Source organism: Pecten maximus, chromosome 5, assembly GCF_902652985.1.
Source record: "Pecten maximus chromosome 5, xPecMax1.1, whole genome shotgun sequence".
NCBI classification, from domain to species: Eukaryota; Metazoa; Mollusca; class Bivalvia; order Pectinida; family Pectinidae; genus Pecten; species Pecten maximus.
In genome coordinates this window covers 36,976,528-37,037,239 of record NC_047019.1, presented here as the reverse complement: position 1 = coordinate 37,037,239, position 60,712 = coordinate 36,976,528, and the positions used below count along the sequence as shown (strand labels likewise).

The 60,712-nt window shown below is 34.7% G+C and overlaps 1 protein-coding gene across 2 annotated transcripts; it reads right to left on the bottom strand.

The window, feature by feature from the left end:
• Positions 1-663: 663 nt before the first annotated feature.
• Positions 664-57,315, bottom strand: LOC117327943 (epithelial cell-transforming sequence 2 oncogene-like). Of its 2 annotated transcripts, XM_033885195.1 has the most exons (26): positions 57,167-57,315; positions 54,553-54,768; positions 54,209-54,244; positions 53,843-54,082; positions 53,407-53,544; positions 52,961-53,060; positions 52,430-52,677; positions 51,932-51,976; positions 50,408-50,550; positions 49,211-49,334; positions 46,680-46,795; positions 46,119-46,303; positions 45,383-45,472; positions 43,830-44,012; positions 43,348-43,451; positions 42,584-42,667; positions 42,086-42,260; positions 41,298-41,479; positions 40,771-40,916; positions 40,453-40,521; positions 39,760-39,984; positions 39,304-39,460; positions 35,267-35,332; positions 34,264-34,352; positions 14,918-15,091; positions 664-5,126 (listed from the first exon to the last, which is right to left on the bottom strand). In XM_033885195.1, exons 2-25 carry the CDS (start codon positions 54,760-54,762, stop codon positions 14,935-14,937), a joined length of 3,312 nt encoding a protein of 1,103 aa, XP_033741086.1. In that variant the 5' UTR covers positions 54,763-54,768; positions 57,167-57,315; the 3' UTR covers positions 664-5,126; positions 14,918-14,934. The 2 variants fall into 2 exon arrangements, with proteins under 2 accessions (XP_033741086.1, XP_033741087.1); XM_033885196.1 differs by lacking the exon at positions 51,932-51,976 and having other exon boundaries at positions 57,167-57,313.
• Between the last annotated feature and the right edge of the window lie 3,397 nt (positions 57,316-60,712).

Sequence of the window (60,712 nt, the reverse complement as noted above, 5' to 3'; positions counted from 1 at the left end):
GGCTTTTATTTGACATATCATGATCTTGTAGCAAAACAAAGCCTGTGGAATTAATTCTATATAAAACACGATATAAATTATGACGCATATCTAAAACAGTAGAAAGAGAGAGCACCAATCAACATGACATTATATAAGGGTCAGAGTTTCCTCTGTCAACAAGAACAGTGGGACAATGGTTGATACTGCATGAACTCTGTACTGGCATAGAAGTATTGTGTAAGGTGTACTGGCATAGAAGTATTGTGTATGGTGTTTAATACTGCAGACCTGTGTCAGTATACCTGTGGGTGTTTTACATTCAAAATATAACATTATGCATAAACATTTTCATATTTTTTGAAGGATGATATTCCTCTATATATAGTACAACAAACCAACAAAATCTAAATATTGATATGATTATTTTTTTCTTTTTCAAAAGTTACAATTTTATTATCTATAGTTTATATGTAACATGCATGGCCATCTTTAAAGATACTTGCTCCTGTATGATTCAGAAACTGCTCTCAAACCATTAAACTCTAGCTCTTATCAGCAGAGAAAGATGAATATCATCTGGAAGTGCCATAGCTATCTTATTGAAGGAAAGAAAAATAAGTTATCTCATAAGGCCCTGACAAGTTGGATTTTACTGTCAGAAAAGATAACACAAACCATTCCTCTTATAAACAGTCAAGCTTTATTTCATCTTCTCTCACCTGATCAGTCGAAAATACTTCTGTAATTATCACATGTGGTACAATATACAATATCAATTAATTACTAGATTGTAGCCTTATTTTACATGTAATGAGGCATACCAATAAAACGTTTATAATGTTCATAACACTCGGCCCCACATTTTTTTTCTTTATCAAACCTTGATTAAAAAAAATAAATAAATTAAAACCTGATTCATTCAAGACATACTTGGTAAGACTCCAAAAACCTGTCGTAACAGATGCTTTTGATTAAATTGTCAAAAACCAACAAAAAACCTGTATTATCAGACACCTGCTTCTCAGGTCAGACTACAAAAACTTCACAAGTTTGTCACATTGTTCTATGTATAGTGCTGACATTATTATTGATATCTGAATATAGCTTCATCTATCCACATGGTCACAGAATCTACCTAAACAACTTCAAACATTTTTTTTTTCATTTTCAATTCATAGTTGAAAATTCTGTTCACAATCAGTTGAGTGAAGAACAACAGGAATAAATTATGTAGATTAATAAGGGATTGTCTATGATAATACTGGTCTATCTACTGAAGTTTATTAGGGATATTTCATGTCTAAAAATTTACACTGCTGGCAAGTACATGATAAGCTTCTTTTTGATGATGCCTTCATTTGAATTTAATCATGATTTTATCATTATATCTACCAGCAGTTTTTTTGTCTATTGACCTGAAGTTATACAGAAAGATAACTAACACATTGTACTGGTCGTGTACTATCTGTAGTTATACATCTAAACTATGTGTGTATACAATAAATCCAATATCTAAACAACAGGTTTTTCTATGTATGTACCAATATAAATACTGTAGATTTATCATACAGAATGCCTTTTTCTCTGTTGCTATCATGTGGTGACCCTATGAAAAATCTTAAACAGGTTAGTAAGAAAATCTAGATGGTCACCATAATAAATGAAGTAAAAATTTGTAGATATTTATTCTAGCTATTCTCAATTATATAGATATATATAAAGAAATATATGACATTTTGTTTTATCTGATAGAACACAAGCTTGGCTTATTTCCTGACCAAGCCAGTCTAGCTTATTTCTAACTTATTGTAATATACACTGTTACATATACCAGGTATGTTATTACAACGACACAGACAGATGGACTTATTCCCACCTGTTAATGCATACAGCAACACAATCAGAAAGACAACCCTGTGTAACTGCATTCCCTCAAATTTTCTGAGGGATAAAAATCTATTACAAATGCTGAGACACGTACCTCCACAAAGACTGTCATCATGTGATGACGATTCATCACAACTGTAAAATCGTGATAATGGATTTCAGTAAAAAGTAAATTTACACACCGACATTTGACATTTTAAGAGCCACATGATTTAAAAATTGGCAAAAATGCAGACATGTCAGTTTCACTTTTCTCACAAGTGTACATGCATATACTGCATAAAAAGGTCACAATCTATTAAAAATTACAGGTAGGGTAACATTTCACAGCCAATAATTTTCAAATACAAAAAAAAACAAAAAACAATTGATTACATATGGGATCTTTGCTACCTCATACAGTGTACAAAGACTGCGGACCAATGTTAAACAGTAAACAGGCCAAGTAAAGAAGTATTCATCACAAACTGACAGCAGAAATGGACTGAAAGACTAGGCAGTAAAACTACTCTATAGAAAGGAAAAAATAATCATTGAAAGATTAGAATTATGCAGTTTCTGAGTCTTCATCTAATTATGCTCATCTTAAGTAATTTTCTATATTGTGTTATATAACATAGTTATTTGATTTCTCAGCTGGAGACATTTAATTTTAACAAGACTTCATTTAGAATATCAAGTTTATACAATGTTTGGTAATCTAAACAAAATAATTAAATATCAATACATGTATTTGTTTTAAATCAACTTTAATAAACAAATTATTGGGTGAAATTATTCTTTCACAATGGTAGAAAGTCTGCAGCAGCATAATAACAAATGTAAAGATATAACCACAATTTCTTAAATTACAAAACCAAACAAAACAATATAAAATTATTAACAGTCTCGTTTTAAATTTAATCATTTCAAACTAACAATGAGTTAAGACTTTATAACAAGCACCAATTACAAGGTTAAACACACCTGATATCAATATACTGGTAACCAGATATCAATATATACCGGTAACTAGATATCAATATATACCGGTAACTCGATATCAATATGTACCGGTACCTAGATATCAATATGTACCGGTACCTAGATATCAATATGTACCGGAAACTAGATATCAATATATACCGGTAACTTGATATCAATATGTACCGGTACCTAGATATCAATATGTACCGGTAACTAGATATAAATATGTACAGGTACCTGGATATCAATATGTACTGGTAACTAGATATCAATATGTACCGGTAACCAGATATTAATATGTACCGGAAACTAGATATCAATATGTACCGGTACCTAGATATCAATATGTACCGGTACCTAGATATCAATATGTACCGGAAACTAGATATCAATATATACCGGTAACTCGATATCAATATGTACCGGTACCTAGATATCAATATGTACCGGAAACTAGATATCAATATTTACCGGAAACTAGATATCAACATGTACTGGTACCTAGATATCAATATGTACCGGAAACTAGATATCAATATATACCGGTAACCAGATATTAATATGTACCGGAAACTAGATATCAATATGTACCGGTACCTAGATATCAATATGTACCGGTACCTAGATATCAATATGTACCGGTACCTAGATATCAATATGTACTGGTACCTAGATATCAATATGTACTGGTAACTAGATATCAATATGTACCGGTACCTAGATATCAATATGTACCGGTACCTAGATATCAATATGTACCGGTAACTAGATATCAACATGTACTGGTACCTAGATATCAATATGTACCGGTACCTAGATATCAATATGTACCGGTACCTAGATATCAATATGTACCGGTAACTAGATATCAACATGTACTGGTACCTAGATATCAATATGTACCGGTACCTAGATATCAATATGTACCGGTAACTAGATATCAACATGTACTGGTACCTAGATATCAATATGTACCGGAAACTAGATATCAGTATGTGCTGGTAACCAGATATCAATATATATCGATAACTAGATATCAATAAAACTGGTAACCAGATATCTATATATAATTGTAACCAGATATCAACATGTGCCGATAACTAGATATCAACATATACTGGTTACTATAGATATCAACATGTACCAATAACTAGATATTAATATATACTGGTAACCAGATAACTTTATATATAGGTAACCAGATATCAATAATATTGGTAACCAGATATTGATATATATTGGTAACCACACATCAATATATATCAGTATAATCAGATATTAATTCATATCAGTAACCAGATATCAATATATGTTGGTAGCCAAATACCAATAAATAACCTGGGGATTTTTGGGACAGATAAAAGGACAGAAATAAGAAAAGATATATACTGCACTCAGTTGTAAAACGGGGAAAAAACAATAACATTTTTGCTTCTCCCAAAGCTTAGAGTAAGGATATACAATTGTTATAATGAAAAGATTTAAGGTGTAATATATAATCAACAGATCTTTAAACATTCTTTACTGCCAGCATATCTGGTGGTCCACTAACAGATTACTGGTAATAAAACAAGAACAGCAACATACACCGATTACATATATGCATATTAAACTTAACAGAAAAAATCTTTAAGAATAAATAACATGTATGTCACAAAATATAGCCAAACACCGAGTTCCACACATCATCACAACATTTCTGATGAGTCCAAATAAACTGGTAACAAATTTAACAAATTGAAACTGATGAAATATTTATCACAGATTTTCTAGATTCTTTAAATTCCTCAAATGCTGGCTCCTAAAACTCATTTAGCAAACCAGAACCTTTTAATACCTCATATTTTCTTTTAATATCACATTTACATTCAGGAAATAACAAATCAAAGTTCAAATAATCGTCTTTACCTCCATGACAACAAACGCGTATGTAAATTGATCTTCACTCATTTAGAGCAGTTGCACAATTTTACATGTTGATTTAGATTTTTAAAAAACCCAACAAAAAACCCACATTTCCGACATTTCATGTACAATACAAAAAGTCCTGAAATAAATAACAATAAAAAGTGATTGTATATTGGGCAGGTCTAATTACAGAAAGAGGTGGCAGTATCACAGACTTGTGCTTGTGTAGTGTTGGGTCCATGCAGGGAGGTCTGTTCACCCCTCAAGGGCAGTTCGAATGGATTGTTCCAACAATGTGATCCAATTAAACTTATCCTCTTCACATGAAGTACAACAGTACAGCTCCTTATTTGGTGTTTCCATCTTGAACCCATTTTGGATGTCTGAAATTGGAAAAAAAAAACTTTCAAATTTCTAAAACATGCTCCTAGAAAATAAGAAATTGAAGCCTTGACAAGAATGAGTTATGGATGTCACTAAGTCGTCAGATTGGTAGTAAATATATGGAAAAGACAAATTAGGGCATCATCATACAGAGAAATTTCTACCTGGGTCCTACAATTAGACCAACTTGAAGGGTAATGCCTATAACATAAACACATATTATATAGGTGTGTCATTAATCATATCAGTTGTCAGGGAAACCCTCAAATTTTGATGTATAATTAACATAGTTTTAACTCACCAATAAAGTTATATTCCATGTTGTCTTATCAGAGAAATATAATATGTAGTCTTAGTTGGAAAATATAATATGTAGTCTTAGTGGGGAAATATGATAACTAGTTTTAATGCTGGTCAATCTTTGGTTGAAACACACCTTTATATAATGCATTAGTCTCAATCAGACATTAAACACAACCAAATGTTACAGGGGCAACACCAAATATGGACCTTGGAAGAGTTGCACTATAATCAGTATATTTGTGGTGATGAATCATGACTCCTATAGGTGAAAAGTAAAGACTATGACCTAATTTCCCCTGTAAGAAACCTTGACAAATACAAGTGTTTAGGGGTATTTTTTTTTTTACAGAAGCAGATGGTTTGTGTCTCCTAATGACACTGAACAACAGACCAGGGCAGTTATATATTTGGATTGTGTGTCACTACCAGACAGGATGGTCACATACATCCTAATGTATACTAATATATTCCAAATTAAGGTACATAATAATAAGGATGAAACCTGAATAATTCATTCCAGAAAAGTCTATATCAGCCCCATGTAGGTGAAATCATCTTCATTGTAAAGATGGGTAGGCAGACTGATGGCTGCCAATGATTCAAACATTTCTTACAATGGACATCATAACAGGTGAAGAAATTTGTTTCTACATCTGATTTGTATATATAGCTACTTAATATTTTCTCCAAGCATTATTAAGTGTACATGCATTTTTCATCAAAACATGTATATTTTGTCACTCATGATATTATGGCAGCTAATGTTTAAGTAGTATAATTCTTGGTAGATAAGAAAAATTCAAAAGATTCCCTTGTTTGGTATTTTTACTCGATTGCCCAGTATTGAATACTAACGGAAGGTAAAAATCGTAATCATCAAAGGCATTATTCCTTTACATTAATTGAGCTGACAATTTGAATGCTGATCACCTGATACCTGCCCTATAATATGGCCGAGTCGAGGATATGATTTTGACAGGTCATTTTGACCTTGAACTTGTAACCTTACCCAGTCTCTCTTTTGTTATATTGATTCAACTTTCTTAAAATTTCAGCTGAATTGACAAAAAACAATACCACTAGATGTGTGTATAGAGGTTTACATTCTTCTGCCCGTATGTAGTTAGTCATTATGAGATATTCCACCATATTTCCATACAGTGGATACTCTGATAAAGTTATGATAAAGGAAATGGCAGCAAGAATCAACTGTCAAAACTTTTATAATGCTATGTACAGATAAAACAGGCAGCTGAAAGAAAGGCAGTCTTTGATAATCATAATTCCATTAAAAATTCATACATTTGCTTTGCAACCTCATTTGAAGATTTTAAATGTTATAATAGATATGACATTATCATACATTATACAGCTGAGTGATGTACAGAAGACCATGTTAAGCAGGCATACTGAAGCTTTGTTACTGTATGTACCTGTATTTACCTTGATCTGAAATCAAAGGCTTTGTTTACCTGTACATATCTACCATAGCTACATATAACTGATAAGCACGGCTCATGAAGTGACTCAGAAAAAGTTGAATTTACATAAATTTACATGTAATGAATTCATTACAAAATGGGAGTATATTTAGATTAACAGATTGGTGCATGGCATGGCAATTAAACGAATTTGTTTAAAAAATATTTTTTTAGATAAGAAATTACCATGTAGCAGTTAATGTAAATGCTTTTAGTTAAGTTGAAACAAGTTAAAACAATTTTCCAATTAATTCAATATTTAGGTGGGTTTTAACTACAGATTCCCAGAGAACTATCTATAAGTAGGTTACAAAAGTATGCTTCTTTTCATTTGAAATTATGAAGTATTTTTATCCACAATATTTGAATTAGAAAATAAACACCAATATAAGTACTATCTATGTTACCGACCATGTAAACAAAGTATCACTACATGTAGACTGGCCCCCTGTCTCTAGAATATTAAAATTATAAATAAAATTGAGCTTTATGATTTGGTCCCTAGGATATGTCTGATTCCTAAGTTTCAATCTAGGGGAAGATAATCTAGTATTAGAATTTAGCTTAACAATTCTTAACAAAACAACTTAGGGTCTGGTGGCCAGTCTACACTACATGCAGTGATACAGTATTTCAAACAAAACAAACTTATAAATGGACATATCTGAAAGGGATGCTATTTCAAACAAATCTGCCAAGTTAACACCAGGTCAATGGGCCTTATCAGTCACCCGAGTTCTGATATGTATATTGAAGATGTTTTGTTTTTAAACAATTAGATTTAACACATTTATCCCTTGTGACCCTTACAAATAGATCAAGGTTTGCTCATATGCCAGCATGCTACCCTTGCCCAAAATTATGACCCTCATGGGGCATCTTGGTCATTAAGTGACAGTTGTGTTACAGATCACATTTAAGTCGGCCTAAAAACATTTTATATGAACATGTATATGAACTAAATTATTGATGACCGACTTAACCCTAATATCCTGATAAAATGTTTGCTGACCGCAGGGATCAAGGACATTTCCTCACAGGATTGTTGACATACACAAAGATTTCTGTGTGAATATATACCTTTGTAGAGTGGGTCTATAACATTTATCAGGCAGACTAATTCTCCTAGTACAGTACTCCTTAAACCCTTCTGTGACAAATGAGGCTTTTATCATGTTTTCACCAGTAGACAAATTCTTTTGCTCAGTTAATAGTTTTAGAACACAGCTATTACACTGCCAGTTACAACCACTGTAGGAATGGGTCAGCAGCCATTATCAGACTTTATCAACCATACATATTTGAGGTTAGGCAGCACAAGACAAATGACCTCCATGGCTCTACAGATTCTACAGGGATATTTAGACACTGAAACAGCTTTCTTTAATATGTTTATATCTTGATTAGGGAAAGTTCAAGTTATGGTCAAGAGCTAATTTTTTTTTTTTCTTCGGAAACACATATGGAAAAATCTCCTTAGCTCAAGGCCTCAGAAAACAGACCTACATGTATCAGAAATCCAATCTATATATATCTTTATGTATATATATTTGTATAATGACCAGTAACGGATTTGTAACAGCAATGGGTTTGTACTGATCAAATGTTTGGAATGAAAAAGACTGGTAGGAGGTAATATGTGATGAGGTATATTGAGATTGGGTAATATGAGATGTGAGAGTAAAATGAGATGGTGAGAAGGTATGACCAGAAGGTAATACTGAAACTGGTATGAGGTAAAATGACATTAAAAGGAGGTAATATGAAATTTTGTGGAGGTAATATGAGATTGTGAGGAGGTAATATGAGATTGTATGGAGGTAATATGAGATTGTGAGGAGGTAATATGAGATTGTATGGAGGTAATATGAGATTGTGAGGAGGTAATATGAGATTGTATGGAGATAATATGAGATTGTGAGGAGGTAATATGAGATTGTATGGAGGTAATATGAGATTGTGAGGAGGTAATATGAGATTGTATGGAGGTAATATGAGATTGTGAGGAGGTAATATGAGATTGTATGGAGGTAATATGAGATTGTATGGAGGTAATATGAGATTGTGAGGAGGTAATATGAGATTGTATGGAGGTAATATGAGATTGTAAGGAGGTAATATGAGATTGTAAGGAGTTAATAAGAGATTGTATGGAGGTAATATGAGATTGTGAGGGGTTAATATGAGATTGTGAGGAGGTAATATGAAGTTGTGAGGAGGTAATATGAAGTTGTGAGGAGGTAAATGAGATTGTATGGAGGTAATATGAGATTGTGAGGAGGTAATATGAGATTGTAAGGAGGTAATATGATATTGTGAGGAGGAAATATGAGATTGTATGGAGATAATATGAGCTTTTGAGGGGTTAATATGAGACTGTGAGGAGGTAATATGAAGTTGTGAGGAGGTAAATATAAAGTTGTGAGGAGGTATAATAAAGTTGTGAGGAGGTAATATGAAGTTGTGAGGAGGTAAATATAAAGTTGTATGAACACAAAGATATTTTGGCTTTTTGGTGTATTCCCCATCTTTCCATTTTCAAACTTCAATGCATTTTCACATGCATGATGTGTCATCAATGATGACTGGAACTACTAAATTGAATTACATCATGGAAAACCACTCAAAAGTGCTGCCCATCAATGCTGGGGAAAATTTGACATTTCCAGCCCAGTGAGTCAGTGTTCAGGAGATACCTCACTTCTCTAGGGACACTTCTGAGGAAATTATGTAAAATTATCTCAGTAATCATTTTAATTATGATTTACACAGATTTTCTTCATACAGCAGCTGTAATACTGGGACCAGGAGGTAAGAACAGAGATGACCATAACCTGGAATAGCTACAGTCTACATTAAACATCAGTGATCTCGTATTTACCAACAGTTACCATACAGAAAATGTTACAGAAAACTGCAAAGAGGTGTGTAAATTAGCATTCTAGCATGAGAAAACTCATTATATTGGACATATGGATACATTAGAGCATAAACTGATTAGTAGAGTCATCAAAAGGCAGTGACCACTAACCACTGACTGGGCATTGTGGTTACCCACAGCTGGACATTTACAGGAATCCCACACTTGGCCTGAATAGCCTGGTGGTAATCTGTCATTAAATAACAGATGAACAGCACAGCCACAATAGTGGCCAATGTGGTGGTCAGTTTTAAACACAGGAAACTTGGTTACTTTTGTTCTAATGTCTATTCAAACACCTTATAATAAAGAATTGCTATTAATTGTCTTTTGATTTTATGTCAGGTTACAAAAATAGACACTTATTATATGTATACCCTTTATTAAAAAAATAAGTACTATTGTTTTTTTCTTTTATTTATTGTTATGATTATTCAAGGGGAAAAACAAGAGTAGAAGAAACCTAAAATACTAGCAGGTCAATTAAGCTATAGGGCCTGCTGTGTGTCTGACAGTTTATTTCCTAACACAAAAACCATTGTTTTAAGGGATTTAGGAATATGGACAATGATTATAATTATAAATGTAAAACTTCAGAATATTTGGCTTAGGATTTTTCTTGAAGTCCTATTGTAAATTTTGGTCTCCTGGATTCTCAGATAATCTCCAAAAAACCAAAGTTGATTAACTGTAGGGAAACTGTACTTCATTACAGGGCCATGATTATAACTAGGAACATTGACATGTCAGCAAGGTCCCCCTTATTGTGCCAATATATCCCCCCTAACCATAAAAAAGACATCTACCCATATAGCTTAAGTTGATGTCTGACTTTTGGACTTGTAAATTAATCAAAAGGAAGCAAATATACATTTCACATTTACTATGATGTGACTTAAATTCCACCAGATGTGTTTCCTTCCACCTCCATAATTGCTGGGCAGAAATGTAAATACTGGTGCAATCTTCATTCGTTTGTTTTGATTTGTTTTAATTGTCCCTATCAACAGTAAGGGTCATAGACATGCAGATCCACTTTGTCTTTGAACTTGGGACCCAAATGACCTTGACCTTTGATCCAGTGAGGGGCTGTGGTTATAGAGTGTTGGCCACATAACTCCAGGTGAGTGGTTTGATACTCCCTATATATGTGGCTGTTTGTGTTTCTTGAGAAGCTAAGAAACAGACACTTCAGAAAGACACTTAATCCTGCTCTGGATGGCATGCGGCAGACCTCCCCAATGTTGTATAGTGAGGTAGCCACTACCTACTACAATTTAAGGAGTCCCTGCTTCAACATAACACAAGCTACGAACAAACAAAGCATAATCCAGTGACCTTGATAATTCACACCAAGTTTGCTTCATAATGTCATCACTAAAAAGATTTTTTTTAAAAGATATAAAGTTGGACCAGTGACCTTGACATTAATCAGTAGACTACTTGTTAATAACATACCAATACAGCTTTATAATGTCATAACAAAATGTTCATCAGTGAAAAGCTATAAAATTTGACCTTTACCTTTGGTCAATAGACTCCTTGTTTAATTCTGAACAATTTTGCTTCATCATGTCATAACAAAATGTTTATCTGAAAAAGATGCAAAATTTGACCTTGACCTTTGAGTCTGATGACCTTGACCTTTGACTTTAACGTTTTGACTCTTAACTTTCAAACTGAATATGCATTTTTATGAATAGCCATCTAATGAGCCAGTTTCATGTGAATTGGTCAATAAATACCCAAGTTATACAGCCAGTAGTAAAATTTGTGGACGGACAGACAGACAAAGTGAATACTACAGGGCACACATATAATATATTCCGGGTTTATTCCTGACTTGACTGATGATTCAGGGTTGGTAAAGTATATATGTAATTTGTAGATGTCACCTGAAAGGGAATTTAATTTTTACTGAAGGTATTTCACTTTAGATACCTGTCTGTCTGACATGAATCCCATCAGACAGACATAGCTATATCGGTGAAATCAGCACATTCACAGAAAGAGAAAAGTGTGTATATATATATATATATATATATATAATGTAAGTGTAGTCTATCAATTTGAAGTTGTGTTTTCCTTGTTGTGAATTTATTTGCAAATTTTTTGGTACTTAAAAATATGTGAAAATAGAACTATTTTTGACGAATAGCTTTTCTGAAACAGGTGAATTTCTCTCTTGTAGTATACTACACAAGGCCCCACCACCAGGGACATTGTTACATGCACGCCCCTGTGGTACTACTTATAGTATACTTTACAAGGCCCCCTCCCCCAGGGACAATGATTTTACATGCCCCAGTTAAATCTTTTAAAAACTAGTTCCTGTAGTAAACAACCCCACACTGGACAAACACTGGGCCAAATGATATTGGTCATGCTGACCTGATGACTCAAGAAAACTCACACATGTTGTCCAGTTAACCCTGTTGACTTCTACCTTGTTTTTCTCACCTACTTTCAGAAGCAGCTAGTTTTTGATGGTCACTATCTACATGTGGACTGTCCAGTGGTATGGGATAGGGCAATCCCAGATTGATACATACAATCCTCCCATCAAGATATGAATAATTTCTAACCCTTAATTCCTAGGGGTATTTTACAGATGAAAAGTTCTTGGTGCCGTTTTACAGATGACAGTGATTTGCAGCAGTGATACTAGCTATCAGCCATATGCTGTATTGTCAGCTGATCTCCCTACACCATGGCGTGTTGATTATTACTTTATGGACAGCAAAACATTTCACACACAATTACATCTACATTACTATTCATATTATCTAAATAACAATATCTTTGTAAAGATACCATAGCTTCCTTCCATCCAATACTATAATAAAGCCTATTGTTATTATTTAAATGATTTGATGAGCCATTACTGATTGTTGACCTGTACACAAATTATCATCAGTTGAGATTAAATCTCAGCAAACTAGAAAATGTTTGTAAGACATAAATACCACCACTGCCACCTGACACCCCTAAACACAGTTTGGTGAGGATCACATCAGCAGGTTCCAGGGGACAGGACAGACATGGGTCAATCTAATATTTCTTGCAACAAGTCTTGGGCAAGATGTGATTTCTCTTACAGCTAATTCCTCATATATAATTTCACTCCTTTGATACCTATATACATTGTAGTTAGCTGTTATTGTGACAGTGTAGTATAATATTCACCCTCCACTTGGATCTTGGACACAGACTATACACTAAGTTTTGCATAACACCAAATCTGACGGTACCTTCAAGCAGTATTATAGTACAGTTTGAGTATAATCTTATTCAACAACTACCACACAATTTTGAATTAACTCTACCCTAATTTAACTAGAACTGTCACCAGGATGGCTGACTAAAACCTCCGCAATCAGCTGCATGAGTCAATGGACAACTGGAACTGTTATTTAGGGGCTAAGTAAGATAACCTGTGCATGTCCCTATTTCTGAAATTCAGAATGGCTGGAATATGTCTTGTTCATAATAAAGTTTTGTTTAAATAGTGACCAGTTACCATGGCAACAAAAAATTGGAATTTAAACAGCTGTATGCACATCTGCACATGTTCCCAAACATTTCCGTAACTGCACATGTTCCCTAACATTCCGGTAAAGTTTTGTGAAAATCGGTGCATTAAGTTTAGAAGGAGTTGTCCAGACAAAAAAAACCCAATGAATAATATGACCAGTAACCATGGCAACCAAAATTTTGGAATTTCAACAGCTGCATGCACATCTACACATGGTCCTTTATATTTTTGTGAATTAAGTTTCATTGAAATTGGCCCAGCGGTTAAGGAGGAGTTATCCGGACAAAATGTTTCTACAGAAAACCTGTTTATAGTGACCGGTTACCATAGAAACCATAATTGTTTTGGGGGAAAAGTGCATGCACATCTACACATGGTCCTTTATATTTGTGTGAGTTTCATTGAAATTGGCCAAGCCATTAAGGAGGAGTTAATTGTCCGGACAAAATGTTTCTACAGAAAACCTGTTTATAGTGACCGGTTACCATAGCAACCATAATTTTTTTGGGGGGGGGAAAGTGCATGCACATCTACACATGGTCCTTTATATTTGTGTGAGTTTCATTGAAATTGGCCCAGCCATTAAGGAGGAGTTAATTGTCCAGACAAAATGTTTCTACAGAAAACCATAATTTTTTTGGGAGGAGTTTCCCGGAGGGGGGGTATAATGAGACTTCAATTAGACATACCAAGCAAATTTTGACATTTATGTTTTTTGAACACTAATGCCTTCCCTTGGTGCAAGCATACTTTCTGATTTTATTAACTCTATGATCATGGCTTTAAAATTGCAATAAATGCTTTCAGTCCAAACCCCTTTGATTGAATTGTCAATAAATCAGTAATCCAGCTGATACACAAATCCTAGCATGAAGTGTGATTAGCTGATTGAAAGGTATTTTCAGATTTTCAATCAATTCATTTCATCTCTTTCATCAACAGTTATTTTCAGTTTTTATATATCTATAATGAAAGTACCGTTTCAGCAACAAAATTGACATAAAAGACATTGATTTTTCCGTCAAAGGCAATGTGATTCAGTCAGTGAGCATTCTATTTCAGCATGAAATTTCCCATTAATTTGAGAATTTTTTATTGAATTCTAGACTATAAAATGAAATATCAATCTGCTATAAGCTGTAATTCACGTGATTTTGTCTGACAACATGTACTTCAAGTAAAATAACATTGGTGTTCTTGTTTGTTTCCATGTAATAGATTAGGGGTTCAGAATATTTGTTTGTGATGCGATATCCCGGCTGCTTCAACTGACAGACTTATCAGCTATAAATACCAAAAATAACCAAAGCTGATGGTGTAAAAATATAGTGGTGTAAAAAAATCTAGGTCATAATGATCTACATGTCTTATGATAAAGTATGTCTTATGATAAAGTATTGTTTGATGGCTACAGGACTCTGACAGTATCAAGAGTAAATGTCTAACCAGGGGATAGACTCATGGACACACCATCTCTCTTGGACTCTTCACGAACAGGCCATCTCTTAGAAATGTAGAATCGAAAGTGAAATCGGACTGCTTGTTACTTACATTTAGTGTTGTCAAGGTCAATGACTTTTGAGCCGTGCGAGGGACAGGCTTGTCTCAAACCTGTAGGTGTGCTCGACAGCGCGTGTGAATGGGAAATGTCTGGATGTACGTCGGGTTATCACCAAGGCATCATTGAACAGGAAAAGTCCAAGGTCCTCAAAGTGCTGGTAAACCCTGGAACACAGATTGGACATGTTACAAATCATTACAATAACTACCACACAAAATACAAAATTTTAAAATTACTTAAGACTTTTAGTAGATAGCGACAGAACACACACAAAAAGAGAGTTAAATTATTCAATATTTTCAGGGAGTATTGGTAGCTAAGATCACATACCGGTATGTCATCAACTAATTAGATAATTGACAAACTGAATTTGTGGAGATAGTGGCAATGCCATACATATTGGCACTATATATCTAAGTTTTGATAAAGTGACACACACATCCTTGTAGAGAGTAAAGAATGACATGTGGCAGGTGACAAATCAGGTGTTCTATCATTATGGTACACCAAATTGACCACCTCTCTACTGATGTTTATAACAGTAACTTATCATCTACCCATTCATCATGGTGAGGAGTGTATGGTTAACGTGTTATAAACTTATAGCTTACTGTCATGTACTGTGTTCTCTCACATAGACTTAAAGATGTATACTACCAGTACCTTACTGTGACAGACGGATGTATGCTACGTACCTTACTGTGACAGACTTAAGGATGTATACTACCTTACTGTGACAGACTTAAGGATGTATGCTACCTTACTGTGACAGACTTAAGGATGTATACTACCTTACTGTGACAAACTTAAGGATGTATACTACCTTACTGTGACAGACTTAAGGATGTATGCTACCTTACTGTGACAGACTTAAGGATGTATGCTACCTTACTGTGACAGACTTAAGGATGTATGCTACCTTACTGTGACAGACTTAAGGATGTATACTACCTTACTGTGACAGACTTAAGGATGTATGCTATCTTACAGTGACAGACATCTCCTTAAGAAAGATCCACATTTGATGTAAATATTTTATTTGCAAATATACAAATGAGCTAAACAAGTTGTGTCTGACCCAAGTACGACTCCACATTATGTTCCATGTTAGAAACTGGTACATTTTGTTATATATTTTAAACAAAGCACAAAGGTCTTAGTTAATAAATTGTAGAATTGAATTGTGTATGTACATATATACTCAGGTAATTTTATTTGGGTTGATAGCCCCATTACCTATCAAGTTATGCAAGACATTTTACATACAATTATGCTTAATATCATATTCACAGGTTTATTTTCTTATAATTTTTTTTTTCATCTTTCATTAGCATTCATTCCATGTTTAAAAGTTGAGAATGTTTTGTGAAATGTAAATGTCTCCTTCGTTGCCTTCGGTGGAATTGGAGCTATCAGTCTATATATATATATACCAAAGTGTAACAGAGTGCAATAAAAACACACCCTGCAGACTTTGAAATTGTTTTCTTCTAATTCGTATCTGCATTAGTTTTTAACAAAAGACACTGAATGTCTTTATGACAATTTGTGTAGAACATATTATAAGCTGACAAGTGTAGGAACGCCCTGTGATATAGCAGTCAGGTCATTTCTCAGTGTCCAACAAACACAAAAGCTCATCAACGTTCCTTTCTAATACGACTCCAACACACGGCCACATTTCAACAATTCTGATCATATATAGCAGGCTTAGTCTTTATCATAAAGTGAATATGAAATGTGGATTTTCATTAATTCCACAGGAAATCAAGCTAAATGTTATTAGATTAATTGTGCTAAATTTATGAAAGGCAAAATTTTCTTTGACATTCATATTTATCCATATCTAATTTTTCCATAATCCTTGGGGTTCAAAAATTGTTTACATTTACACAAATTAAATCAGTGTTTTACAAATAGATTTCAATAAAAACATCGATATCTGTGAACATTAAAGTTTGAGACAAAATATTTCAGTTAAGTAATTCAAGATAAGTGGAAGTTAATGAATGTTGAATTGGGCTATTCAAGTTAATATATTTTTATTAGTTGCATTGAATTATAGAATTAAATAAAATCTGTGTTATACCGCTATAATATGATGATACATACTGACACAACATATTAAGGTATCTCTAATGTAGCTGGTACACTACTCGTTACATCACACTGTGACACATGATTAGTCTTGGTCAACTATTTATCACTAATGACCATTCCAACAAAGTAGGTACTTTAATAACCACCTCTGACCGAATCCAATTATCATGGTGCATGGTCAAGAATGGTTACTCCATACTGTGGTAATGAGACAGGACTCACACTTCTAACACCAGACTGGTGCTGGGACCCCCTGAAGGGCGGCCCTTTCTGATGTATATCATTGAGCTGTTACAGTTGTGTAACATGGAGGGCAGGGTGTTATGTCCAACCCAGATAACCTGTTAGTTACACAGCATTAACTGCCCAAAGGCCATCCCGACCAACACATTACAGTTTCAACAGATCACAAAACAAAAGTAGAATCTGTATCATCGGCCAGGTTTTAACTTTTGTATGAGTTGGGGTGGGAAAACTAACACATTAAGATCTCAATCTCTCCTGGGCTTTAATGTCACTGAGGGTGACATGCTGTCTGTCATAACAGCCTCATGTCAGAAAAAATCTATCAAACTTAACAGTTTAAATGCCTGGTGTTAGAAACTTTAAAATAAGTACTGGTATTGGAAATATACTTATAATACACTTAAACCCATGACAGGTCAGGTAACTGAGATTAAACCCAATAAACTGTTGGTTGTTATAGCTGGTATTAAAGATTTATCCTGGCTTGACCAGGATCAAGTTCCTAAAAATGTCAGATACCTTTTAAAGATGAGCTCCAGCATATTTTTGCTTAACTTTTGTTCCCCATTAAAATCTTAAACATCTATTTTTCCTGAATTGCCTAAGTTATAATGTTTGTGTTAATACCATAAAGTATGTAACTGGCAATATAGGCAATCAAATGGAAACACGTTTTCTCAGATTTAATTCCTTCTCACAGCCTTCTCAGCTATTGGAAGGGGACAAACACTATATTTGGAAGTAAATAACTGTAGGTAAATAACAGACATAAATTTGAGGAAAATTTGGACAATTTCTGGAAAGATCTAGGTTTGAAGTATGATCATAGGCACAACAGCAATTTCAGCACTATATAGAGTCTTGTCAAATATTCTGTCTGGCCAGTCATGTCAAATATTCTGTCTGACCGGTCATGTCAAATATTCTATCTGGCCAGTCTTGTCAAATATTCTGTCTGGCCAGTCATTTCAAATATTCTGTCTGACCAGTCTTGTCAAATATTCTGTCTGACCAGTCTTGTCAAATATTCTGTCTGGCCAGTCATTTCAAATATTCTATCTGGCCAGTCTTGTCAAATATTCTATCTGGCCAGTCTTGTCAAATATTCTATCTGGCCAGTCTTGTCAAATATTCTGTCTGGCCAGTCATTTCAAATATTCTATCTGGCCAGTCTTGTCAAATATTCTATCTGGCCAGTCTTGTCAAATATTCTGTCTGGCCAGTCATTTCAAATATTCTGTCTGACCAGTCTTGTCAAATATTCTGTCTGACCAGTCTTGTCAAATATTCTGTCTGGCCAGTCATTTCAAATATTCTATCTGGCCAGTCTTGTCAAATATTCTATCTGGCCAGTCTTGTCAAATATTCTGTCTGACCAGTCATGTCAAATATTCTGTCTGACCAGTCTTGTCAAATATTCTGTCTGGCCAGTCTTATCAAATATTCTGTCTGGTCAGTCTTGTCAAATATTCTGTCTGGCCAGTCTTGTCAAATATTCTGTCTGGCCAGTCATTTCAAATATTCTGTCTGGCCAGTCTTATCAAATATTCTGTCTGACCAGTCTTGTCAAATATTCTGTCTGGCCAGTCTTATCAAATATTCTGTCTGGCCAGTCTTGTCAAATATTCTGTCTGGCCAGTCTTATCAAATATTCTGTCTGGCCAGTCTTGTCAAATATTCTGTCTGGCCAGTCATTTCAAATATTCTGTCTGGCCAGTCTTATCAAATATTCTGTCTGACCAGTCTTGTCAATATTCTGTCTGACCAGTCTTGTCAAATATTCTATCTGGCCAGTCTTGTCAAATATTCTGTCTGACCAGTCATGTCAAATATTCTGTCTGGCCAGTCTTGTCAATATTCTGTCTGACCAGTCTTATCAAATATTCTGTCTGACCAGTCTTGTCAAATATTCTGTCTGGCCAGTCATTTCAAATATTCTGTCTGGCCAGTCTTATCAAATATTCTGTCTGACCAGTCTTGTCAATATTCTGTCTGACCAGTCTTGTCAAATATTCTATCTGGCCAGTCTTGTCAAATATTCTGTCTGACCAGTCATGTCAAATATTCTGTCTGGCCAGTCTTGTCAATATTCTGTCTGACCAGTCTTATCAAATATTCTGTCTGACCAGTCTTGTCAAATATTCTGTCTGGCCAGTCTTGTCAAATATTCTGTCCGGCCAGTCTTGTCAAATATTCTGTCCGGCCAGTCTTGTCAAATATTCTGTCCGGCCAGTCTTGTCAAATATTCTGTCTGGCCAGTCATGTCAAATATTCTGTCTGACCAGTCTTGTCAAATATTCTGTCTGACCAGTCTTGTCAAATATTCTGTCTGACCAGTCTTGTCAAATATTCTGTCTGACCAGTCTTGTCAAATATTCTGTCTGGCCAGTCTTGTCAATATTCTGTCTGACCAGTCATGTCAAATATTCTGTCTGGCCAGTCTTGTCAATATTCTGTCTGACCAGTCATGTCAAATATTCTGTCTGGCCAGTCTTGTCAAATATTCTGTCTGACCAGTCATGTCAAATATTCTGTCTGGCTACTCAGTTTATATTCAGTTTCAAAGAGTCACCTAGCTTATATGGGAAAAGAGAAATTGAGGTCTACTTAGGTAATGGTAAAGTTAGAGTAAAATGATTTATTACATTTTTACCAGTGAAATATCAAAATTTATTCATTCTATAAAAGTGATACAGTATTTTTCACTAGTGAAAAATATCACTTTTGCTGATTTGACCAATCAAATTAATGATTAGAAAATACCAAAATAATTGACCAATCAGAAAGCCCAACATATATGTCAGCACCTGGACAGGGGAAACTACTTTTTTTGTTTACAAATTATCGCTGTAGTCCTAGTTAGCAGGTTTTAGTTGATAAAAAATGTAATAAACAGAATATATCTAACAGTGTCTTCAGTAAAACCAAATATATTTCACTCATGCGGCTAATATTTTGATATTTTTCACTCGTGCTGCGCACTCGGGAAAAATATCAAAATATTAGCCCCACTCGTGAAATATATTTGGTATTACTGAAGACACTGTTAGATATCCTCTATATCTTACTTTGGAACAGCAACAGGTCAGAGATTTAGGAACAATTTAACAGATAAAGAGATCTTTCTTTATATTCATAAAATAGGCCTCGGTTCTTTTTTTTACTTATAAATTACTGGGTAACCATGGCTAGACACAGGCTCAATATGTGTTTCACTAAAACTTTAAAGGATGAAAGTATTCATTAAAGGACATTGTAATTAAAAGACTTGCACTTTGTTTACAACTAATTAGTATTTCATGTCTATTAACTTTTGGTATTTAACCTCCAAGCTTTAATTCACAAATCACTTGAAACATCTTTTTTTTGTAAATGTCAGCATGTTCCACAAACATTGCCTAAATACACTGGTTGGGTTTAAATTTCTGGATCAAAGGGAAAATGTTGATAGTGGTGTTGTCATCACTTGTTAACTGTAAATGTTGTTTTAGCCTGTTAAATAACATCCCCAGGATGGCTGATTAAACTCCATCAAAGCCACCTAAACAATGCGTGTTAGCAAGCTGTCATCAACACCCTCATTTAACATGACACCCCCCTCTCTGTCCTGGGCACCATTAATCAGTCTCGACTCTTGTCAAAATTTGACAATGTATTATCTTTTCTTATGTGAAATAATTGTCGGTGTTAAAAGCCAACATATGGTACACAGGGATATCATAATGAAGCTACAGTACAATACAGGTCAGATTAGTATATTTTAGGTATCATTTAAACTGACAAACAGACTTAAATTGGAAGGCAATCTGTAGACACTGCATGTGCTGCATTAAATTTTCTTAGACCAGTCAGTGAGTATCAAAATGGTATGAAATAAACAATTTTCATATCAGATACAGCTGAAATAAATGAACAGTTAAATTCATTCATGTAATACAGAAAGCAAGTGTGATGAACAGTAGGATCTGTTATATACTTGAAGTGTGACACGTACCAGTCTTTCTAATACCAGTAATATATTATTCATGTACAAGAAGTATATACTTTTGTTAAATTTAAGGAGCAAATCTTGGGGTTGGAAGGGAGGTAACAATGTCATTGAAAAATGAATGATTAGCCTTTTTTAAATCGTAGTATAACTCCAAACTTATCTCTATAATTACACCTTTTTTATCTGTATTATAACTACAATTAATTTCTTTAGAAAATGAAAGGATTAGTTGAGAAGTAATCAAACAATCATAAAAAGGCAAGCTATCAAAATAATTGACCATCATATTTTGGGTGCAGAAGTCAAACCTTTACTGGTAGCTATACTGTATATAGTAAACCTTTACTGGTAGCTATATATAGTAAACCTTTACTGGTAGCTATATATAGTAAACCTTTACTGGTAGCTATATATAGTATAGCACATTTGTGGAGGATGGTAACAACATGGTGAGGATGATAGACTGCTATGGCGGATTTCTGATGTTTTCTTTTACCATCAAATTCAAATTTTATGTATATTTTTCAAATTTCATTAATACACTGTTAATTAGGACAAACAGTCAAACCTCAATGATTCGAACTTCGCTGATTTAAATTTCTCGCTGTATCAAACTTTTTGCTTGGTTCCGAATTTCCTTACTATATAACGCTACCAACGAACCTATGTATGATTCAAACTTCTACAAATCGAAGTTTTCGATGTATCAAACTTTTGTCATGGACCGTTAGCTATGATATTATAGGGTAATTGACATCTCATGATTCGAACAAAAAATTAACCTGTACTTTACTGGACAGGTGTTTATCGTGACCCCACGGCAAGACTTAAATTCACACCTCTTCCACAAACGCTCTTACTGACAATAGGGATAACGATAGCATGTGTTGTCTACTCCCGATCATGGGGTTAATTAATTACCAAGCCCAATTCATAGATTAAATGTGTATTTAGAAGCCATAGCATTTAATCACTCCGGTATAACATACCGTTAGATTTCCACCCCATTGAAATCAGCGGTCGGTGCGTAAATTTTACGGAACAGTAAAACAAGCCGATCAATTGTATACACACACAATAAGCGATGTCTTCACTCATACTCAAAGTGGCACGTTTCAAACTTATACATATAAATATCCATGTAACTCGATTATTTGTCATTCAATCATGCATTCTCCAACTGATCGGCATTCCGCATGCATATATATGCACATAATGTAAACACATGTCTTCAGCAGAAAAACGTTAACGTAAGTGTGCATTGTACTTCTTTTGCTTTATCTGTTAAACATGATATAATTGTTTTGTAAACGATACATAGCTTGTTTAATACAATTCTGAATTGCTGAAAAGTATATTTTTATCTTATTGTGTTTGAGGTAAATAATGTGAGCCTGACAGGCAACGTTCAACACGAAGACACCGAGGACATGTAACGTAACAGAGCCAGTAGCAAAAAAACATTGATCTATTGTCAACCATGAATAATTCGAAGTACCGCTTGAACTTCGAAACATCGAAGTTTGACAGTATGTGCCTCTAAGGTAAATTTTAACTCTCATGTAGAAGCCTCTCATACTGTCAGATATATATTAGCTTCCATCTTTGAAAATCCTTTTTTTTTTCAAATAATTTAAGGGTAACATATATATTCCATCAATAGACCTATGAAATGTGAAGCATAAGAAAAGAGATCCCACTATCAACATACTATTTGATCATACATGGCTATGACTTGATTCCATACTGGAAATTAAACAGTACAGTAGATGGGCATGAAGGCAGTATACATATACATGTACAAGCAGGGAGTCATATTCTACAACTGTATAATACAAAGATTTATCATACTTATTACTAGCACAGCTGCAATTAATATTTGAAATTTTTGCCTTCAAAATGAAGCAGTAAGGTTAGCTGACAATGACAGTGAAACCTCACTTAATGACCACCTCAGAATTATGACCACCCCACTATTACTACCGTAATTTTTCTCTATATGTCTTTGTATTTTTTCCACCCCACTATTACTACCGTAATTTTTCTCTATATGTCTTTGTATTTTTTTCACCCCACTATTACTGCCGTAATTTTTCTCTATATGTCTTTGTATTTTTTTCACCCTACTATTACTACCGTAATTTTTCTCTATATGTCTTTGTATTTTTTTCACCCCACTATTACTGCCGTAATTTTTCTCTATATGTCTTTGTATTTTTTTCACCCCACTATTACTACCGTAATTTTTCTCTATATGTCTTTGTATTTTTTTCACCCCACTATTACTGCCGTAATTTTTCTCTATATGTCTTTGTATTGGTTGCTAAGTAATGAGACGACCCAGATATTGTGTATTGCACCATGCACATTTGACAGTCCCAAAGACAATCATAATTAACATTAAATGACCCCATGATTGCGACCAGTCACCTATGGTCAAACTTACCTGGTATGCAGCAAGCCATGAACAGCTTTGCTGCATGTTCAGTGTTCGATCCTAAATTGTTATCTAAACATGCAGACTGCACCCTTTCCACTAGGTGACAAATAACCAAATTATCAGAATATCTGTCTGGGCTGGGAGGATGTTATTATCAATCTTTTATTTACTTAAGAAATAATTAACGATGATTCGTGTATTGTTGCAGGATATACAACAAGGACGAGGATATTTTGCAATTAGATTAATAACGAAGGCCACATGCCTGAGTTATTAATTAAAATTGCAAAATATTCGAGTCCGAGTTGTATATCCTGCAACAATACACGAGTCAAAGTTGATTATTTCTATTCTACCATGTACTGTTTAGTTCTGAGATCTACCTCTTCCTAATAGAAAGACGGCAAAGAATCCCCGGGAAATGTGTCGCTACATGGCTGTTACAATTCACAAGAAACGATAAGGCACGCATGCTAATGAATATTCAAAAGCTGACGTCAATCCCAAGCCAGTTGACGGCAACATTAAGAGAACATTCGGGGATGTCGGCCAGCAATTCATGTAGAAATGCTCTCCAAAGGTTGCCTGTGGAAATTGACCTTACAACATATTGTTTAACAAAGTCTGTTCTGCGTTGAAAGAAATTAACAATCTGGCAAATTTCTCCGATGTGAAATACACGGTCTCCGACGTTCAAACGTTTTGGCACCGCCATGTTTGTTTACAAATTAATGCACGATTTTGGAGGGGGAAAATTGTAACAGCCGTGACTCACGAGCGTGTATTATTGACACGAGAGTGGATTACTGGCAAATAATACACAGTTTTAAACCAATCAAAACTGGCGTTGCATAGCAAACGTGGTAGTTAATTAGAGATTTATCACTTTGAAATCCTGTTTTTCTTGTCCTTGCCAGCCCAGACTCAGAAACCGACTCGTTGTTTTACTGCTATATAACGTCATTGGAAATTGTCTTATATATTTTACAAATGCATCATGTTTTGCTTGGTCTTTTTTTGGTTAATTTAAAAGAGCTTGAAACTTTCTCTGTGATGTTGCGTTAAATGAATTTGTCAATTGGTCCGTGCTTATAATCATTGGGAATAACACACTTTGATACCAGTGAAGCAGTGGTGCAGTCTTTCAAACACATTAATAAGATCGCAAAGATTTTTATGTGACCATTCATTGCTTACATGATTTACAAAAAGAATACAGAATTAAAGATATTTATAGTAGATTAAAATACTGCATTTACTTATTTTTCAGGTAATAATAACAAGTATTTCAACACAAGATTTTTGTCTCAAGCGTGTGATTTGAATTATTAGTTGTGACAGTGTTTTTCTAATTTCTTGTATTTCATGTGACACAATCAATGTTTACCTAAGTATCTAAACACTATATTGCCAGAGTTCATATAAATACATTATGTATTGCATTTGACATTTTATGGCTATTTAATGACTATGTCAAGAATATGAAAATTTAATATGCATTTTGAAAATTACTATAAATATAAAGGCATTGCATTATTTGAATTATTTACCAAAATAATTATCTAACTTGTATTGTGTTTTTGTTTTTATTGAAGTCAAAGGAGGTATATATAAACTAGTACTACATTCATTCATTGAACTGTTTTACATACCGTATTTGACCTAATAAGGGCGCCCCTACCTTTTTTGCAAGGAAATAAATCTTTGACTGAGTGTCAAAATGGTGTTCAAAAGTAATAATTCATGTGAAATCTTTTTCTGCTTGATGTGTTCAATTTTCTTCAGTAAATTAAGTAACTGGAACACAAGTTTCGCCACATTTTGTCTATTCCTACAAATGACATGTCAATGCAAAGAGCACCCGAAACTAAACACACATACAAATAATAACTTACCATCTTTATTTGAAGATGAAGTAAAAGACTTCATTCTTGTTGATAAATAAATTTTGTTCAGAACAGAAAGCTAGTAAGAGACATTGTAAATCAATTATTAGGCCAAAGAAAGCGATGTCTGATATGATCTGGGAAATCACCTGTGCCTATAAAAAGAACACAAAAGAGTTCCATTTGAACATAAATGGTGGAACACACGTTCTCTAGTCTAAAGATCAGCTGGCATGGTTTACAAGTTTACAGGAATATTCAAGTGATGTTTAAGCTTAATATATGATAATGAATAGATATCTTCATCTGGAATATTTTTATGACTGAATATTTTACCGTTTTCACAGCCTTGGGTATTCTGCTATAAGGTATAGTCTGGTTTCATAAAACTTCAGAATAACTAATCTTAATAAGAGCGGCCACCACTGTCAATTACCCGCGCCCTGCGCCCTTATTAGGTCAAATACGGTACATTATAGTTAAATGGATTATCCAAAATAAACCTTCAAACTACAATGAGTATAGATCTGTACTCATGATATAGCAATCTAGACTATAATCAGGATCTAATTATTCTTAAATTTAATTTTCAATTAGAGATAATTACTAAAATTTTCCTTTTCCTTTAAAAAAACTAAAAATATGCTTGTGAAACATGTATACCCCATTACGACTTTGAGGGAAAATGAAGCTATAAGGTCATGCAAATTAAAATACCATTTGATAAGAGCCAGCAAGCAAAACTGTTTTAATTTAAATTTTTAAATTTTTAAAAGTCCACACAAATGCATGTTTTCAATAGATTACTTCATGAATTGACACTGCAAATAAACTTTTGACACTTTTGAGTCCTAGAGCATATTTGGTTGTCACTGATTTATCCAATTCTATTTTTAGTAACAGTGACCTTGTTTTTTAATTCCAAGTCATCATTGTGATGCAAAGTCTGAAAAGAGGTTATGATTTTGAAAATGAGTGAATTAAGTTTCAAAAGAATTAGGTACAAAATCTGTTTTGATGTCCCATTTACCTGGTACACTTGTATATCTGCCTTTAAGCGGTGTACATAATGTCCTTAACAGGTACGCGTACGACCTTACCTATGGGTTAAATCCCAGCTATATATATATATCCTACTCATCATGCTGGGATAATCAACCTGAATCATTTATATTGTTTAATTATTAAACTTTTTCTTTCTTCACCAGTCCAATGTGTGTGTGTTTAAAGTTACAGAAAACTTTGAACCAATTACTTGCAACCTGGAGGGAACCAAAAATTTAGATGTGCGTCATTTTGTGTTATATTATTATGTTGCTTGCTACACACCTCATGAACGAAAGGCAAGCCCCATAAAAAACTAGTCAGGCAACGGGGTGAAACCAAAGGCAAATTTGGGTAATTTTGGAATGTTTGCATTATTAACAAAATAATAAAACTCTGATCAGCTGATCTAGAATCAGCTGTTCAGCTGATCTATCATTGCCAGGCAGAATTCGTGACTCACACAATCAATTTCTCTGGGCTTTGACAGCCCGGTTAAATCAGCTGCTATTAATACTCCTTCACGTATGTTATATCCATGGCAGAATCAGCTGATTTTTACCTGTGTAGATGGTACCTACACCTGTATGACCTTTAACCTCCAAGGTCTACCTAGACAAAGGCAGTAAAACATTTCTCCTAGTCAGCACATTTGTTAATACTGTCCCTGGCCTGCCTCTAAAATCTCTGCAACCCCCATCGTTACTATGTGTTCATTTATACAATAAACGAGATATACAGTTAAATCTCACTTAGTCGTATTCAGTTTTCTTGGTTACCCTAATTCTTTTTTTATCTATATTATGAATAAATTGTTGTACATGACATTATGAAATGATTTCATATGAGAAAATCTTTTCAATTGATCAATTTATAACAAAGAAAAAATTAAAAAGGTTATGAGAATTAAAGGTAGTGTGAATGGGATTTATTCAAAAAATTACGACGAGATATAGATTACGCACATCTACAATGTATAAGGATTATTGTCATGAAGTTTCGTTGAAATCAGATAAGTAGTTTAGGAGAAGTAGCCGGTACATCGTTGCGTCAAACTCGCCCAAAAAACTAAGTTTTGTGCCCTGGTTACCATGGTAACCAAAATATTATGACGTGATATAGATTACGCACACCTACAATGTATAAGGATTATTGTCATGAAAAACTAAGTTCTGTGCCCTGGTTACCATGGTAACTAAAATATTACGACATGATATAGATTACGCACATCTACAATGTATAAGGATTATTGTCATGAAGTTTCGTTGAAATCGGATCAGTAGTTTAGGAGGAGTAGCCGGTACATCGTTGTGTCTACAGACGGACAACCTGATTCCAGTATACCCCCCCTAACTTCGCTGCGGGGGTATAATAACAATAAACAAATGATACCATTGTGCTAAATAATTTTTTCTTTGTTTCATATTTTGAGAATTCAGAAAAACTATAGCTCCCTTTCATATAAGCTTCCAACAGCGACTGCATACACATTTTTCAAGTAGTAATATATATCTGGAGGAAGATTTTGCAAAATTCTAATCGTTCAAGTTATATTGTTACCCAAAGTCATAATGTAGTGAACAAATAAAACCTTTAAATCCCATGTAGGTAAAGTACCAGTAGGTGGAATTGTACACCCCTACCGAGGAGTTACGAGTTAGGAGTTACGATCCTGTCGGAGCCAGGATTTCCCTACTCTATCCTGGGATGACATCTCAGTCTAACACCTAATATAGCTGTCTCACAAACAGCTTCATACAAAATTGTAATAACCACATATATATTTTCTAGACAACAGAAACCGTAGATCATCTGTTATTTATTCAGATCACGCCATTTATCAGCCTAGATGTATTTCTGGACGTGATGCAACCTGATTTACACAGCGATATACAGAAGTGACTGTACACATGTGCCTTAATATTTTACAGGTACACATAAGAATATACTCCTAAATAGCACTATCAAGGTCAGTTGTTTTCAGACCTGACAACAGGTGTGGCAGAGATTTGTGCTCTGTTTTAATAAATGGTTTCCAGATGTTTAAAGGTTGCTGAAGTTAATCAGAAGCAAGAACAACAAGTTTATTTGAATATTTTCTACAGATAAAAAGATCCAGCGCATCATATTTTACGATTTTAAAGTACACTTTGATGGCTTAAATCGTGAGGTCATTGGCTATGTGGAGCGAGGTGAAAGGTCAGGGGTTAGGATGATGGCACCTGTGTGTCTATGGGTCAATGATGATGTATTACAGACCCCTGACAATAGTCATATCCTACTAATTAGTGTCTGATACACATTGTTCCCTACGTTTATCCCCCACTGTACCAGTATATCTGTCCTTTATATGATTCTACACCTATATAGGCACCCAAACACTTGTCTGTGTAAAACAAAAATACTGCATCTTTTTTCAAATGTTTGCTGAAAAAAAATCTCTCGGCAGTATTCCAAAATAAAAAGAAGTCACTTCAATAGAATATCAAAATGAAAGAAATCATTTTGTTTTTCTTCAAATCCCATCTTTAACAGAAACAGTTACCTTTGCCAGCTTTTTCCAAAAACATTATTTTAATTGGTAACTGTAAAACAAAAAAAAACCTTTGATTTTTGTATAAATTCTACAGGTTTTTTTTAAACTGAGGAGTGACTTTTGGCAGCAACAGGCTATTACCAATATCTCTACGATGGAGGTATGAAACAGATTTTCCCTTTGTACAGATAAATGTGTGTTTATTATCCAAGCCATGGTAAGCACCAGCCAAACAGACTCAAGTTTCATACTATTTCTGTAAATCAATTTCATCCTCTTACATATGTAGATAATCTGAGTGTGAAATGATTTTATCTTAAAATAAGAATTAATTTGTTCATACCATAATTCAAATGAAAATATGTTTAAAATTTCACAGATAACAAGGTTAATTAAAAGGTACATTTAGGGAATTATCTTGTACCGGTCATATTATGACAATGCTTTTAAAAAACATACTAGCTGGCACTTTATTTACTGGGGATAAAAAAACCTGTTATTATCATTACATAGGATTGGTAAGAATGGATTATCTAAGTCAGTGGTCGATAAAGTCAGTGGTTGGTAAAGTCGGTGGTCGGTCAAGTCAGTGGTCGGTAAAGTCAGTATCAGCAGTGACATGTAATGTGTCATGGTTTTGGTGGATATAGTCGGATGTTACAGAATGTTGTTAAAGTAATTATAGTCAGTGGTTGATAAAAATCAGTGGTCTGTAAAGTCAGTGGTTGATAAAGATAGTGGTCAATAAAGTCAGTGGTTGATAAGATAGTGGTCAATAAAGTCAGTGGTTGATAAAGATAGTGGTCAATAAAGTCAGTGGTTGATAAAGATAGTGGTTGATAAAATCAGTGGTCGGTGAATTCAGTGGTCAGTAAAGTCAGTGGTTGATGAAGTCAGAGGTCGGTAAAGTCAGTGGTTGATAAAGTCAGTGGTTGATAAAGATAGTGGTCTGTAAAGTCAGTGGTCGGTAAAGTGAGTGGTCGGTAAAGTGAGTTGTCGATAAAGTCAGTGGTCGGTAAAGTGAGTGGTCGGTTAAGTGAGTGGTTGATAAAGATAATGGTTGGTAAAGTGAGTGGTCGGTAAAGTGAGTGGTCGGTAAAGTGAGTGGTCGGTAAAGTCAGTGGTTGATAAAGTCAGTGGTTGAAAAAGTCAGTGGTTGATAAAGATAGTGGTTGATAAAGACAGTGGTTGATCATCGATAGTGGTTGATAAAGACAGTGGTCCGTAACGTCAGTGGTTGATAAAGTCAGGTTTCACTGTAAAGATATTAGTTATCAGTACAAGGGATAAAACTGAAAAAGCTACTCATGAATTTCCTTCTTCCTGCTGAATACCAATGTTATGAAGGAAAGTAATTAAGACAACAATGTAAACAATGTATTTAGTGTTATGTTTAATAATGTTGATGTTGGCCAGAAAAAAGTATCACAGCAGGAAAAATTAGGTCGTTAGTCTTCTCCAGTACATTATACACATATCACAACTGATATTCTGTGCTTTACACAGATACCTCCAACAGGATGCTGCAATATTTTAAAAGTACGCAAAACATCTTTTTATAGTACTGATGACTTATTTTCAAAGCTTGATTTGTTTTATAGACATTCTGTTTTGTTTAAAGTTCAAGAAACATAAGTGTGTATGAAACTGATCACTATTCCGTTCATTACATTGTACTCAGCAAAAACACCAAGAAAAAACACACAATTTATGATAATTGAATTTTTGTCACTTTGCCATTCTGTGTAGGAGAATTTCAAACAACTTTCAACATTACTTTGTCCCAGACACGATAATTGAAAACAGAAGAGGATCTTATTAAGAAATTCCTGATCAGCCCCTGTGATAACGCTCCGTGTATCAGTAGACAGTCGAGGGTAGAGGAAATCAACAACACTTCCACTTATGCCTTTTCATTTCAAAATGAAAAAAAAAAGAAAATGCTAGTATATCACCAGTATTGATCTGCTCACCAGGCATAGTTTTATATAACACTGTCTATGCATCTTTATTGGGCAGAATAAGCAATAATAAGGCATTTTACAGTTCATTAAATGGCAAGCAGCACATACGTCTACATTTTTCATCTGAAATGCTTCCAAATTTCAGCTATGCAGCCGATGATGTCAAAAGAAAAAGTGCAGTCTAATTTTAGATTATTAGTCAGCTGGTTGCCACATTGGAGGACTTGGCTAAGGGGAGATAATCAAACCTTGTATATACAAGTACCTTTTTCATCAGGTATCTGAATGCATAATGGAAAATGTTTCACAATAAAAATTTCATAATGGCAAAGCTTTTAACTTTTTTCCCCATTAATCTAGCAATTATAACACATTATAAATGTGACATATTCATATAAAATCTATAATTGAAAACAAATATACAATAGGACAAAAATACTTTTTGACACTAATGTAGTAGAAATGGCTGTATATTCTATATGAGACACCTGTTAATTTGGTATAATTTAAAGTGTCTGTACACATGGAGCCATACACACAACAAAACGAAATAAAACTTTTAATGAATTTTGAAAACTTCTTAAAAGAGTAAATAAAACTACAAGAAAACATGAAGCTATGAGATACTTGTTTCTCCCACCTTATTGCCTCGTACATACTTATTTCCTGAAAATAATTGATGGAATTTTCAAGGAATTTCTTAGATGTAAGCAGGTCAAAGCCAGTTCTCAGAAGAAAGATAACAGAGCTCTTATAGCCTTTTGGTTATAAAATACAGTTATTATTTTTTATTAACTCAAAAGCTTTAAAACAGTCCTTCATTATCAAAGAGTGACATCAGATTGGCCCAGTTGGTTAGGTATTTCATTCTGGGTCATAGAAACATGTCAAGCTCCGGTGATATAATATACATATCCAAACACTTTCTCATGTTATGAAAAATAAAACCCACTTCATACCAAAAGGCACCACTACGGCAATGTATGTACTAGGTTTTGTGACGTTATCATTAACAGTTTTTGGTTATGAAAAGAAATAACAGTAAAGCAGAAACATGGACAGATGGACACGCGGACAGCGCCCAATTTAAAACGGTGATGTAGACAAATATCTCAACCCTTTGGCAAATGCATTTCCTGGGGATAAATAAGGTGTGGCACTATGATTGACAGACACTGAACACTTTCAATGTTTAAGTCACAAATAAAGAATAATTTTGGATTTAAATTAGATGCTCCAATAAATGTTGAAGAGATCATAACATGCAGAAATTGTTTGTTTACCAATATATTAATTAATATATGTACAAAAATGGCAGCATGTCAAATGTGGTAATATATATTAAATGTAATACTGTATGTATCGTGAAACATATATCATGAAACATGTATCAAAAGAAATATTGTATTCTGTCATGTGAGAGTTCTGGTATTAATTAAAGAGGATAACAAGATAATGAGGATGTAATATATTGATTTTAGCATAAAAATATATAATCTTTTTGGATCAAATGACAAAGGCTGTCGGTGACTCATGTAACAACAGCTGTTGTACTAGTAAACATATACGGTGTTGTATATCAGCCACACAGGGTTATAGAGCTCATCTTCTTTAGTAAATCTTAATTACACTAAAGACTTCTCTCCCAAACTCTTCAACACTCCTCTCTCTTAAACCTCCCTCCCAGGTAAACCCACAAACACTCAACACTCCCTTCCCCCAGAGTTTTGTCATTATGATTTTTTGTTCAGGAGAAGTAGAGAAAACATCATTTTCAAGATGGCCACCATACTTGGGCAACCATTTTGAATCTGGCGCATGCCCAACTTTCTTTTTTGACAAGCCACTGACCTTGACCCTGAGAAACGTCAAGAGTCCGAGATAGAAATACAATTGAATGTTAGGGTTAGACAGCTATCTGACTAAAATGTGGTCTCGAGACCTCAGGAAACTCAGTTACATATTACAGATATGTAGAAGAAACCAATTTTCACCTTTAAGTTATTACGATACAGACTTTTTTTCAGAAAAATTGGACAATTTAACTGCAATCAATAATCATCCTTCACTGAAACATTTTAAATGTCTAAGAGAAATAAACTGTTTTGTATTATATTTCAATCAATTTAATTTTTTGAAGATTATAAACTTGATTATTTTATCAATTCTATTTGATTTAATTAATCTTAATCTAGATTCATTATTGAATTTGAATTTCAACTATAATTTGAACTGATTGTATTACATGATTTTTTTTAATTATAATGACTTTGGCTAAATATATGGATGCTTTCTTGAACCTCACTGTCAAAGACTAGACTGGAAACTGCACCCAAGGACAACATCAGTACTATCTCACTCGAAAGGACAATTTATTTTTATATGTTTTTTTTTTTACAAATCAGATTCTCAAATTGACTCTTCAGAATATACCACATACAAACCCCACTGAACAGTGAACATATTATTTTCATGTTGCACAAAATTTGCATTGTTATTTTAAAAGTGACTTTTGTCAGCCATATTGCTAAATTATGAAATGTGTATTATAATGTGAGACTATGCCATACAAGTCACACATATGTATGCCTTGTATTGCTCCTTGGTGAGATACATCTTATTATCATAGGGAAGATAGAGCCAACGCCAGTCCAGGTAGGTGGGTTCTTCAGCGGGGTGCTTCACTTGAACTTGGATACACAAGGTATGCAGGGCGATTAACAAAGTATATAAATATAAAGTAGGGAAAATTAATCGCAACAAGGACAAGTGTCACTTGTCCTTGTTGCGATTAATTTCCCCTACTTTATTATCATTAACATGGGAAAATGTTGATATCAACAATAAGCAAAACATTAGTAACAGACAGTATAAAACATAAATATAAACAATAGCCATCAAAACAGGGACCATATTGAGCTCAGAAGATTCCAGCTATGAATGTAGTGAGAGTAAAACCAATTACTGCTTGTGTGGGTGTCTCCTAACATAATCAGGACAAGACAAATATATACACTGAAAAAATCTCATATTTCTTAGTGTCTTCAAATTTCTATTGATACTAAAATCTACTGACACTGCTGCAGTAGGGTCCCTCTAGTAAAATCAGCTAGGTCTATCATTCCTTACCTCAGCTCAGGAACCATTGTCTTGGCTGGAGGTCGAAGATTGGCAACATCCTGCTGTTTGATAAGGTAGCGATTGGATTCAAGGAGACTCTGAAAAACCATGAAGATTTTTACATTTGGAAAGTTTGCTTTCATATCTATCATATCACACTTTATATTACATTAAAAAAAACAACCAAAAAGCAAAAAACAACACTTGACGATATTGACAAGCTGAAATAATATGTGATAAACATTTGACAAATAAAACAAATCTTAATTGAATTAAGGAAATTCAGTTAAGAGTATTACCATGACAAGAATTCCACAGAAGTGGATGAGTCAACTGCACAGAAAGTTGGGTGATTACAAGAATTGTGACAAGGAAACATTTTCTATTTTTAGTAAGTGACCTTGACCTATGACCTTTTGAACTGCAAAGCAATCCAATCCGAAAGTGAGCACTTTTGGTAAGGATGACCTGCTTGAAGTTTGATCTATCTAAGGTTACTTGAGTTATCGAACAGATACAAATATTCTATTTTAGTAAGCGGCTTTGATCTTTGATCTTCGGATATGGAAAGAAATCCCAAGCAAGCACTTCTGGTAATGAAGATCTGCATGAAGTTTGAGTTTGATCGGCCCAAGGGAACTGGAGTTACCGCATGTCAACAAATTTTCTAGTTTTAGCAAAAGTGACCTTGACCTTTGACCTTCGGACTTGGAAAGTAATCTCAAGCAAGCACTTTTGGTAAGGAAGAACTGTGTGAGGTTTGAGTTTGATCAGCCGAAGGGTACTTGAGTTATCGCATGGAAACCTCTGTGCGGACGATGACGCAGCTAACATTGTGATACCTATATATGTCGCCTGCCTTTTGCAGGCGACAAACAACAACTCTTTCCTATAGTTTTAGAATAAAACTTCTAACAATTAATGAAACACTTATATAGTGCTGAGCCAGTGTTTCTCAGCGAATTTCCATATTTTATTATTTTCTTTCATATTATTAAGGAGAGTTACTTACTGGTGAGTTGAGAATAGACTTCTGTAACATAATCATGGTCCTATCTCTCTCCAGTCTCTGCTTTGTCTGAAACAAAATATTAAGCATACCAATTGAAGTAAGATTTCTGAAAATATGCACAAGTTGGTGTAATCACACAGAAAAATATCTCTTACAATGTATACAAATTAATAACTCCCATTGTGGTATGTATGTAATATCTATCTTGTGGTATGTATGTAATATCTACCTTGTGGTATGTATATAATATCTACCTTGTGGTATGTATGTAATATCTACCTTGTGGTATGTATATAATATCTACCATGTGGTATGTATGTAATATCTACCTTGTGGTATGTATGTAATATCTACCTTGTGATATGTAATATCTACCTTGTGGTATGTATGTAATATCTACCTTGTGGTATGTATGTAATATCTACCTTGTGGTATGTAATATCTACCTTGTGGTATGTATGTAATATCTACCTTGTGGTATGTATGTAATATCTACCTTGTGGTATGTATATAATATCTACCTTGTGGTATGTATGTAATATCTACCTTGTGGTATGTATGTAATATCTACCTTGTGGTATGTAATATCTACCTTGTGGTATGTATGTAATATCTACCTTGTGGTATGTATATAATATCTACCTTGTGGTATGTAATATCTACCTTGTGGTATGTATATAATATCTACCTTGTGGTATGTATGTAATATCTACCTTGTGGTATGTATGTAATATCTACCTTGTGGTATGTAATATCTACCTTGTGGTATGTATGTAATATCTACCTTGTGGTATGTATATAATATCTACCTTGTGGTATGTATGTAATATCTACCTTGTGGTATGTAATATCTACCTTGTGGTATGTAATATCTACCTTGTGGTATGTAATATCTACCTTGTGGTATGTATGTAATATCTACCTTGTGGTATGTATATAATATCTACCTTGTGGTATGTAATATCTACCTTGTGGTATGTATGTAATATCTACCTTGTGGTATGTATATAATATCTACCTTGTGGTATGTAATATCTACCTTGTGGTATGTATATAATATCTACCTTGTGGTATGTATATAATATCTACCTTGTGGTATGTATGTAATATCTACCTTGTGGTATATAATATCTACCTTGTGGTATGTAATATCTACCTTGTGGTATGTAATATCTACCTTGTGATATGTATGTAATATCTACCTTGTGGTATGTATATAATATCTACCTTGTGGTATGTATATAATATCTACCTTGTGGTATATAATATCTACCGTGTGGTATGTATGTAATATCTACCTTGTGGTATGTATATAATATCTACCTTGTGGTATATAATATCTACCTTGTGGTATGTATGTAATATCTACCTTGTGGTATGTATATAATATCTACCTTGTGGTATGTAATATCTACCTTGTGGTATGTATATAATATCTACCTTGTGGTATGTATATAATATCTACCTTGTGGTATGTATATAATATCTACCTTGTGGTATATAATATCTACCGTGTGGTATGTATGTAATATCTACCTTGTGGTATGTATGTAATATCTACCTTGTGGTGCGTATGTAATATCTACCTTGTGGTATGTATATAATATCTACCTTGTGGTATGTGTGTAATATCTACCTTGTGGTGTGTATGTAATATCTACCTTGTGGTATGTATATAATATCTACCTTGTGGTATGTGTGTAATATCTACCTTGTGGTATGTATGTAATATCTACCTTGTGGTATGTATATAATATTTACCTTGTGGTATGTGTGTAATATCTACCTTGTGGTATGTATATAATATCTACCTTGTGGTGTGTATGTAATATCTACCTTGTGGTATGTATATAATATCTACCTTGTGGTATGTATATAATATCTACCTTGTGGTATGTGTGTAATATCTACCTTGTGGTATGTATATAATATCTACCTTGTGGTATGTAATATCTACCTTGTGGTTTGTATGTAATATCTACCTTGTGGTATGTAATATCTACCTTGTGGTATGTATATAATATCTACCTTGTGGTATGTATGTAATATCTACCTTGTGGTATGTAATATCTACCTTGTGGTATGTAATATCTACCTTGTGGTATGTAATATCTACCTTGTGGTATGTATGTAATATCTACCTTGTGGTATGTATATAATATCTACCTTGTGGTATGTAATATCTACCTTGTGGTATGTATGTAATATCTACCTTGTGGTATGTATATAATATCTACCTTGTGGTATGTAATATCTACCTTGTGGTATGTATATAATATCTACCTTGTGGTATGTATATAATATCTACCTTGTGGTATGTATGTAATATCTACCTTGTGGTATATAATATCTACCTTGTGGTATGTAATATCTACCTTGTGGTATGTAATATCTACCTTGTGATATGTATGTAATATCTACCTTGTGGTATGTATATAATATCTACCTTGTGGTATGTATATAATATCTACCTTGTGGTATATAATATCTACCGTGTGGTATGTATGTAATATCTACCTTGTGGTATGTATATAATATCTACCTTGTGGTATATAATATCTACCTTGTGGTATGTATGTAATATCTACCTTGTGGTATGTATATAATATCTACCTTGTGGTATGTAATATCTACCTTGTGGTATGTATATAATATCTACCTTGTGGTATGTATATAATATCTACCTTGTGGTATGTATATAATATCTACCTTGTGGTATATAATATCTACCGTGTGGTATGTATGTAATATCTACCTTGTGGTATGTATGTAATATCTACCTTGTGGTGCGTATGTAATATCTACCTTGTGGTATGTATATAATATCTACCTTGTGGTATGTGTGTAATATCTACCTTGTGGTGTGTATGTAATATCTACCTTGTGGTATGTATATAATATCTACCTTGTGGTATGTGTGTAATATCTACCTTGTGGTATGTATGTAATATCTACCTTGTGGTATGTATATAATATCTACCTTGTGGTATGTGTGTAATATCTACCTTGTGGTATGTATATAATATCTACCTTGTGGTGTGTATGTAATATCTACCTTGTGGTATGTATATAATATCTACCTTGTGGTATGTATATAATATCTACCTTGTGGTATGTGTGTAATATCTACCTTGTGGTATGTATATAATATCTACCTTGTGGTATGTAATATCTACCTTGTGGTTTGTATGTAATATCTACCTTGTGGTATGTAATATCTACCTTGTGGTATGTATATAATATCTACCTTGTGGTATGTATGTAATATCTACCTTGTGGTACGTAATATCTACCTTGTGGTATATAATATCTACCTTGTGGTATGTATATAATATCTACCTTGTGGTATGTATATAATATCTACCTTGTGGTATGTATATAATATCTACCTTGTGGTATATAATATCTACCTTGTGGTATGTATATAATATCTACCTTGTGGTATGTATATAATATCTACCTTGTGGTATGTATATAATATCTACCTTGTGGTATGTATGTAATATCTACCTTGTGGTATGTATGTAATATCTACCTTGTGGTATGTATATAATATCTACCTTGTGGTATGTATATAATATCTACCTTGTGGTATGTATGTAATATCTACCTTGTGGTATGTGATATCTACCTTGTGGTATGTATGTAATATCTACCTTGTGGTATGTATATAATATCTACCTTGTGGTATGTATATAATATCTACCTTGTGGTATGTATGTAATATCTACCTTGTGGTATGTATGTAATATCTACCTTGTGGTATGTATGTAATATCTACCTTGTGGTATGTAATATCTACCTTGTGGTATGTAATATCTACCTTGTGGTATGTATGTAATATCTACCTTGTGGTATGTATGTAATATCTACCTTGTGGTATGTAATATCTACCTTGTGGTATGTATGTAATATCTACCTTGTGGTATGTATATAATATCTACCTTGTGGTATGTATATAATATCTACCTTGTGGTATGTGTGTAATATTTACCTTGTGGTAAGTCAAACCTGTGTGTTGTATAAGTAAAGCCTACCTCCTGTATGTGTCTGTTCAGGGTTCCTATAGTTTGTATAGCATCGGCAAGGTCAGCTCTATCCTGGTGTAACTTTGGTGTGTGTACCTCAAACCACCTCAGTAGGAATGTGTACTGTTCTATACGACGAGGAGGAAGTAACATCAACTCCTGAAGACTGTACAAAGTGAAATACAAGTTTAGTTCATAGTCAACAACCGATTTCTATGGGACAATCACTTTTCAGTAAAATTGTTTTCTTTGTTATAATTAAAATGAAGAGATTTCAATATTTCCTTTCAATAAGTAGACTATCTGATTTGAAATCCAGTCCATAACCATGCTAAAATAGTATTCAAAATAGGAGACCCCCATCCCATTTTATCTCCATTGTAGGTCCATACTATTCAGTATAGAGTCTATATTATTTTGTTATCATTTTGACATGATGGTCTTTAGATTTTACATCAAACTCACGTCATCATACGAGTCTCTGGGATTCGTTCATGGCGGTGGAGAAAAGCTCGGAAGGACGGTGTTTGTTCTTTAGTACGTTCTATACACTGTAGGATGACATCATAGTTGTTAACAAAGTTGGTGTAGACTTTGAGGTGGGTACAGAAACGTACAAAAATGTCACCCAGGCAGGTATTGGCCGGGTCCCAGTCAGCAAGACGATTCTTCAAGTCCTCAACCATTTCACTGTAATGACATTTTATATTATTTTCCAACCCCCTCAGCAAAATTAACATAAATACTGTTTAACATTCATATATTTACTGTATCACAACCATATTTACTGTATAACGTACATATTTACTGTACAACATTCACATTTACTGTATAACATTCATATTTACTGTTCAATATTTATATTTATTGTATCACTTTCATATTTACTATATAACATTTTTATTTACTGTATAACATTCACTGTATAACAATTATATTTACTGTAAAATATTCATATTTACTGTATAACATTAATATTTACTGTTCAATATTTATATTTATTGTATACTATTCATATTTACTGTATAACATTTATATTAGACTTATCATTTATATTTTATTTATATGTTTGACACTGATATTTATTGTATAAGATTTTCACAGAAATGTTGTTTTATACCATGTCTGATATCGACATCAATTTGAAGGCAGTATTACCTGCTTACATCCAATATATACATTAGGTCTGTAAATATAATCTGTACATTCTGGAAACTTGCAATGGCCCTGAAATAAGCAAAATTCCATAATATATATCTACACACAATATTTTCTAGCATATGTATCTTCTTAAACTGCAAAATAACTTGAGGCTTAATTTGTTAAGAGTAGCATTCGACAGCAAACAATATTTTTCATTTCACATTTTTGAAAAAAATCACTTTTTTCAGTAACAAAACATTTGAAAAATTGAGAACATCATGCATCTTGCTATTGTCCTATCTTGTTTTTGTTAGAGTGTTCATGGGTAAATACCTGTCAGCACTGAGGGCTGCCTTGAGAGGTTTTACATAGGTATCCTTGATTCCTTTCAATATCCTGTTGTATTCAATCTCACTTGAAAGAATCTCCATGGCAACAGGTGTTCTCTTCTCTGGATGTTCACTGAACTTTTTAGGTGTCTATAACCATATAGGAGTATTATACATCATTTCAATAAATACTATTTTTGAGCTGATGTTTTCTAATAATTCATTTGATAAACAAAAGACAAAATCAAGAAAATGTCTGTAAGACATAAATACCACCACTGCCACCTGACACCCCTAAACACAGTTTGGTGAGGATCACATCAGCAGTTCCTGAGATTAGCTAGTTATATTGCATTGGGATGGGACAGACATGGGTAACACTATATGCGCCCCACTCCTCCCCCATTTCATAGTGGGGACATAAAAATGAAATTTTTGATATTCAAAGCTAACAGAAATTTATGATTCAAAATTCCAACCTTAACTTGTTTTGAATGAAGTTAAATGTGATCCTTTCCATGATGTACCTACCAGATGCTCATGTTTGCCCGTCAAGGTCATGGTACCAAAGGTCACTTTGAAGTCCTTCATCTGCTTTGTCATTTGTCCTTTCTTTGTTACCGGCTCCTTTCTATCCCTCTTCTTCTGTCTCTGTTGTTCCTTCTCGCTCTGTTCATTCTGGGCCTTCTCTCTCATTTCTCGTGGCGAGGTCTCTGGACAAATAACAGATACATGACGAGAATTCTCAAATACTGTAAAATCTTTACATAAAATACATCAATTAGAAAATTGTTATGAAGGAAAACAAAAATAAAGCAAAAGCCTATACTTATTAAAATCATATATTTCATCTCAATACTTGTCCCCTCATTAATAGCTTATGAAATGTAAAGACACACATTGGACAGATGACAGATGGAAAAGACCACAAAATATAGACTGTCACTTTTGGTATTTTTATTTCCAATTTAATTTTCAACTAGAGATATCGTATACTGTGCATACAGTAACTGTATGTGACACAGAGTTGAATGAGAGTTAATCAAACCTAACTGAACTCAGAAATTTGCTTATAATCAATGAGAGATAAAAGGCTTTTCACATATCCAACCAAAATGAAGCGCTTTACAATGTTGATTTGTAATACCAAGAGGATACCACATGGTTTTGAATAAATACTACAGTACTTCCATGGATATAAAACTGTAGGTCCAAGCTAACACATAGATTTTATGTTCGTTTCACTCGAGCTGACAATTTAGGTAAGGGAGTAAACACAATTCTATCATTCTACACATTGGTAGGCTTGTTGTGCCTACCTTCCTTCAGCGCCTCCTCCTCCCCAACTTCATCTTCTTCCCCGAAGGCCTCCATCTCTTTGGTGTGGCCGTTGATCTGCTCCACCTCACTGTCCTCCTGGGACACATCATCATCACCAGCAGAGGAGTCAACAGACTCGTAACGGTCCACAGGGGGTTTCTTCATCATCCTTGACTGAATCAGAAGTTTAAACATGGTAATACTACACTTGATGTGTTTGTGCTACTGTTGTCTACTCTTAACCTGCTGCTTAAGATACAGATTATTTATTTGAAGAGATCAACAGTTGTCACAAATGTTACTCTAATATACTTAAGTAATAATTGTTATTTTCCATTATTCGTATTATTACTTAATAGCCTATCCACAACCAGAAGGTTGTAAGGGCCAATAAATTGTTGATTTAAAAAAAATTGTCATATGAAAAAGACAAACATGAACAAAGTTTTACATTGAGCACAACTAGTGGTTAAGTGTATTGCATTTAAGATGTTTACCTTTTCTAGGCTACTTGTGAAAGACAGATCATCTACACCAGCTCGTTGCAGTAAAAACTTCCCAAGGAATTCGAGAGGGTTTACCTGAAAAAGATAAACAATTTTAAACAAGGCAGAGCACTACTTTATGTAATCCACAGTCTCCATTCCCAGTCAAAGCTTCACATAAACTATGAACAATGGGCCATAACTGTGCAAATAGAAAGGGACACGCCCCTAATTTAGTGATACTCTGTCAAGCCTAGTGTACTGATGATCAAATGCAATATTTAGTAATTGTCAGTGATAGAGCTTAAATGGTATACACAAGTAGTGATGTCTTCACTAATACTCAGAAGTTACCTTTCAAACTTGTTTTGTTCGTTTCTTATTATGCATTCGATTAGCATTCCTTATTGTATAAATGCACATAACGTAAGCATGTGTCTTCAGCACAAAAAGTTAACGCAACTAAACATTGTACTTCTTTTGCTTTATCTGTTAAACATGATATAATTGTTTTGTAAATGATGCATAATCTGTTAATCAATAAAATGCTTAATTGTTGAAAAGTGTTTTTATTTGGTTGTGTTTGGGGTAAATTCACTAAACTTTTCGATGTGAGTCTGACAGGCGACGATCAACACGAACATTGTCAAAAAAAATATCAATCTATTGTCAACCATGAATATTTCAAAGTCCCGCTGTTTAAAAGTTTTTTCTGTTAGTCCCTTGAACTTTGAAACATCGAAGTTTCACTGTATTAAGTCATTATGTAGACTTACATTATCCTCATTACCCAGACTGCGGAGACCCTCTGTCAGGACGCCAGCTATTTTGTTTGTCCCCTGGATTTCTGTCTGTCCAAGCACATCAAATACTACCTGACCTATGAATGGCAAAAGGAGTTTTGTTTACATTTCTGTAAATTATACGAAAAAAAAGAGGAAAATGTTACAATCATGGATGCTTACAAATGTGTATTTTATTAAAGGAGAAATATTTTCCAAAAAATTTAACAGGTGAATGTGCTGATCAACTTTTGATACGAAAAACCTACTAAAGAATCTTTACTATCTGCATCAATATTGTTTAGAGCATTTGCAGTATTTAATGTAAAATAGAGTTCAATACAAAACTTAATTCTATATTTAATGAAATCTTACTTTTAACTCTTCTGTATTGTTTGTACCGACTTCCTGTTCTGCTCAACAGGTGTGAATAACCTATCTGTCGATTGAGACACAATATCCTCTTTATAACCTACCTGTCAGCTGAGACACAATATCCTTGTGTGTTTTCTCGAAGTAAGGAGACAGCAGTTTCTTACAGGTACCTAGCGCTTCCTTGGCTTGGTCAGCAGTGTTGGTCCACACATCCAGTTTAGATGTACAGAAATACATAGATGGTGGCGGACCTTCCTTATAAGGCAACAGCCAGTCACTATTAACTGGAAAAACAAGCCATTTTATACAGGAGCAATTCACTAAAGAAAAGTATAGAGTATATAGAATGTTATAATAAGTGATCCCAGAGGGATCTTGGTGCCAACTTTTGAAAGTGTACATGAATCTCAAATGCAGTATTTATGTTTAAATTGTTATCCTGAGACCCATCTTGAAATGTTTCAAAATTGAAACGATTTACTTAAGAGAGCTGTAAATTTTTTATCCAAGACAGTATTATGTTTTGCATATTTCAAAACAAAAAAGATGTTACAAAATGAAGATCCAAGGTAAGAAAGATCTGTCCATTTCTTTGTGAGAGATAGCAATAACAACCTTTGAACCAGCAACCCAAGACTACTGTCAAGTACTTTGTGTGATACAACCCAAGACTACTGTCAAGTACTTTGTGTGGTACAACCCAAGACTACTGTCAAGTACTTTGTGTGGTACAACCAAGACTACGGTCAAGTACTTTGTGTGGTACAACCAAGACTACTGTCAAGTACTTTGTGTGGTACAACCCAAGACTACTGTCAAGTACTTTGTGTGGTACAACCCAAGACTACTGTCAAGTACTTTGTGTGGTACAACCAAGACTACGGTCAAGTACTTTGTGTGGTACAACCAAGACTACTGTCAAGTACTTTGTGTGGTACAACCCAAGACTACTGTCAAGTACTTTGTGTGGTACAACCCAAGACTACTGTCAAGTACTTTGTGTGGTACAACCAAGACTACTGTCAAGTACTTTATGTGATACAACTCAGGACTACTGTCAAATACTTTGTGTGGTACAACCCAAGGCTACTGTCAAGTACTTTGTGTGGTACAACCAAGACTACGGTCAAGTACTCTATGTGATACAGTGACAATGAGATGTTTTCCTGACAAAAACAGACCATAATGAACAAACCTTGATATGATCTAAACAATCATCAGTAATCACATAAAAAATTCAAAGTTGCTTTTTCCATCAAGACATTTTTAGTTTTACTTTTAATGTTTTCACATTATACGTAGTCTGTGACATTATATCGTAAGTCCCAGCAAGAAAAAACAACCTGAAATAAAACTACTGCTAGCCCTGTCGGAAATTGTGATTTGTATGTTACAGCAATATTTTCATGAAAAGTCATAGAATCTTAAATGGTGTTTAAAATATATTGCCATGGAGACCAATGTGAACCTCAATACAGAGATAGGCAAGATTCAATTTCTGAAATCAAAGGTCTTCTGGGAATTTATAGGTGATGTAATTATCAAGGCTGCCATACTTGTTTTATCAAGACAATGTTAGGTAAATATGAGAACTTACCATAAATATGAGAACTTACCATAAATATGAGAACTTACCATAAATATGAGAACTTACCATGGTTGTAGTAGCCTATGATCCCAGTAGGGGAAGACAACTGCATGCCTGTCATCACACTCAGTTGTATCAACATCTCTAGGCCTGGCTCTGTAGAACAACACAAACTTATATAATCAAAAGATGTTTGTTTTTGTTTAACGTCCTATTAACAGCCAGGGTCATTTAAGGACATGCCAGGTTTTGGAGGTGGAGGAAAGCCGGAGTACCCGGAGAAAAACCACCGGCCTACAGTCAGTACCTGGTAACTGCCCCACGTAGGTTTCGAACTCGCAACCCAGAGGTGGAGGGCTAGTGATAAAGCGTCGGGACACCTTAACCACTCGGCCACCGCGGCCCCTGAGCATTTACAATTAATCAGTTACACGTGCAATAAACACTGGGCCAAATAAATGGAGGTACAGTATATGCATTAGAGCTCAAAAGATATGGTTCTGAAGTCCTGTTTTATGTTGGTGCATGGCAATTAGTGCAAACACCAGCCAAGTTCAAAGTAACAATTAACAAGCATGAATCTAGATTACAAAGGGAAATGTAGGGGGAAAAATCCTTCTCAATCTGAGACCAAGTATTTTTCTTTTTTCTCCCCTTTTCAGTTTTTATTTTCATTTAGTTTAGATTATTGTATACTTGAAGGTTTAAACAGAAGTCAGTGCGAGGCAATACATAATAATCTATTCCTATAGAATTAATGTCCAGACACTTGTTAAATACTGATGAGAGAAAACTTGTATACCTGATGCTGCGAGCGGGACAAACACATCCAGTTGTCCACCCTTGTTTGGTGGTATAATGCGGTCAGCCACTGTCTCAAAGAACTGGGAGACATAGGACACATCTAGTGTATCCAAAGTAACAGTGCAATTCTGGACCAATCGTAATTCTCCAGGCTCCTGGCTATGGCAGAATAGGCCAATGCTCCTGTGGGAAAGAACAATGATGTATTAAAATTTTAAGTTATATGAAGTCATTTGAGAACAACCATATCCATTTCTCCAATTACACTCCTGAACAACTGAAAATAACCCCTTCGTTTAAGAGTTATATCTACCTATAATGGGGGAAATGTTAAATGTTTTTGCCAGAATGACTGCTTGACAAAATCACCATCACCCTATTTCTATAACCAAATCATCTTCTATATAGGCTCATTGGACATTGCAAGATTCTTAGGATATCTATAGCACTACCTTTCATTGTTATATCTATTGTTGAAATTTATATAAAATTAATATAGATTCAGATAATACAACTGAATAGATAAGATTACAACAGTTCATACAATAAATAAACTCACTGTGCTTGTCTCCCTTGGAGTGCCTTCTCCAGTTTTAGAAGGAGTGTTTCTGTTGTAGTTCCTTCATACTCATACACCACTGGGATAACTCCAAACAGCACAGCATCAGCTAGTAACTGACAGGGAAAATACACTTTAAATATATGTAGATAACAAATACGGTACACTACAACAAAGTGCGACACACCTACCCAAACAAAACTTTTAATTAGTATACAGCTGTACTCCTTGTCATTAATATAGATGCTGAGTATATGTAACAGACTACAAACCAATATTTGGAAAAGCAACTGTATATCTTTAATGGTAGCCACACTAACAAGCATAAGAATAACTGCAAGGGACTTTAAAACCTTGTTGTCAGTAAATAACTCTACTACAGAGATCTCAATGTGTAACAGGCAGATGGCATGACCCTCCAAATGGCGGTACTCCTGAAATGGGTATCTGTTGTAAACAACAGACACTGAGACTACTGAAATAGGGAATCTCGCACATCTAGCAGGGGTTTACAGACAACAGGGGCCATGTAAAGGGAAATAGGTAAATATCACACATCTAGCAGAGGTTTACAGACAACAGACACAGGGGCCATGTAAAGGGAAATAGGTAAATATCACACATCTAGCAGGGGTTAACAGACAACAGACACAGGGGCCATGTCAAGGGAAATAGGAATATCACACATCTAGCAGGGGTTTAAAGACAACAGACACAGGGGCCATGTAAAGGGAAATAGGGAATATCAAACATCTAGCAGGGGTTTACAGACACAGGGGCCATGTAAAGGGAAATAGGGAATATCACACATCTAGCAGGGGTTTACAGACACAGGGGCCATGTCAAGGGAAATAGGGAATATCAAACATCTAGCAGGGGTTTAAAGACAACAGACACAGGGGCCATGTCAAGGGAAATAGGGAATATCAAACATCTAGCAGGGGTTTACAGACACAGGGGCCATGTAAAGGGAAATAGGGAATATCACACATCTAGCAGAGGTTTACAGACACAGGGGCCATGTCAAGGGAAATAGGGAATATCACACATCTAGCAGAGGTTTACAGACAACAGACACAGGGGCCATGTAAAGGGAAATAGGGAATATCACACATCTAGCAGGGGTTTACAGACACAGGGGCCATGTAAAGGGAAATAGGGAATATCACACATCTAGCAGGGGTTTACAGACAACAGACACAGGGGCCATGTAAAGGGAAATAGGGATTATCACACATCTAGCAGGGGTTTACAGACACAGGGGCCATGTAAAGGGAAATAGGGAATATCACACATCTAGCAGGGGTTTACAGACAACAGACACAGGGGCCATGTAAAGGGAAATAGGGATTATCACACATCTAGCAGGGGTTTACAGACAACAGACACGTACAGGGGCCATGTCAAGGGAAATAGGGATTATCACACATCTAGCAGGGGTTTACAGACACAGGGGCCATGTAAAGGGAAATAGGGAATATCACACATCTAGCAGGGGTTTACAGACAAGACACAGGGGCCATGTAAAGGGAAATAGGTAAATATCACACATCTAGCAGGGGTTTACAGACACAGGGGCATGTAAAGGGAAATAGGTAAATATCACACATCTAGCAGGGGTTACAGACACAGGGGCCATGTCAAGGGAAATAGGGATTATCACACATCTAGCAGGGGTTTACAGACACAGGGGCCATGTAAAGGGAAATAGGGAATATCACTCATCTAGGAGAAGTTTTAAAACAACAGATGTTACCAACTAAACTAATCTACCCAATAAGTCTACAAGTAAGCAATAAAACAACAATTCTACCATGTTTGCTATGTAACGCCAGTTTTGATTGGTTTAAAACCATGTATTATTTTCCAATAACCCACGCTCGTGCCAATAATACACGGTCAGGAGTCACGGCTGTAACAATTTTATATATCTAATATTCACCCGTTTTATAAAAGGTTACTATAGCCGAGTGGGCTAATGGGTTAGTCTTTCGTTAATTTTTAACACGACGCGAGTTGAATCCTACGGAGGCCCACCTTTTTTTTTCTTTTTTTTTTATCCTTTTTTTTCTTTTCAAAATCAATGCCATATGAAAGATGCTCTTGATCGTAGTACTGTATTGCCTGTATATTTCATCAACAAAAAATGCAATACTCAAGAAATAAATTACAAGGTTTTCTCGGGGTTTCTTTGCTGTTTTTCTATTAGAAAGAGGGTCGATCTAAGAACTAAACAGTACATGGTAGAATAGAAATAATCAACATTGACTCGTGTATTGTTGCAGGATATACAACTCAGACTCGGATATTTTGCAATTTTAATTAATAACTCAGGCCTGCAGCCTGCGTTATTAATTCAATTGCAAAATATCCTCGTCCTCGTTGTATATCCTGCAATAATACACGAATCATCGTTAATTATTTCTTAATTATACATTGTATTTTGAGTAGTGTTTTTATACCCAATAGTTGTATACATCTCTAAGGAAAGAACAGAAACATGTCATATTCTTCATCAGACAATAACTTACATCAGCTGCTGGTACCCTTGAGGAGATGAAGACTACTCGAGGTTTTTCCACCTGTAATTGACCTTTGGGGTCGGATTCAGTCTGGTTGATGTTGTAGGGAAAGACACCTTTGGTCATATCAGGCCTGTGGGTAACACAAACAATGCTTGGTTCATGTATTTCTAAAAAGTAATTTGAATGTTAGATAAAAAGGAAAAAACAGATGGGTATGGTTCATATTCAGTGAGCTTGTTGATATTATTTAAGTTTTTTTTTTTACAATTACATCACCTTTCTGTACTGGTATCCTATGAGGGGATAGGGTGGGGGAGAGGGGTGGGGGAGAGGGTACTATCATCTGTATTTTTGTCCTACAAGGGGAGGGGGTTGAGGAGGGGGTACTTACATCTGTACTGGTGTCCTATAAGGGGAGGGGGTTGGGGAGAGGGTACTTAAATCTGTACTGGTGTCCTATAAGGGGAGGGGGTTGGGGAGAGGGTACTTACATCTGTACTGGTGTCCTATAAGGGGAGGGGGTTGAGGAGAGGGTACTTAAATCTGTACTGGTGTCCTATAAGGGGAGGGGGTTGAGGAGAGGGTACTTACATCTATACTCATGTCCTATAAGGGGAGGGGGTTGGGGAGAGGGTACTTACATCTGTACTGGTGTCCTATAAGGGGAGGGGGTTGAGGAGAGGGTACTTACATCTGTACTGGTGTCCTATAAGGGGAGGGGGTTGAGGGAGAGGGTACTTACATCTGTACTGGTGTCCTATAAGGGGAGGGGGTTGAGGAGAGGGTACTTACATCTGTACTGGTGTCCTATAAGGGGAGGGGGTTGAGGAGAGGGTACTTACATCTGTACTGGTGTCCTATAAGGGGAGGGGGTTGGGGAGAGGGTACTTACATCTGTACTGGTGTCCTATAAGGGGAGGGGGTTGAGGAGAGGGTACTTACATCTATACTGGTGTCCTATAAGGGGAGGGGGTTGAGGAGAGGGTACTTACATCTGTACTAGTATACTATGAAGGTAGAGGGTTGAGAAGCGAGTGTATACTTCTGTACCTGGTACCTGTATCCTTTGAGTGTATGGGAAACAGGAGGGGTTTACTTTCTTTTTCCATATCCTGTGAGATGAGGGCTGGAGAGGGGGAGGGGAGGAGGTGTTACTTGCTTTCTTACTTGTGTCTCTGAGGAGCTTGTGGAGGTTGTACTTACTTTTGAACTCGTGTCCTGTGAGGAGGGTACCATTCTGTATCCACTAGCTGTTTCACACGATTTTCCTCCATGTTAACTAAATCCATGGTGTCCTTCAGTGACTTGCGCTGAGACAAACGCTTCAGGTCATAGTCTTCTCCAGACTGGCAAACAAAGCAGTTCTTTTATTTAGTTAATTATAACTTTATGCTTCCGCACATTTACATAAACATGTATTTAAGAAATGAAGAAAAAAAAATAAAATGTAAAAGGAAGAAAAAATCTATCTATTCTTTAGTTTGCATCTTTTTTATCTGTACTTTAATTTGTACTTGTAACACCTAACACAAACTCATTTCATGAGTTGCACCATGTTAGGTATTCATGGTTAAATAAAAAATATTAACAGAAGTTTGTGAGACAGGAATAACAAATAAAATAAAAAAAATTGTGGTAATTACTCTGATGACCTGAATGGTATTTAAACAGGAATGAAAATAGCCATGCAATGGGGAAAGCTTACAAAATATGGACAAAAATATATTAAACAGATATAAAAAAAACTGTACTGAAAAAAACTAATGAATTAAATTGTTGATGAAGTATTAATGTATAAATGTTATTCAACATGCTAGGTTCATTCAGAGGAAAAAAGGGCTCCTGATGGTTTAGCCAGAGACAACAGTGGTTTATGATTTTTTATTCCATTATCATGTCTACAGGTGTGAGCAGGTAATCAATATGTTTAGCTTCACATTAACAAAACAAAAATATTAGCTATTGTATTACTGGCATTACTGATACAAGTACCAGTATTATTACATTGTTAATTAAATACAAAACTTTTAAACAGTGTTTTAATGTGTCAAAGTAATTTTTACAGCCCTGACATACTAAAACAGATTCATGCAATTTTGATTGGAGATGATACATTTTATTTCACTACATACAACACATTACTATCCAAGTTCTTCCCTTATTTCACCAATTCACATTCCACACAATATTTCATATATATACTCCCATAAAACTCTACAAAAATTCCAATTACAATTGATTCCACATTATTAACATGTTTGCAACAAAATAAATAAGAAACCTCTATATTCTAACTAAAAACAAATCTGTAGTATAGGTTATAAGAAATATTGCAACACTCATTTTTTATTTTTATAGAGACGGCTTTCCTGTTTTTATATACATGTAATAATATATTCTGTTTACCATCCATTTCTCTTCATCCCATTCAAAAGGATTATATTGTTACATAAATATAGCACAGGTATGAAATTAGGACACACCTCCACCCCCCCCCCCCCCCCACACATAAAAGTGATGAGTGAATATCACAAAGAAATTAATTCTGTAATTTATTCTTCAATCCAATTTAAAACCATTCAACGCTGATTTAAACTTAGTACATGTACAGCAGAGTGGAGTTGTTTGGAAAATATGGGAAGTAACTTGGATCACCACATATTAGCGGACACTAGATTCAGTCCAACAATGACATGCTGTTGGGTCTGTATGTGGTGAGGAACTTACTTGACCCTCTAGCATTGTGACACCTGACAATGTCACTTTGTTATCCTGAAATAAATTGGCATTAAATATTCAATGTTTTCTCTCTCTCTTTAATATTTAGAGCCTGTTCCCCTATATAGCTAATGTAAATCAATCCTAAACTGAAACTATATAGAGTAATGATTGTGGACATTTACCAACATCTTCAGTGATTACCCAATATAATAAAGAAATTATTGTACATAAGTCTAACACCATTACATGAAAGCTTTTACTAAAATAAAGAATTTTCTTATACTGTGAGTTATACTGCAAAATTCTGCAAAAAATTCAAATTATTCAGAAATATTTATTTCTGCATAGTAACCAAAAACAAATGTATGGAACTCTATCATGATAAATCCCACACCGATGATTAAAATAAGCTCTGTACTGTAGCTTCCTGCAAAATGACTGCTGGAAACATTCTAAAATTGAACAAAATGCAAACATCTTTTTTTCTAATTAATATCAACATACTGTGAGAGTCCTATGGCCATCCTTCCTCTTGTAAGAATCAAGGCCTAGCTCAAAATCCTGGGATCGGCTTACAACTTGTTCATGATGTTTCTTCGGGATTCCCCACTTGTTATGGAGGATGAGGGCAGTCTTTGGGATATTTGGATCATTGGGGTTGTATCCATGAAGGAAGGCATGGAAGGACTTGTCTAAATCTTTTGGTTTCTGAGACACACCCACCCATGGAGGTCTAACATCCATGTTACGTCCTGGTATCGATAAACATCAAACATTAGGACCGAAAGTGGATGTCAGTGAGCACTATGAAATTTAAATTCAGGCTATGTTTATAATCCATGTACTATATGTTTCATTTTCGAAATTCAAATTAGCATTACATGTAAAAATAATTATCTATATTTCACAATAAACTGTTTAGTTGAGGTAAACAGCAGTATTGATACCTGATGTAATTCTTGAACAAATGCAGAAAATCAGCTGTGATACAATAAAGAGTGATACTATTTGAGATATAAAAGGGCTATAGCTTACTACTGGTTGAGGGTGAGAGTCGGCCGGATCTTGGTGCTGACTTTGTCCTCTTTGTGGACAATGAAGGAGTCTGATTGACACCTATCCCACCACTGGAGTTCTTAAGTGAAAGCAGTTTAAATCAAAAGTTGAACATCAGATCTTTTTACCTTGTTAATCTATTTAAACTATTCTCATCTTAGTCCTTATCATTTAAACATCAATCTGTACTTTGGTATAAGTCTTTGTGTGCTGCAAATCATCAATAGAGATGTTTTATTTGAGGCCTACATGACAGTTTCTGCATGAATACTGACATTAGAACAAAAGAACAGATCATTTTACAATTGAAGATAAACTCTCTGACAAGAGGCTACTTAAAACATCTTATTTTAGTGATGTTGTGGTCAAGTCTGGAGTAACAAATTTAGTGTATAGTGAATGAAGTGAAATAGTGTGATATTTACCACATCATTAGCTGGAATATAGCCCTGAGAGTGTACACACAACACATAATGCTGTTTCCAGGCTCCATACTCATTCTTGGCAGCTTTATAAGGAATGATCCAACCATACTTCAAACATTTTGGCATCCATATTTCATCCTTTAAATACACAATTGATTTACTGACTTTATATTACAGTCTAAAATACCAGACTCAGTTTCAATGCTTCCTCTTCCCATTAACAGATGATAAGTTTGTATCTAAGTATCAGGTCAGAGACATAATCAATGGATGTTTCATATTTCATTGATTTCGTGAAACTTTTATCTTACAAAATGCTATCATAAAAAGTATTATGCCAGATAAGTCCAGATGAGTACAGTAATTTGTATCACAGTTCATTGATCCTGATCAGTAAAAACACCACATACATGTATTGTTTTTCGGTGTGTTATACCTGTGCTGTGAGGAACTTCCAATGCCAGCTTGCCTGTCCAGCTCTACACAGACTCTGGGGTTCCAGGAAAGAGAAGATGTACACACTGAGAAAGCGAGGCAGTACAGTGGTGAAGTCTAGGTGTTGAAGTGGGACCCGCTCCTGGAACCACTTCTGTACAAACTTGTACTGGTTACGTCGGCACTGCTGGAACACCACATCAAAGAACCGCTTCCTCTGGGAGTCCGACCAAAGGTCAAACTGGAACAAATACATCACAACATAGGTTTATTCCTATTTAACTATTTCACTGATGATAAACCTTTGATACATAACTTAGGTTTTATTGATAACATACAATCTTAAAATGATGAGAACTTTCCTTACCCAATGAGATACCAGATCCCGTCTTTCATGAAATATCTGAAAAATGAAAAAAAAAATCCATTACATCACATCAGTCCATAAATCGAAACTATTTTCATTGCTTATAACATAAGCAATTGTAATTATAACATCTTGCACATCTTGTTACTGTCTAGCAAAATTTTAAAACATATTCCCCTTTTCCCTTTAAATCTATGGAAGGGTCAGCAGATAAACAGCTTTTTGTTAGGTTGAAACAACAAATAATTGTGTGTGAAAAAGAAAAATTCACACCCCAGAAATAATATAGAAGATTTACATCACTTCTTGTCTGATAGGATCTACTAATAGCCTTAGAATATCACCATTTCATTGGAAGGTTTGTGAACCACCGGTGTCCAGGCACTGTTGTATGTCCTCATTTTGTTGGTGCTGTACTTCTCCTGAGAAGCCACCACCTCCTTCTTTCTCTCCGTATTTTGACCAAGAATTTTCTTGTCATTTTTGGTCAGATGACGGGTGGAACTAGATTTTAACTTCCTGGATTTAGTGTTTAACTCAGCCTCATCTGCCATCTTCACCTGTAATAGTTGAATATAGATTCAGGTTAATTTACTCTTCATGGAGTATGGCACTAAGCCTTTGATTTGGTCACAAACCAATCAATACATATTTATATGAAATACTGTCTGTAATTTTCAAAAAATAAGTGTTAATGCAAACCCTGCAGACCAGTTTTTCTTGTTAATGTCTCGCAAAGAGGCATATACACTTTAATTGACCCGATAATTGCTCCTGTCCATATTAGCATCCCATCTATTTTCAGGAAAAGATGAGTGCACTAAATGAAACATACCAAGTTCCTTACATATATACCTCACTGATCTGCCAATATTATCTTCAGTCTCTTATAACTAAATATTCTAGATTGTTTTGCTACATAATGATATATAAAGGCATGTAAATGAACAAGAAAAGTGATCTTTTCCACCAAGATTTCACATGGAAACCTTTCCCTGTACATGGTTTTAAAAAGTGAATCCCTTTTGTGTTTTTGTAAGAACACAGTGCATTTAGTATGTTAAATATGGTGAGATGCATTATATAGTTGCCAACTTTTAAAACTTTCCATCATGGGGAAGATTGTGAGCCTAGGTCTCAGAAAAGTAACTCTTAGACCTTTTTTGACAAGGTCATCAGGACATCTATATGTAGTTGACCCTTAATTTTTAGCAATATCAGAAGTAAAATAACTATTTCTATGAAATCTGAAGGGTCAAGTCATCATGTCAAATATACTTATCCCTTCAAACCCAAAAGTCAAATCTCATTTTGGAGAGTCACAAACATACACACACTCTAGTGTCTACTGGAAGCCATATCGATCATACCTTAAAACTACATATTCAAAGGTTATCTTTCCAATAGACTCAATGCCAAGCTAATGGACTTTTGAAAATTACGATTAGTTTCAAAAAAGTTATGCATTAATTTTTGTCTAAATTTAGGGTATCCAGTTGACCCTTTACTTTTAGCAATTTCAGAAGTCAAATCACTATTTCTGAGAAATCTGAAGGGTCAAAACATATGTCAAATAGACAAGTCCCTCAAAACCAAGAGTCAGATCTAAATTTGGGGAGTCAAAAACATACCCTCAAGGGTCTACTGGATGCCCTGCAGTCTCCAACTTAAATAGGATCGAAGGGTTACCCCACAAGAATCGAACAAAATATGTAACTAAATTTGAGGACTGATCTGGAGGCCTGATTGGAAGTGGTGGTGTAACAGCAGTCTTGATAGTAAAGTGAACCATATTGATAGCAAGGTGGAGTCTGTGATCAAATTGATAGTAATTATAAGCTTAAGGTCCATGAAGTATCACAACTATATTAATATATATATACAAGAACATTATTCTTATTGTATTTTATTGTATTTCCAGTACTTCTTATATATATTATGTGATTGTATTTGTAATTTTTTGTGTTTTGATAAAGGGCGTATTGCCTCGAAAATTTAACAAGCCTTATTGTTCACACTGTTTGAATTACTTCTTTGCCCAATATATATATACATATATATGTGTGTGTGCACATAAAAGTAATTATATATTGTAATTGTACATGTTTATTACTAATATGTAAATCCAATCCTTTAGAGATCGGTATTGCTCTAGAATTTACATTGATTTGAGTTAATTGTACTTTTATTCAAGAAAATAAAACATGTATAATTGTATACGAAACAAAACCATAATTTTAAGTTTAGAGACTGAATAAGCAGCAATGTTTTTTATTTCAACTTTTGATGACAGTGGCAATTATGGGCCCTGTGAATAAAAATAGACTGCAAGTACAGTACAAATATTGTAGGAGACAGTTGATGTATAATATATATATACAAGAAAAAGGATCCATTTAATTTCTACTATTCGACTTTAGGCCTAAATGGCAATTATAAATTGTACCTTTCGAGCTATATATATATGCTTCTTTCCCATTGCCAATATAAAAATAATAATGTTCAAATGCATATTAAAACCTAGATGAGAATCAAATTTGATTTAAAAACTTAGTTACAAAAAAAAATCCTTTTTCAAATATCAATCTGAATTAATGACTGCTCCCCCAACAATCGAACTTCTCCAGAAATATGTTTTCATTCGCGAATTATGCCTTACTTTATGCTTATAAATGAAGTAGGTTGCGTATCAATAGGATTTATATGAAACGTGATAAACCTTTATAACGCTCTTAGTACCGTCATGTGCAATATACTTTATTTATTGACGGGGGTTCATCAGCCGGATGTTGTTAAATGTTAGGCTGGTCTGCAAAGGGAACTTGATTTCACTTGTCGCTTCAGTATAATATGTTTCGCATACTCTCCAATTTCATTGTGATTAACTTATGTGTGAACAAATACATATTTATGATATCTCTATCCTTGTCGGTGATCTCCAAATTTATGCACACTTGCCTGTTTGTTTATACACGTTCCTTCAACTGTCCTGTTTTAATCCACTTTGACACAGGTGCCCGCCATATTTCCTTTACACATGAGCATGCGCAGCGTTGTAGTTGCCACAACAACAGTAGACTCCGGAGGATTGGCTATGAAAACCATAAGTCAGTGTTTTATTTTATCGTCTCCCGAAAGAGACACTTATGTATTGGCAGACGAGTCTAGTCCTAACGGTAGTACCAGTTGGTGAGCTGGACACGCAGCATATTCCGTCAGTTATTGTTAGTTACAGTCAGCCTAACGTTAGGACCTAAAAGTGCCCCGCCCATATTTATGCAGCAGGAAATGTGAGTAGTAGAAGCACACAATCTGATCCTTAATATAACGTTGGATCTACTCGTTGTTGTCGTTTCTTACAAGACCACTCTGATCGATATGACGGAAAGTCACGATCGAGTGATTTTCCGATTGAAGATATCGGAAAACTATTCGGAACTTTCCGTAATTCCACGGAAATACACATTTCCATGAATTTTAACCAAATTCAATTTTCTTTCTTCTCTCTCTCACTCACTCACTTCAACCTAAAGTAGTTTAAAAGAATCGATTTCTTAATCAAGCACAAGCTGTCGTCGAGTCTCTCCAATGATACATGCATGTATATATTCTATATATAAAACTTGCAAAATATTCATTTTTTCCCGTTTTTTTTCTTACGTCATGTTTCATATATCTGCCAACCATCACCTGGACACTTTAAGTAGATACTTGAACATGTTAATAATCATATAATGACCGTGTCATGGAACTATAAATGAATTAAAATGATTAGAAAACTTTAGAGAAGAAATACAGTGAAATGTAGATATAGAAACGAAATCTATAGAGAGTATTTTAAAGCTGCACTGCATGGTACTGTGTTGTAACCTGTTACCATATATATAGCCTAGGTGAGATCTCCAGGCGACTAGTACATTATATAAATATGAAGAGGGATGGACCATTTCCAATGACATAACGACAGAACTTGAACCAGCTTTCCATGGAGTCGCTCCCCATTGACGATTACGGGTCAAAGAAGAACAAAATAAGTTTTTAAGATAAAACAAATTGATAAATAACTTGCATGAAAAGCCACGAAAATATCATAGTTACTCCAATCAAACTGACAAACACCGGAAGAAGCATTTTAACCATAGATTGAATTCGACTAGAGTAGGGTACAATGTTCAAGGGCATGTTCCCATTACCACGATTTCGACTACTGACGGAGCTATTAATAGTCTGCTCACTCTATCGGCCGTTACAAATGGCACAAACACATTTAGTGAGATTTCCTAATGGCTTCAAAATTATTATATTTCCCTGTGCGATGTGAATTCGGACGTATTTGATGCTTGTTCATTTGCCCAGTGTCACCCTAGTTCTCATTGGAGATTGAGATTTAACAGGATTTTGTTTATATTATACACTCGTGTAATCGATTTAGTGTTTGAATTATGGTCAGGTTATCATATCGATATTCTTTTTTTTTTTAAATTTAATTTTTTTTTTTTTTACTTGCTAGTAGATCTATGTGTAGCACAGACAATGTGAAGCACTCTTTGCCAATCAACTTCCATGGCGAAAAACACCGCCTTAGGAACCCTATCCCGGAAAGGCATTTTAAAACAGCACATTACAATGTAGGCCTACTAACGAAAATGTATCAAATTGTTATAATGGGTATCAAGCGGTATACGAACCTGCGATATTCTCCAAGCATAGCTAGGTGTAGCCGTCGTTATAGTTTTTTTTTTTTTTTTGCAATTATCTGCTGTGGAAACTTCTTAAAACCCAGTATCTGCACTATCTACATTTGAATGCCAAAAGTTGATTGTTAATTGTGACTGTGCTATCAAAGAAGACGCACCGCCTGAATGCAGTACACCCAATTCACCAATAATATTTGTACAATAAGCAACCGGAAGAAGATAGGAATCCACAGCTGTGACGAAGGTGTTGCCGTCAGCCGAGTAGTCGACACCTGCTACTACTCACTTGACCGTGCATGCGCGTTACAAACAACCGTGTACGCACTGACGTGGGTAGGTTTACAAGGGGAACATAAGTGTGGTCAAAAGCCGAGGGGTCATAACGAGAATGTGACAAGGGAGACACTTTCTTTTCACAGTAGCAGTACCTATGCCATTTTCCTTACAGACCTGCAGAGTAGAACAATTTAAATACAGGACCTTTTAATAAGGACACAATAGGGGAAGTTTGGGTATATTCCACAGAAATATATTCCGTATTCATAGTAAGACCGATCTTGACGTTTGACTTCGGATGTGTAAAGCAAGCACTTTTATAATGGAAGCACCATGGAGTTTGATTGACAGAGTGGAGCTCATTATCATAGTGACGATGATAAATGTGGCCTTTTCAGGCGAAAGAGAAGTAAACCCGACCATTTCATAAAAGATGTACATAGATAATCGCCCAACCGAAGATAAACAAACATATAAATGTAAAAGCCAAGGTGACAATGTTCTCTGCTTCATAATAGATATATATTATGTCAGCTTTTTGTGGTGGTTATGACTTGACATTCAAGATTATCTATCATATGTATAATATGTCTATAAAACATTGATCAATTAATTATTGAGATATGTTGCATTTAAACATCATTTCATTCATGGTGATATAAAAAAGATGAATGCGAGTAGATCTAGGGGGAAGGTAGACTAAGGAGAGAACAGGTCAATTAAGACCTCCAGGGGGTGTGGCCTAATCTATTGTTCTGACCAGGTTAAGGTCAGCCTTAATGAAGCATTGTCCTCCGACTACGCCTACACAACACCCGACTCCGTTGATTATAATTAAAGTCTAACTTTCAAGGCCCCCTTCAATGCCATTGGCGAAAAAATTCCAGATATCTATTCCCGAGTGCCGCACTTACCAAACAGAATACACTGTGTTCGATACCGAATGAACTACTTCGAATTATTGGTACAGTATCATCGGTTATTAGCTATTTAATGCTGATATGGAGTTTGGTATACGTGTGTTAAGCCAAACAAAAATATCACTGAAAAAAAAAATGCAGTGGAAAAAAACGTAAACAAATCACGATGGATGCGGGCGGGTCAAAGTTCAGCTCGCTTCTACTAGACCCGATATAACGTTATTAGTCGAAGACTTTATTGATATTCTAGGGATATTAAGCTACATAAATAAATAATGGGCTGTCTTGAAATGTATATAGTCTGTCGATAACTCTCAATATGTTCTAAACTTTGGGGTTTGACCGTGCGACTGATATCTAACAAGAAATATCTTTGAAAAAGATAAACGGCATAGTTTTATAATGGTTGTTATAATGTAAAACTGCTGGTGAAATCAATTAACGAACTGATGCGTTTCAGCACGGATAACAAAATTATGACAGTTTGAATCATTTTTGGTGATAATAAGACTGCATTTGAATCATGAATATAATTTTATCAATTTGTAATTTGAAAACATATAACCACCCATTATACAGCTTGCATTCAATCTTAACTTTGTCTCGTTTTT

Excerpts from the sequence above, each read along its gene's own strand:
- LOC117327943 (XM_033885195.1), bottom strand. The coding sequence starts at position 54,762 with ATGGCAGATGAGGCTGAGTTAAACACTAAATCCAGGAAGTTAAAATCT. Across the intron at positions 50,551-51,931 it reads TCACAATGCTAGAGGGTCAA|TCTGGAGAAGACTATGACCT; the intron begins GTAAGTTCCTCA and ends TTTGTTTGCCAG. Across the intron at positions 40,917-41,297 it reads CGGGCAAACATGAGCATCTG|ACACCTAAAAAGTTCAGTGA; the intron begins GTAGGTACATCA and ends ATATGGTTATAG.